Below are 72,089 nucleotides of genomic sequence, written 5' to 3'. Positions count from 1 at the left end.
GTACACTTGAAGACGGATAAATATGAAAACTCCAAATGCGCCTTGCATCATCCTTAAATCAGTGGGGCATCCTTATCAAGATGTTTGGTGAGTTGAAGTCCTACAATTCTCCTGCCACAACACTACCGATGCAGCCCTAACTAAATAACTATTCAGAGGAAAAGGGCCTAACTAAATAACTATTCAGGGGTAAAGGGCCCAAGGCAATGCAGTAAATCACAATTTTACTATCACAGAGACAGCGGTCAAAGAGGCTGACAAAGAATTATTCCCTTTACTGAAGTGTTCAAACACAGGTTCTGCTAATGAATTAACTCTATGTAAATGTCTTCTTTATTAATGGAAGTACAAGTATAAAAGCACTGAACATAAACTACACAGAGACTGTTATGACCTCTCATAGTTTGTTTACTTGTGAAATAAGCAGAACGCAAATATTGATTAGTAACATTTAAAGAAGGACTCTGAAAGTGTCCCTTTGAACTATAACTCCCAGAATGCCCCTGTGTCTAAATAAGGTAGGTAAATGAGAACCATGTGTGCCTACAAACTAAAACCACCTGAGGAAGACAAAATGTTGAAACACGTAGTGGTGTTTGAAGTGCTGCTCTGTAAATAAATGGAATCTGCTAATCTTTACCTTTGGAAGTGCAGCAATTCTTGTTGGCTTATTTTTCGAGGGACCTGGTCTCAACCCTATGCTGTCACTGGCAGTCAGAGAGCGCCGAATGTCAGACCAAGTGTTCTACAATATATATATATATATATATATATATATATATATATATATAGAGAGAGAGAGAGAGAGAGAGAGAGAGAGAGAGACATACACAAACACGTTTATATGAGCAAAGGAAGACATTTTCAAATGCATCTTTCATTGTTTTTGGATTTGGCATACAGAAAAGCATTTTAGCGTTTGGGCAATAATTTTGATTAAAAACTTGATTATAAACTGATCGGTGATATGTAAAGATAATATAGTTTTTTTACAATGTTTTAATAACATTTGACTTGTGCTGAACCAAACAGGGAATGGATATCATGGATATTCTTCTTGAAATTTGTAAACATGGTGGTGATTGGTGGAGAGTGTAAGCACATGATAAATAAAGGGTAGAGGCAATATGGTGCCCAGAAGTTTGAGAAATGCATTCAGTGCCAAAACACATTCCTGTAGTTTGCTCTTGGACTAAACGCTTTATCACTGTATCTGGAGTGCTGTCCTCCTTTATACGGTGTGAGGAGAAAGTGGATAATATAAGTCGCAGTGGTGAAGTAACACAACAGCACCACCAGCGATTTGGTGATTCATTGGTGCTCCACAACATCGCCAAAACGAAGTTCGAAGTTGTAAGTATCTATATATCTATATATATATATTACTTCACAATAATAGTCTCGGAGTGCGGCTGCTACGTCACAGCGGTCCAGGTCGGGCTCTGAGTCGCCCCATATCCTCAAAACAAACACTCTCTGGATTCCAAGCGCACCAGGACGCCTCCATACACTAAATCACTGATTTATTTGACAACTAAACATGACAACTCGTTTCAGCATTACGCCTTGTCCACGGATAGAGTACTATTTCCATTCACCATTTAAATACACTAATGCATTAACATAAAAAGAGGACTGGTTACAAGTCGATCTTTTCAGTGGCAGACATCTTTAACGGTCCATTATATATGACATTGGAGCAATGTGACAATATATGTGGCAACCGTTTCTGTCATAGTTGCTCATGTTACCATGTACACTCTTGTCCAAATTTTATGCCCACAATGAGGATAAAATATCAAATGCATAAAAATAAAAAAGAATGTAAAGTATAGCGTACAATAACTGAATATAATATTGAGTACTGAATTCAGAGAATATTGCCCAAGTGATTTGGGGCCAGATGTAGGAAGCCGTTTGCATGGTGCAAACTGTGAAAATCGCAGTTTGCGCCATGCAAACAGCCTTCTGCGATGCACATTCACAATTTGCGAGTCGGTACCGACTCGCAAATTGTGAATGCGACTCGCAAATAGGAAGGGGTGTTCCCTTCCTATGTGCGACTCGCATCGCAATGCAGAATTGGTTTGTGACCGCGAATGCGGTCGCAAATCAATTCGCAGTTACCACCAGTGTCACACTGGTGGTAACTCGTTCCCTTTGTGAATGTTGGCAAAAAGTTTTTTTCAGAGCAGGCAGTGGTCCAATGGACCACTGCCTACACTGAAAAAACGAAACCAAATGGTTTCATTATTTTTTTTTATTTTGCAACTCGTTTTCCTTTAAGGAAAACGGGCTGCAAAATAAAAATAAAAAAACTGCTTTATTGAAAAGGCAGTCACAGACATGGTGGTCTGCTGACTTCAGCAGGCCACCATCCCTGTGAGTGCAGGGACTCGCTATGGGGTCGCAAAATGCGACCCACCTTATTAATATTAATTAGGTTGGTCTTTGCGACCCCATAGCGAGTCGCAGACGGTGTCTGAGACACCGTTCTGCATCCGAATTTGCGATTCGGAAATTGCGAGTCGCACCAACTCGCAATTTCCGAATCGCAAATTCAGACCTTGCTACATCTGGCCCTTAGTGTACGGAGGTGTCCTGGTGCTCTTGGAATCCAGAGAGTGTTTGTTTTGAGTATATATATATATATATATATATATATTTATATATATATACTCACACCACTCACTGAGCGCCAGTATATCATCTAGAGTTCGTCAGCTCTTCAGCTCAAGGGAGCCTAATCAACCAAAGGAGTACAATATCGACTGCACCAACAATCGTGAAAACTAAAGACTTTTACTGAACTGCTACCACGCTCTGCATTTACCATAATGCATTTGACTGAACTGAGTCCTGGGATGTGAGGCAGTGTGCTTCCTTCCTCCTTTGTTTGACCATGCTCCCTTAAGCTGATGAGCTGGCACACTCTGGTTGATGCAAGTATGGTAAGTGAGTGGTACAGAATGTTTTACTCCCTACTGAAGAAGGAAACATATGTCTAGAGATACACAGCCCGGGCTGCACCAACAATAGTGAAAGTTAAAGACTTGCATTGAAGTAAGTGCTACCATGTACTGTATTTACCAAAATGCATATAAGTCAACTGAGTGCTGGGATGTGAGGTAATGTGCCCCTTTCCTCCTTTGCTCAATATTACATTAGCACTGCTGGTGCACAGATATTGTGCTTTAGACATGAGGTAAAGAGGTGCAAGCCTGCAATCAGTGACTCTTGTCCCAAGGCATCACATTGTATTATTGCAATTCTATGTCATGCATGTGACCAAATCACAACCACAGTTAATATACAATGTCCTTGGTTTCTTTTGATGCAGCTAGGTAATGAAGAATTCATACCATAACCATGTTCATACCAAGAAATATAATCAATTTCTTGTTACTTGTGCCTTCATTGTGTAAGTTTGGGTCGCATCGTCACCTTGCATCATGCCCTACTGAGCAATACTTAGACAATCATTATGCAGAGTTGTCGTTAGTTTGCCATGTTTCCCATTGATGATATTCCAGTAAGTGATCCACCTTAACCCAACCCATTGGTGGTTTCCTATTTACATGCCTGTATGGCATTCGACATATTGAGTTCCTAACTGGATGACCATAAAAATATATCTTAATAGCAGTGACAAGGAGTGCATTAGTGCCTTCATTAAAGGTTCTGAAAGAGATGCATTTCCTGTGTGATACAGAATTACAAATCATTGAAATTAATCAATACACATCATTATTTTAAAATACGGATAATATTTATTATCTTATTTTTAAAGTATAAACATGTAAAAAATTATTCATAATATGTCAGTACATTAATTATGTAAATCATTTTCATTTCTAATGAATAATAATTACAAATATGGGAGATAATATGTTAATTAATTATTTTAATGTATAGTCAGTTGTATGAAACTTTCCATATTTTGAGTTGGGGCAGTGACTCAGAACTTCCTCATAATGTTTAAAACGTCTCCAATGTTTGTGAGGCAGGATTGACAATGGCAGTTCAGAAACCCAAACATATGAACTTTTTCTTGTGGAACTGGAGTTAAAATAGTGAATATAACACCCGACCCTCCCCCTCAAAATATATGTACACCTCTCACAATGGTAGTTGGACTGGAGTTAGAATAGTAAATCTGATGGCTCCTAAATATATGTACTTTCCCCAATATTTGTTGGACTTTAGTTAGAATAGTATATGTGGCTTTTCAATCCCACCCATATATGTACATTCCTTTGTGTTTATGAAATTGGAGTAAGAATACTACAAGACCCTCAACCCCAAATATATGCACTTCCCACAATTTATGTTGGGCTTGAGTAAGATTAGTAAATCCCATTCGCCAGATACATGTACTTTCTCCAGTGTTTGGGGGGTTGGAGTTAGAATACTAAATATGAACTCCCCTACTCCCAATAAATGGACTTTTTCCAATGTTAGTGGAACTGAGTAAAAATAATACATTTTACACCTCCCCCAATATATATATTCCGCAATGTTAGAAAGATTGAAATTAGAAATGTATTTCTGACCCTTTGCCCAAATATATGCATTTTTCCAAATGTTAGTAGGAGCGGTCTTAGAACAGTAAATATGATTCCCCAAGTATATGCACTTTAACAAATGTTAGTAGGACTGGCATAAGAACAGTAAATCTGGCTCCTCCAAAAAAATGCACTTTCCTAAATATAAGTATGGCTGGTGTTAGGATAAACCACCAACATATACACCTTCCCTAATATTTGTGAAATTGAAGTTAGAATTAATAAATATGACCCCCATTAATGTACACTTTTGACTCAATGGTTCTGGGGGTGTAGTTAGAATAGTAAAGTGCCCCCTGGTTTTATTGAAGTTAGTATAGCACCTTAATGCTCTCCCTTTTTAAACTTTTGTGGGTTATAGTATCAACTTTTAACAATTGTATTATGAGAAGTGTATATTTAAAAATATATATATTATATATGTATTTAATTTGTAGTTATGAATACAGTGGAATAAATAAAACAATTGGTATAATGCTAGGAAAGGAATGTAGATATGTAGTTTTTTTTAATATAATTTATTTCTAAAGTAATGGAATTTATGATTTATTTTTTTACACTTGTAGGTTTGTGAATAGCATTGTGAAGTACTTTTTTGCAATACTACTAAACATACTACAAACTTCAGATTGTAAGTAGGCCTTTATTGTATTGAAATCAATATTTAGGTTAAGGCTCCTTTAAAATCAAAATACTATGATCTTGTATTTTGGTGTTCAGTGGTTTGCATTTACTATATTTTCAATCAAAATATTTTTGTTGTCAGTATTTTTGTGCTTATTATTATAAGTTAGTATAGCTCTCACATCATTAGCATCAGATTCTGCGATAACCATAAAACCAACCGAGAAGGGAGGAGCTATTGTCATTTTGAACTCTTCAGACCATAGAAATGAATGCCTACGCCTCTTGAGTGATTCTACTTACTATACAAAAATTCACCAAGATCCTACTGGTAGACTACAGATCCAGATTAGAATGCTCATTGAAGAGGCACAGAGTAATCAATGGATTACACCCAAGGAGGCAGAATTTTTGGATACCCCCAATCCCCGTACCCCTTACTTCTATTGTCTGCCCAAAATCCATAAAGGGAAGATACCTCCTCCAGGGCGTCCCATAGTTTCAGGCTTGGGATCAATCCTGGAACCACTATTGATCTTCTGTGATCACTTTTTACAACCTTTGGTGAGAACATCCACCACTTACCTTCAAGACACTAAAGATGTGCTGAACCTGATCGAAACTATTAATGATTCTGATACCACTCAGGCAATCATCACATTAGATGTAGAGGCTCTGTATACAAACATTCCTCAACAAGCAACTCTGTCAGTTATAGAGACTGCGTTACAAGAATCATCAGGTAATTTGTCTTCTCCTGTGTCCTTCATTTTGCAGTGCGCCAAGTTGGCCTTGACAGAAAACTTTTTCCTTTTTTAGGACCAATTTTACCATCAAATCCAAGGTACATCGATGGGGAGTACGTTCGCTCCCAGTTTAGCGTGTCTCTACATGTATGACTTTGAGAAAAAGTATATTCTGCCCCCCACTAACCCATACACAAGATATATTAAGCTATGGCGGCGCTATATAGACGATATACTAATCGTTTGGCAAGGATCTTTGGTTCAGGCTGGGGAACTCACATCATGGATCAACACTCTTGATCCTTTTCTGAGATTTACAGCCACCATATCTGATCATCAATTACCATTTTTGGATCTAATGATCACTATCAACAATGGCAGATTACAGACTAGTGTGTACCACAAACCTACAGACCGCAACTCTCTTCTACTCTATGAGAGCCACCACCCTAAATCCTTGCGGGACAATCTACCCTTTGGTCAGTTTTTACGTCTGAGACGTAATTGCAGCCTACCCAGTGAATTTGATCAACAAGCGGAATCTCTCTAGCGTAAGCTTTCTGATCGACATTACCCATCGAATATTGTGAATCAGGCACGAAAGAGAGCCAGGAATAACAATAGAGAAGCCCTATTGGACCCTGAAGAGAAAATTCCTCAGTCGAGGCACACTTGTGTTTCCACATACACCCCTTTGTCGAACTCGATTAAAAAGCTATTCAACAAAAGGTGGTCTATATTAACGAGTGGTGGGTATAATCTATCAAAACCTCTCTATGCTTTCAAACGGACTTCAAATATAAAAGATCTTGTGGTCCATACGCGTCCACGTATCCAACGTGATTACACCAATCAGAAGACACTTTGGGGCCTTCCCCCTGTGGTGGGCCACCATCCCTGTGGGAATTGTAATGTATGTTGTCTGACCAGACATCTGACTAAGCTTGATTTTGATTCCATTGGGCCTTGGTATCTCAAAAAACATACTAATTGTAATACCAAGAACTGTATCTACATGATATCGTGCCCTTGTGATCTATGCTACATCGGGATGACGTCTAGATCAGTCAAGACACGTATCAACGAACACAGGAGTAACATCAGATGTAAAAAGATCACTACCAAACTAAGTGCCCACTTTTTAGAGATCAAACACTCCCCCGACGACCTATGGTGGGTTGTTATTGAAGCACCAGCAATCCGCCCGATGATCCGAGGGCACTGTTTAAGATTGAACAAAAATGGGTTTTCAAATTAGGGACTCACTTAAGGGGTCTCAATGATGACATCCCTTGGACCGCCTTATCACCTTGAATTTTAGGTGACCCATTATTCATGTTCTACAGTGAACTTCTCTTTTACTTGATGATATTGCCATTTCTCTTCCCCTTCCAAGTCATGTGACTGAGACCAGCAAGATATTCATCTAACATCACATAGTAGTATCTACACTGTTACTTTGTCTAATCAGGTAACTGTTAGTCTGCCCCGCTAATTATAGCTCTCTGAATAGCACCATCTATAATTTATTTAGTGCCATCCTATATGATGACCTGCCTTACTACGTTGCACGTTTTGTCCTTTATTACTCAACTCCTTTTTGATGTTTTCACTATTGTTCGTTTAGAACGATTTGTTTGATTGGTTTTTTGGTGTGGCAGCCCATTTATCTTGGGCGCCTCCTCATAAGGAGTGTTTTCCAGCCACCCGCTATTTTCGCCAGTTTTTTATTTCCCCCGATAAATTATTTATCCGTTCGTGGTAGATTTCGGTATCCCCCCTATACGGACATTGAATACAGAGTCCGATTAACATTGTAAGGGACTACGATTCAGCTTCCTTCGTAACAGTCCGTCGCCCGTCTCCGATACGGGCGCGGTCCTCGGTTGTCCTTCGTTGATTTTTACGTAGGGACGTACTCGGGTGCAGGCTTTGCCGCCTCCATTTAAAGCCCGGAGAACGCCCGACCCGGTTGTTGTCCGGGTCGCGCATCTTCAAAGATAGGTTCAACAACCTGTACCTGGGACTAATATGTGAGTAACTTACTTGCCATCTCTTCCATGAACAGCATTATTTGACGCGGATTGGTATTTATTATTTAACCGCCATCCACCGTTCTTACTGATTACCCGATGTACTCACCCGGTTGACCTTATGAATTTGCTATTCCGGGGTTTACGAATGAGAGGCTCTGTACTAATTTTGTTCCCTAGACTTATTCTCCAATTGTTTTTCTCCATTATGGGCCATTCAATATCTCTATGAAGATATGCCATTTGGAGGGCAGTATCTAACACTGGGCAGAATAGATCTATTGGCGATATATCTTGAATTTTCGCACTCGATCATTCAATTAATTGGCATTTTGTAGCACATATGCCATTTGGAGGATATTATCCAATATAGTACACAAATAGATCTACCACTTGTAGATCTTTACATTTGTTTTAATTTTTTCAATTGATTAATCAGTCTTATTATTTTTTATTTCACTTCTTGTCCTATAATATAACTGCCTATGTGATTGACCACTTTGACATTACGAGATGTCATTTCCCTTGTTTGGTTCAGCTACCAACTTAACATTTTGCCATTAATCACTTGTAGCGCCCCCATGAGTCTTTGAATTGCACCACCCATTGGAGCCTGATCTCAACTAGGGATCGGTAAGCATATGTTGATGTATGGTGCTACTTGCTTAGTTTTTTATGTAATTCATTCGACATTCCGACATTTGTCCATTGTTCTTTTGTTCCCTAGGTTACCTGTGTCAACCAGTTAACTTTAATTGAAGTTAACGGACATATTTATTTTTATGTATCCTTGTCTGTGATATTCACTTCCACTAATGAACTGTATAGGTCCTGATGAAGCGTCAATGGATCCGGCTGGACCAATAGACGCGAAACATGTCGACCAATGTAATTGAGGTCCTTTTAATTTCAAGGATCCTTGATTAGATCATTCACCCTAGAATGATTTTGAGCATTATACTCATTTTTCTTTCGACTCTTTATTTTTTAATCTTGGTCTTCATCCATGTTATCTTAGTCTGATTAAATGATGGTGGTTTATGGATGAGTAACCAATTTTAACTTATTGTTGCACTCTTTTGGTGGTGACTTTGAGCATCACGTTATTTTGGCTGAGAGCACCCACGCACTGGAGTGCCCACTAGGCATTGCAGTGCCAGCCTAGTGAGGAGCAATTCCCAATGATGATGCTAGCCATCCAATGTGATGCTTGAGGGTTCTAGCTCCTGAGATCACAGGTCTCCTGGCGTGATTGTTTTGTTCGGAAACAGTGTACTCTATTTTTCATTACTACTGTTGGGAGGTTGTACACTGGACCTGAATACTCCTGGTCCCTCTTCTTTTTGTTTGTGCCCTATTATTATAAGTAGTCACAGTTGAAATTTCTACCATAGTTTTTTTGTAATATGTTTGTACGAGATATTCTGATACAATTCATTAAGATACGAGAGAGGGATGCAACAAGTATGAATTAAAGATAGGACTCAGGGATGGATTGTTTGCTGTGGAATAAACACCTATGGGCCCTTTCAAGTGCTCCCAAACCCAGTATGTCGAAGAAAGTGAGAGGTACAATGTGCTTCAGTAGGCTAAGAACACTAACACTGATTGTGCAGGGTTAAATATGAATTAATAGCAGTGGCTACAGGTGTGTGAATGGATGCCTACCATCAAGGGAGTGTCTGATGATGAATAAGGAGATATCATAGAAGTTTTGGATCAGTTCGGTTCACCTGAGGGAGGGTGGCATTGCTTTGGGGATCCAAAATTGTTTGTTGAGGGAAGAAAGATCTTCTTTTGCACTGTACACAAAAAGGCAGGTGAAGAAGAGAGGTGGAGATGGTTCAAAACCAATGGCTTCTTAGGACTGGTAACTGATGTAGGAAATTGATTGGTATATGATCTGTTAGCTACAGAGGGAATATCAAACATACTCCAAACATGGCTCTGTTTGCCATAGGTTTCCAATCCAGGGACTCTCTGGCCCTCACTACAGATCGCTTTTCTTAATTTGACTACACTCATTGTTCCCTACCTCTGTGGAAGATTGGAGACCCTCATGTGCAACCACTAGTGAGAGCAGAAGTTGCCTTGAGTCTCTTGAGTGAAGATAAGGAGAGAAAAAAGAATGCTCCAAATTTGTGTTTTAACAAGGTTGTTCCTTCATGCGTGGCAGCAAAGGGTACGAAACAGACATTCAACACAAGCTTGCCAGAGTTCCCCTCTCTTTATAAGGCACCATTCAGCAGAAGATGAATAAGCTTGAGGTTCAGCAAACCCAGCCCAGTCTAGAATTCTCACAATATAGTGCTGTGAGATCTTGGGCACAGGATAGTGCTACAAGATAGTGTACACTTCACCGTACATGGAATACAATCTATATATATTACATCTATCAAAAATAAAGAGAAACATGATTGATTCATGCTTCTATTTACAAGACAAATTACCTAATACATCACTGCACTAAGGACTGGATTCCCTTCCTCCTGCTGCTCGGACCACAGAGGTGAAACCACTTGTATCCCTGTGGGGCAGTCCCACTACTCTGCACCCTTGACCACTTGAATGGTCCTGCCTCCTAACACCATGCTGCAAAGGTGGTCCAGAGGATGTGAGAGTAGGGCTAGAGTCTTTTGCCCCTCACTGGTTAGCTGGGAGATTATGCATCCAAGCTGGTGTGAATGTCAATTGCAGAACAAGGATTGCTGTATGTACCACAATGCTGTTTTAGGAGTATTTGGTGGTAAAAAGCCCTCTATTCCTGAGAGGAATGTGTGCTGCATGCTGCTAAACTGCTTTAGATTAAAGGATCTTAACTGTGCTACCACACTCCTCCAATGTCTGTGCTACCTCTGATCAGGACATCCATCATGGCATCCAAAAAGGGGGAAGCCAAGTTGCATTCTATCGAATAGACCCCCATGCCAGCACTACATTGCAACCGGATGTGAAAGTGATGCACTAGTTGTGTCCAAATCGTCCTGTCTCATATCCTGTGACCTGCGAGACAAGGAACAGGAAGCCCATCCCAAAGAGCACCATAGCACTCCCCTGCCCTGGGCCAGAGAGTTGACAGAGCGGGAGGAGGGGCACGGCTCCATGGGTGTCCCGCACACTAATGCCGCACATACATCGAAGTATGCTCTGTTTATGTTGCTTGGAGATCTCCGATCTGGACAACACTCCCTCAAACTCAACTGAATCAATGACCAGACACTGCTCCAATTTGCTAGGGATAAAAAGGTCATGTTTATTAACAGCCTAACAAAAGAATGACATTTATAAAGAAACAAGACAATGTAATCAATTTACAGAGATTTATGAGAAATTAACACTTCACACTACAAGGAATCACATAAAAGATGACGATGATTGATGGAGGTTTACATTTACAAGAACCACTGTCATGTCACTTCGCTAAGGACTGTATTCCTTTCTTCCTGCTGCTTGGACAACACAGGTGAATAAGGATTGCTATCCATCGCTGTCCATACTCTAAAAAAAAAGCCCTCTGGGTGACCAGAGCAATGATACCCTTTGCCCTCCCCACCAAAGAACAAGAAGAAGAAGAAAAAAAATGTTTATTGACAAGGTTAATTAACACAATCACAATTCAAGCGTACATCCAATATAAATACTTAACAACTCACTAGATAAATTAAAATCTCTTAAAGACATGATTTGCTTATTTAAAACTAAATCATATCGTAATATTAAAATATATGTCATAAAAACCTGCTCTGCTAATTTCAACCTTGTTCTTACTCGGTTTTCTTACTCCCATATTGCAGATGCATTATTAATAGCTAAAAATACATTTCAGGGAGTATCCTTAAATATTGAACACTAAATCGTACCTATATCCTTTATCATGATATTCAATTATACGTCTTTAAAACCTGCTCCACTAATTGGAGCCTTGTTCTTAATCGGTTTTCTTCCTCCCAAATTGCAGCTGTACTGTTAATTGCTAAAAATTAATTTCCCTAACCCATTCCTATAGCTAATTTATGGCTGCAATTAGCCGTTTAAAACTTTTCTAACACCAATTAATTAACCATGCACTCTTGGCTTACTAGAGTTTATTCCCTAGTTCTTTTTGGGCCTGTACCATAAATTTGGTCCCTAGACAAGAAAATGGAATTGAGAAACCCCTAAGCCAACTAATAATGTCCGGCCTACATGAGCGAATATTTAAGGACCTAAGGGTATTTTTCAAATACAATTTCCTGAGGCCTAGTAAAGCCGGGCACAAACAAAAAATGTGTTCTAATGATTCTAATCTATACACACACAGTCGGCAAAGATGTGTCTGTATTTGCTGTCTCCATGAAGGGACCATGGGCCAGATGTAGCAAACGTTTAGCGAGTCGCAAACGGCAAAATTTGCCGTTTGCGACTCGCTAAACGCGATCCCAATGCAGAAATGCATTTTGCAAGTTGTTACCGACTCGCAAAATGCATTTCAGACTCGCAAATAGGAAGGGGTGTTCCCTTCCTATTTGCGAGTCGCATTTGGATGCAATACCATTTGCGACCGCATATGCGGTCGCAAATGGCATCGCAGTTACCATCCACTTCAAGTGGATGGTAACCCAATCGCAAATTGGAAGGGGTCCCCATGGGACCCCTTCCAGTTTGTGACTGGACCCCAAAATATTTTTTCAGGGCAGGGAGTGGTCCAAGGGACCACTCCCTGCCCTGAAAAAAAACCGAAACTAAAGGTTTCGTTTTTTTTGAAGTGCAGCTCGTTTTCCTGTTAGGAAAACGGGCTACACTTAAAAAAAAAAAAAACTGCTTTATTGAAAAGCAGGTCGCAAACATGGAGGTCTGCTGACGACAGCAGGCCTCCATGTTTGCGAGTGCCTATACTCGCAATGGGGCCGCAATTTGCGACCCACCTCATGAATATTCATGAGGTGGGTCATTGCGACCCCATTGCGAGTCGCAGTCGGTGTCTGAGACACCGTACTGCATAGCAATTTGCGACTTGCAAATTGCGAGTCGCAGGGACTCGCAATTTGCAAGTCGCAAATTGCCGACTTGCTACATCTGGCCCCATGTGTTTCGTTTCCATCAACCCGAATCGAAAAAGCATAAACTGATGTTTCAATGACTGATTGAAGGATGCTGTTAGATATTCCTGAGCCCGTAAAGTTTTATATGATGTTAAAACAGTCTATGCATGCTGTCTTCTTGCCAGTTTATGTTTATCAAGAGTTAAAGACTTCATTTCAGTGACTGTGTTTGCCTTCCGATAGAACTCCCCTTTACACAGGTTCTGCTCCCAAGCATCTCGCAAACCAAGCACATGCAGTTGTTTAGTTGGTGACTGTAGGAGGCTGGCCTGGCTTATAGTGGGTACCTTGTGGTACTTACACCCTGTGCCAGGTCCAGTTATCCCTTACTAGTAGAATAGAGGTGTTTCTAGCAGGTTAGGCTGATAGAAGGTAGCTATGGCAAAGCAGCTTAGGCTGAACTAGGGGACATGCAAAGCTCCTACTATACCACTTATATGATATAGCACAATATCATAAGAAAACACAATACTCAGAGTTACTAAAAATAAAGGTACTTTATTTTAGTGACAATATGCCAAAAGTATCTCAGAGGATACCCTCACTTAGGAGGTAGTTAATATACACGAATTATATGTACACAGACCCAAAACAGGTAAGTAACAGTAAGAAAAGTAGTGCAAACGATGTAGGATCACAATAGGATGCAATAGGTAGACTTAGGCGTAGGGGCAACACAAACCATGTACTCCAAAAGTGGAATGCGAATCACAAATGGATCCCAGGCCTATGGGAGGTTGTAGAGGGTCGCTGGGACTGTAAGAAAACAGTAAGGGTGTCCAAGATACCCCAACTCAAGATCCTGAAAAGTAGGAGTAAAGTTACCCTACTACCCCAGAAAGACACAATAGTCGTGATAGGGGATTCTGCAAGAACCACAAGCACCAGCAAAACACTGAAGACGGATTCCTGGACCTAAGGACCTGTAAAGAAAGGGGACCAAGTCCAAGAGTCACGAAAGTGTCCAGGGGGGGCAGGAGTCCACCAAACCCCAGATGAAGGTGCAAAAGGGCTGCTTTCAGGTGGAAGAAGCCAAAGATTCTGCAACAACAAAAAGGGCTAGGAACTTCTCCTTTGGATGGCAGATGTTCCATGGCGTGGTGGAGGTTGCAGAAGTGTTTCCAGGCAGAAATACCGCAAACAAGCCTTGCTAGATGCAAGAGTCACGGTTAAGGATTTTGAGTGCTGCTGGGGACCAGGAAGGACCAGGATGTCGCCCCTTGGAAAAGGAGACAGAGGGGGCGCTTAGCAACTCAGAGAGCTCCTGTAGAAGCAGGCAGCACCCGCAGAAGTAACAGAACAGGCACTTAAAAGATCTAAGGACAGCAGTCGACTCAGAGTCACAAAGGAGGGTCCCACGATGTCGGAGTCGAACTCAGTGAGTTGGGCAATGCAGGACGGAGTGCTGGGGACCCAGGCTAGGCTGTGTACAAAGGAAGTTCTGGAAAAGTGCACCGAAGCTGGAGCAGCTGCCAATCACGCAGTACACAGGTTTGCTGTCTGGCGTGGGGAGGCAAGGACTTACCTCCACGAACTTTGGACAGAAGGGCCACTGGACTGTGGGAGACACTTGGACCCAGCTCCTGTGTTCCAGGAACCACGCTCGTCAGGATGAGAGGGGACCCAGAGGACCGGTGATGCAGAAGTTTGGTGCCTGCATTGGCAGGGGGAAGATTCCGTCGACCCACAGGAGATTTCTTCTTGGCTTCCAGTGCAGGGTGAAGGCAGACAGCCCTCAGAGCATGCACCACCAGGAAACAGTCAAGAAAGCCTGCAGGATGAGGCGCTACAATGTTGCTGGTAGTCGTCTTGCTACTTTGTTGCGGTTTTGCAGGCGTCCTGGAGCAGTCAGCGGTCGATCCTTGGCAGAAGTCGAAGAGGGAAGTGCAGAGGAACTCTGGTGAGCTCTTGCACTCGTTATCTGAGGAATAGCCCAGAGGAGAGACCCTAAATAGCCAGAAAAGGAGGTTTGGCTACTAAGAAAGGAGGCTTGGCTACTGAAAGAGGTAAGCACCTACCAGGAGGTGTCTCTGACGTCACCTGCTGGCACTGGCCACTCAGAGCAGTCCATTGTGCCCCAACACCTCTGAATCCAAGATGGCAGAGGTCTGGAACACACTGGAGGAACTCTGGGCACCTCCCCTGGGAGGTACTGGTCAGGGGAGTGGTCACTCCCCTTTCCTTTGTCCAGTTTCACGCCAGAGCAGTGCTGGGGTGTCCAAACACTAAGTAACTTGGCACCTAACCTTCACCAAGTGAGGGTTAGACATATCGGTGACTTATATGTTATTTATGTGCAGTGAAAAATGGCTGTGAAATAACGTGGACGTTATTTCACTCAGGCTGCAGTGGCAGGCCTGTGTAAGAATTGTCTGAGCTCCCTATGGGTGGCAAAAGAAATGCTGCAGCCCATAGGGATCTCATGGAACCCCAATACCCTGGGTACCTAGGTACCATTTACAAGGGAATTATATGGGTGTTCCAGTGTGCCAATGAGAATTGGTAAAATTAGTCACTAGCCTGCAGTGACAACTTTAGAAAGCAGAGAGAGCATAAGCACTGAGGTTCTGATTAGCAGAGCCTCAGTGATATAGTTAGGCACCACACAGGGAACACATACAGGGCATACATTATGAGCACTGGGGTCCTGCCTGGCAGGATCCCAGTGACACATGGGCAAAAACAAACATACATACAGTGAAAATGGGGGTAACATACCTGGCAAGATGGTACTTTCCTACAGTGACACCAAGTGCCTTTGTGATTATAACGCTGTTGTTCCTCAATTTCAGTCCAACATAGATTGTTAATGGTATCAGTCTCTGCTGCACGCATGCTCCAGCATAATTTGATGAAGGCACATTTACTCTGATGTTCATAGTTTTTTAAACCCAATTATAAGCGGAACTGGGCTGGAGATGCTGGACGTGGAATCGATTTATAGGCTTTCATCTGGACTCGATTGAAAAATGCTGCCTCCTTCCAGCATAATTTCAGCTCCATAGTTGACGGAAGGCATTATCCGTGTGTATGAGGGGCAGTTCAATTTTTGTTTTAGTACTTTGAAGCCATAAGTCAACGAGTGGGCATTGACCTGAGCGACATCAACCTGTGATTTAAAAGACAAGAGACGATCCATAGTAAATCCCAGGTATTTATATGTGGGGGCGACCCCCATCCGGGTTCCGTTTAAGTACCATGAAACAGATTTAAATTTCTTATCGACCAGGTGGACAACTTTTGTTTCACTCAAATTGAGTTCCAGACCTTGCTTTGTTATATATATGTGAAATGCATCCATACTATGCTGTAGTCCGACTGGTGTTTGACTGAGTAAAACTATGGGCCTGATTACAACTTTGGAGGAGGTGTTAATCCGTCCCAAAAGTGACGGATATACCACCAGCCGTATTACGAGTTCCATAGGATATAATGGACTCGTAATACGGCTGGTGGTATATCCGTCACTTTACCGTCACTTTTGGGACGGATTAACACCTCCTCCAAAGTTGTAATCAGGCCCTATGTTGTTTGCGTATTGTAACCATGCTATTCCTTTCCTGGCCAGTATTGGTGGATGAATATTTACGGGTGCGAGGGCCTTGGCTAGGTGTGCAAGATATAAGTTGAATAGTGTGGGAGCTAGTACACACCCTTGTTTTAATCCTTTTGCTGTTGAAATTCTGTTGGTAAGGTGGCCGCCCTCTCTGATTTTTACTCGCACCCAAGTGCCCGTATACAAATCCATCATTGCATTAAGAAGGCTGCAGGGTAAGCCCCAGCTTTTCACTTTCTCCCATAGATGGATCCTTGGTACACAATAAAAAGCTGCCTTCAAGTCAATAAACATGCAAATAGCCTTTTGTTCTTTAGTCTAGCTTTGTTTCCTAGCAGGGCCAGGGCAGCCAGGTTGGTGATAGCTCCCATGCCTGCTCTAAAGCCTGTCTGGCATTGTGGCATTAGATGTCTGTCGTAAATTCATTCTGCAAGTTGTTGCAGTAGACAGACTGTGCAGAGTTTTGCTTCCACGTCTATCAGGGCTATTAGCCTATAATTTGAGGGAGTTGCCGGTTTTCCTGATTTGTAGATTGGATGGATAATGCTACCTTTCCATGCTGCTGGTAGCCCCATAGTGCCCTGGAGGTCGTTAAAAAGCAGCACCAGATAGTGAGCCCAGTATGAGGGGTCCCCTCTAAAAAGGGCATTTGGAATACCATTTTGGCCAGCTGTCCCTTCCAGTTTTCATTTCTTAATAAGACTAGTCAGCTTTTCAATATCTATATTCATTAGCGCATATTTTAGTTTGTTATCTGATAGAGATAGATCGGTCTGCGTTGTCACTCTGAAGCCAAAATTTGTCTTGCCTAAGTTACCAGCTGCCTTAATGGCCTCCTTCTTCTCGTGGTGCTCTGAAAGTAAGAACATTGTTTGTATGTGGGCTTCCCATGTAGCTGCATCGATGCCTGCGTTCATGTGTTGATTTTTTCCCTGATTTTATCCGTTTATCAGTACCCAGAACTTTTTATTACTTTTCTGTTTGTTAGACATGAGTCGCTTAGTCCATAAGTCCTCATGGTATCTCTGTTTTGCCATCCAGCATTTTTTCTTGTATTTGACTCTTAGTTCAAATAGCCTTATGTTATCAGATTTCCTGCCCCATTTTATGTCGTTTTGGACTTTTTTTTAATTCTCTGGAGACCTGATTTTTCTGATAACGCAGCGTGTTATTATGCCATGGCTTTTCTTTTCCGCCACTCTTAACTTTGTTGTTTGCTTCTATGACTGAAATTGGAAGACGTTTTTTGATGGAAAATGTGGTAATTAGGGAATCGCTCAATTGCTTCCAAGCTGTCACTTGTTCTCCTGGTAAATGATCTTTTTGTTCCCACTTTCTTAATATTTCTTTAAGCTCTTCAAGTGTGCCTGCATCGCGGTGCACTTCTTCCATTACTTTATATCATAAGTCGCTGGAGCAAAAATTGTGATATTTGCTTAGGGGAGCGGATTCCATTCGTTCCTAATCTTAATGAGTTGTGGGAAATGATCACTCTCTGTCCGAGGTTGAATCCTGTATGCTAAGATCAATGACAATGCGCTTTCATTTATTAATGTGAAGTCGATATTAGATTTTTTGGTACCACTTGAGAAGGTTACTTGTGTGGATATCGCATACTCAGAAAGAGGCGCCAGGCAGCAAAACCCAAGTTATCAAACTTTGTGTTCACATATGTTCCGTCAAGGTGTTTTGTGCTTCCCTTTCTTAAGTCTAGGTTGAAATCGCCGGACACAATAAAAATTGCATTCTTATTTTGCCTCTGTAGTGTTTTTATGATGCTGAGCAATCTTTCCATGTTTTCACTGTTTTGTGTTTTATTTGGGTGAATGTATACGTTGATCAGTAGTAAAGTTCTATTGTTACCTGATGAAACCTGATGTTCCAACTTTATTGGTAGCAGACAATCGATTCCCAAGTCAATCTGTTTTATTACCCAGTTGATTTTTGTGGAGCAATATGTTCTGAGGCCCCCCTTAGGGTGTCCATGTTTTTGAGGTTGTTTTGCAGGGACATTCGTCCAAGTAAATCCTGGAATTTGTATCGGCTCCATACACCATGTTTCTTGCAGCATGATGATTTCAAACTGCTGTAGGAAACTTAATGCCGCCTCATCAGGAACCAGATTTTTTAGCCCATGAGTATTTCATGAACATATATGGATGTTTTCTGGATTTTCATCAGAACCAATTACGACTATTATCGTTTGAGTGTTGCCTTCCAACCTGTGTGACTGTTGAGGGCATACCAATAAAAACCTGTTGGTACATTCCTTGATGAAGCAGGCTTTGGTGCTTTACTATTGTTAGATGTTCCCTTCTATTTGGGGAAGTTTCTACTCCCACGGCCCCTTTTAAAATCAAGCTGCTCTTATTTTGTTCCGGTATCAAAGGGTTGGGGTATCGAGGTGGTTCTAATTTTTGAACTAAACGTTTCTCGATATGCTAATATTTGGTCAGTATTAGCGGACGTAGACCAAGATGTCAGCTTTGCCTCCTTGTCTTTATTTCTGGGGTGTGGCGTAACCTCGACGGTCATCAATTCTGTTGTAGAAATATGAGCCAGGGGCTGAATTGCTTTTATTAACTTCAGTATGGTGCCTTTATTTAAAATATCAAATGCCCCCTTCAATTATCCTTGACGGCCGGCTGTTCTTCCATCGTCTGTCTGGATTTTGCCCTGCTTACTGTTTTATTGCTATTATCTGTTCTTCCTGATTGAATTTAGCAAATGATTTCCATATATTACATTGCTTGACACCTTTAGATTTTTCCGTGCTTTCCTTTGGCGTTTCTTTTCCCTTTTCGTAAGGTTTCCTCCACTGTAGAATTATTAGCAGCCAATTCCTTCAATTTACCCATGGTTGGGCTTATTGCTTGTATGCTGAGGCGTGATCTTCCCTCTATATTACTCTGAGTCCTTTCCTGTCCAGGAGGACAGTTTTCCCTGAACTTATCACGTTCGTTTGGGGGATCCTCCATTTTTTGTGTGCTTTCCTTGTTTGTTTGGGTTCCGAGGGCCTTATCACCATTACTGCTAAAATGATGTTGAGTTCTAAGGGTCTGGACTGTTACCTCTTTTAAGATGTCATTTAAAATTTCCAGGGTTCTTTGTGCGTAGTCACCTATAGTGGCCCACTGACATGTCACCTGGTGGGTACATGAATGGGTTTGAGCCCTCTTTATCAGATCATTCAATATTTGAAGCTTTTTATCAATGCTCACAATGTGGACAGCTAGGATATTAAGTAGGTCTACCTGCGTATCTTGTTTGTTGGCTTGAAATCGAATGGCTGCCAACATCGCATCCATTGTTGATAGCAGAGCCTTCCACGAGTCTCCTGATATTAATGGGTCAGTGTTTGATTTGGTTCCCATTTTGTTGTCCCTGGGACATCAGATTCCTGTTGTCGCTCCTTTACCATGACTACTTGAGTTACATGAGTGTCAGGTGGCGTTGGAGTTGTTGCTTTGCAAAGTGAGTAATCTTTCCTTGGTGAGCTTGAGCTGCAGGTTGGACTCAATTTTGCTTTATTATTTGTGATCTGAGTGTCTGGTGGTATATCTGGACAGATATCTGAGAGATCTAGTCGCAGATGTTCCTCTATTATGGTGCAGTGAGTATCATTATCTCCTTGCGAGGATTATTTGGGATATGAGGTACAGCACGAACTGTCCCCCCAATTGTTCCAGTTGCTCAGATTTAAAGTGGAAAAGGTGTCATTTTGGTCGCATCTGTGAATTTCTGCATTGATCGTTAGGTCAGTTTTATTAGGCAGAGTGTTTGGTGTATTTGTTGTTCCCAAATCAGCGCAAGAACTTTCCACGTCTTTCGCTGTCTCCACAACAACTGAGTCTTTTATATCTGTATCATTTAAGGAAACAAAACATTTCTAGGCATTGATGGAACTCGACTCCCTCTTAGTAAGCAAGAAATCTGTGATTTTATATCCTGCCTTTCTGCCCTTGCTTGGGGATTTGTCGAATTAGTCCTTTGCGCCAGGTTAGGAGGTATTTTCCTTTCTATAGATTTGCTTTTTGGCTCATACCGGCCTTCCCCTGGGGAGCCTTGCTTTTGTCTCTTTGCAGCTTTTTTCCTTCCACGTGTTAATGTCATCCTGCTACCGCCCCTGGGTCGGAGTGTTCTAGCCAACTCTTTTCACAGATGAGAGAGGCTTAAATTTGTGCACTGAATCAAAATATTGCTGGCTGCTTCTGCTGAGAGGTCTGCCTACAGCCAAGTGTTTTAAGGAAATGCCACCGGTTTCTACACCGCTTCCTGCTTAATTTCTAAGTCTCTGGGGCTCTATATTGCAGTGCTCTGTGCACTATGTTCTTTATACTTTGTCCTTTTGCCCCAGGGATCTGAGCTGTTCAATCTGGAGGCCCCTGGGAGCCTAGACGTCTTGAAGTGTCTTTCACCTCTGCGTGCCTGTGTGCCTGGGCCTGCGCTTGTTGTTGTAATGTTTGCAACGTCTGGGCCCTCTGGTCTCTCTGGGCCCTCCCTGCCTCTATCACTCCATCCCTCTCCGACTCCTATATGGAGTTTCAACAAAACTGGAGAGGTGGGGGCAGATGGCTTGCTGATGGGGCCGCTGGGGGCCAGGGGCAAAAGGCTGGGGTCAGAGGCACAGCAATCACGACCAGGAGCAGCAATTCCCCTTGCCCCTTCCCTCGGACCATGCAGTGCTTACCGGCACTTCAAACTTCTTTACAGCCAGCCAGCCACCACTGATGCTACTGCCGTTAGTGCCACGGCGTGGTCCGGCTTAGTCTTACTGCTGCAGCCACTTTTCAAAGATTTTGCAGCCCAAAACTCTACTTTGTGTGCCGCTCTCGGGCTCTGGGGCAGCGCCCTTGCCCACGCCCCACTTGTGTCATGTTCAGTCCTGCTGCGAGCCACCCGGCACTAACGCGTGTTGTGTTTGCTAGTGCATCTGCACAGAAGAACATTTGCCCTTGACAGATTTCAGTCCAATTCCATCACCAAAGAACAAGGATTCAGTGAACTCCTGTCAGCCCTCGATGAAAATGTCAGTGACCATACTAGCTGCACCCCATCACAGTATAACATTTGTGCACCTCTGATTAACTTGTGTGGGATAGTTCTTAAGCACCCAGCCCATGGACAGAGGTTTGCCATTTGTGTGTTAAGTTGTTTAACAGAAACTGGAAGAGGCTTTGACTTAATGTCTTTGCCCAACATACGACGTAGTATGAGGTGGGACCATGCAATGAAGGCATTTGGGAATGACCATGCCAGACAAGCAAACTCTCTCCCAGAATAAATTCCCTCACTTCTTTTCACCTTAGCTTCACCAGATTGTTACCACCGAAATGGATGGCAATATAGTCCGTGTAATGGAGTACCTCGTGGCCTTTTGTCTCTTCCACCAATTTCCTTAAATGAAGGATCTTGAGACCTCCCTCTCCGCAACATCTGAAGAAGACGTTCTTCAACTTCGAAGGCTTGGGCTTAAAGAGCTGTTGAAAATTACATTGCCATGGCTGTTTCTAGCTATTTGGCACCAGTCTCAGACTGTGCATGTAGATTCACTGGCACCCATAATTTTTCAATTCCTAAGTGATGTACATTTTTGGTTATCGATTGACACAGACTTGTAAACTTTATTGTTCAGACCACGCATTCTTGTTGGTTGCCAGTAATTTATTATCCCTGTCTGATTGCTGTACGACTGGGCCTCCTTCACATAGTGTTCTAACTTGGGCTCACTAGTATGTATTGTACGTTGGTGTTATACATGGCAGCCTTAGGATGGTCTTCCCCAAACATTTTGCCTACCTCCCCCATTTTTCTGATCTCATTTTTGCAAGTTTTAGGACTCTGTGCACTTTACCACTGCTGACCAGTGCTAATGTGCTTGTGCTCTCTCCCCTAAACATGGTAACATTGGCTCATACCCAATAGGCATATTTAATTTATCTATAAGTCCCTAGTAAAGTGCCCTAGATGTGCCAACGGCCTGTAACAGGAATTGGGTGTTACAGGGCTACAACCACTGATTCCTAAGGATTGAGACTTATTTAAACCTTTAAAAAGTAATATCTTGACTTGTGCACATTGGATCTTGATTGTTTTTATCTTAGTTGCTTCAGATAAAGATTATCTATTTTTCTAAACTGGTGTGGGGTATTTCTGTGGTGTTTTCACTGTGTTACTGTGTGAGCTATTGCACAAATACTTTACACATTGCCGTCTAAGTTAAGCCTGCTTGCTCTGTGCCAAGCTGCCAGAGGGTGGGCATAGGATGTTTTAGGATGTGTTATGTCTTATCCTGACTGGGATTGTGATCCCAGCTTGGACAGGGTGCATACATCTGCCACTAGAGACCCAATTTCTAACAGTTGCCACTTGACTATGTTAGGCTTATCCTTACTCTGATATCTACTCTAGATTATAAAGTGATTGTAATTTTGTTTTTTCAGGTTGCACAGGCAATCTATGTAGGCCATTGATGGTCCCATAAAATGTAGGCATTGTATTACTTTTTGTCAAGTGAGCAATACAATGACACTTACCCTGAGGGTTTTTCTTTTCAGACATACTATCTCCGTTCTATTTTGACACTACCTATCTTTTTCCAGGTTGCTACTTCTGTCCTGAGGAATTCCCTGCCAAATAACTTCTTATGGTTGAAACATGAACTGTAATGTCTTAACCACTATTTCATTGATTATTGGACTTTGAGAAATCCACTTTGTTTTGCCTTGCTTTAGAGGTTTAATTTCCAAATGATTGTGCTGTTGGTTAAGACTATGTTTTTGCACACTGTATATTTTATGCACAGTTTTGACTGACTGCAATCGTCACTTTACTGGTGTGATTTATCTAATCATTAAATTGATGTAATTCCAATATCTTTTGTTGTGATAGCAGGGTCCTTTGAATTGTATATCCCTGCCAACATGTCAATTTCTTCTGAATGATTGCCTCTGGAACATACGTTTTATTTATGACCTTGAAACCCTACTTCCTTTGGTTCACTTTTTTCTTAACTTGACTAGGTCTGACAAGGCAGGACACCGACCCCCTCTGTAGATCCTTTGGGATCTCAGTCATCCTCTCTGCAGCATGTAGGTCAACATTCTGAAATTCCTGTAGCTTAGAATGAGACCAAGCACTGGCTGTGTTATTATGAATCCCCAGGATATGTCTGGCTTTACACAATACATTAAGGTTCAGACACAGAAGGTCAAACTGTCCCAGTTGCTTTAGGACCAGTTGTCTATTAATAGCCTCAACCACTGACATTGTCAGACCAAACGGTGATGCTCCTGTTCTTAAACTCCTCTGACCAAACAGTTACTGCCACAACAATAAGCTATACCTGCAGGATGGCAGTATTTTTTGGTCATGCTCTTCTCATGCCAGGAGGGTGGCCAGTCTCTCCTGCCCCATTTGTAGTTAAGACTTGCTAAAAACCCATACTGCCCACTGAGTCCATGTAAAAACCAGACTCATGATTAGAAATAGATGGAGGTGGCCAGACTAAGGACTGACTGAACTGAGAAAACCGTACCAGATTATTAAGGCTTCACTGACCTTAAGGGACAATCTAGTGAGGTGATACTTCTTCATTAAGCGTGTCTTTGATCTGGCAAAGAAAAAGGGTGAGTCAGAGGAATAATTCTAAGATCAAAGTTCAGCTGGCCCACCAGATCCTACAGTGATGCAGAGTCACTTTCTTCTGTAGCAGTACTATAGTGATTGACTCACTGAATGCTCTCACTTTCCCCTTAAGGTGGCACTTACCAGCCACCAAGTCGATCTCAATGACCAGAAGGGTACTGCAGGTGGATGGGCTGAATGTTTTGTCAGCAGCGAGTGGAACCCCTAGGTCCTGAGTCAGAGAGATTAAAGATTTTAAAGCCCATCTACACTGGGTGTAACCAGGTGGTCCCATGAGGAGGTAGTCATTTAGGTAGTGAATGACATCCGGATACCCTGTTCAACAAACAAACTGAACAATTTGAAATAGGTGCAGATACGAACAGCCCATCAGCATACGCATGTCTTAATAGAACAAAGCCCTTGAACTGGAAGCCCAAAAGTTGGAAATGTTCAGGGTGTACAGGAAGGATGAGGAAAGCGGACTCTATGTGTGTCTTGGCAAGAAGGGCATCAGGTCCTAGCCATCTTAACGTTGTGAGTGCATGGTCAACAGATATGCATTTAATAGAGCATGTCTGGGAATCTATTGCATCAATGACCGCTGCTCCTGCGGGAGAAGAAAGGCTGTGGTTTAGCCTGAACTGGCCAGCCTCATTCTTGAGTATGACACCCAGTGAGGAACATATAAATGCCTTCAGTGGGAGGTCCAGAAATGGACCTGATATTCTACCCAGGGATGCCACTTTTAGACGTTCCTTGGCAATAATGCTAGAGTGCATCTGGACTGAGATCTGGTTCATGGAGTGAAGGATGGGAACAACACCTAGGACTGGGATCCTAAAGCCAAAAATACAAAATCTGCCCCCCCATTTTGTGTGGATATAAATTAAGCCAAGGTAACAGCTTGTCAATCTTCCCGGAGTGGGCAAGGTCCAATTAACTGGAGAAATTAACAAGGTCCTTGTCCTTCTCTTTGGACTTTTTGATACACTTAAACTCTGGGTGTGATGCAAGGCCACACAAGTAGAACATATGTTTGAATTTGCATGTCACTGCAGGATGTGTGCACACTTTCCTTTTGAAGGCCCAACAGAACATCCACAGAGTGTTGCTGACAAAAGGGCTGCTTTCAAGGGGTCCAATTATTAACAGATTCTAGCCACACATTCAAGACATTCTGATACCAGGCAATATAAGGATCCTCAACCTTGGCTCACACGTAATCTCAATCATAATCCCACCACTAAGTTCCCCATAATCGTGATGATCTTTAAGAATTTTATTGGTGTAAAATATCATTCAAGCCACTAACTCTGACTTATGCTCCATCACAGTCATGCATATGTGAAACCCATTTCACATATGCATGATGTTCTCCTTGTCTTTAGGTTTCCTATCCCAAGATGATCCCTTTCCAACTTTTTCATGGCTTCCAGTTCCAGAATCAGCAAGAAAACCTCAACCAAATCACACCTCCAAATCTCTTCTTTCACTGCTGCTGGCACATATGATGCTAGCTTATCTAGCTTTGAAAGGAGTGTTTCCAATACTTCTATCCCTTTTTAAGGAGCCAAGTGTCCTTTCTTTGCAGAGCCCTCACTTATTTGCTGCAGCAGCCACCTTGGACAATTGCTTGTTCTCAGTGGCTATCCTGCCCCTGCTCTCCTTGTATTTATATTGCCCACCCCTTTCTCTTGCTCAGCCACAATAGTGTTCACCTGTTCCTTCAAATGCACGATGGAGGAAAGAACAATACTGGATGGGCCCATAGATATGATCAAGGTATAGATAGTGGAGGGATTGCCCAGGCTTCCTGCTAATTGGGGAAAGAGGCTGGACAATGGATGGCAATACACCTAAATTAGGGTCAGGGGTGCTCATACTGGTTGCTGGGGGTGAAGGGTCCTTCACAGGTGCCGCAGCTCCCTCTTAAACTTGCCCGTTGTCCTCAAGAATTACCTGCTTGGTCATGTCAAGGGTTTTAACCCACTTCTCTGAGGCTAAACTTCAGCCTTATCTGTTGTGGCTTGACAGAAATCCTTTACAGACTGCCAAATCTACCCCAACACTCTGAGGGCTTCATTGGACCCACTGTCATTGCCTATGGGAACCAGTACAGGGGGTAACATAGGCCCAATTGGAACCTGTTGTGTGGGTCAGCTCTAGTCCACCACTGTAACCACCACTGGTGGATGGGACCAACACAAGAAGCAATCTCTAAGTTCTGCACCTCCTGAGGAGCATTAGACCCCCCAGAGGAGACCTGCCCTCGACTAGATCCACCCCCAGCTGCTGTTTCCTAGGCCTTTTTTCACAAGAGGAAACACAGCCCAGGGGGCCACGTTGAACATTCAAGTACATTTCACCACTTGAATGTATGGCTCTGGGTCTGTGTCAGGTGATGACTCGGAGGACCCCCCTTCAAGCCCCAGTTTTGCAAGCACTAGTTTGAGTAAGTGGGTCAGTTTGGGATTCCTACCCTTTCTCTGCCCAATCTGACCATGTGCATAAGACATCCCTGCTAGTGTGATTAATTATACAGTCAGCCAATGAATTATAAAGCAGTAGCGAAGTGGCACCCCTGAAGGTAGACATTTAAAAGCAAGAAGATATGTAAAGCCCCAAGAGAAAACGGCAACAATATATGCTCCCTTGTCCATCTTGTGTGCCCCCCTCATCTATCTTACTTCTGTGCTGATGAACTTTGTTCTTGGCCCAGGCTGCTGTCTCACCTAATGATTGCAGAAAACAAGCATTTGCATTGCAACAGGTATTGCGTTTGTTTTTTTTAAAAATTATTTTGATTTGAAGCAAAGAAAACTAGGTTTACTCTGTTAGATACAACGGAGCTTAGATGCTGCACTTTAATCGATCCAGGCACTTTTCTTGTTGCTAAATATTATACCAATAGACACATTAATGGCGCTTTTACGGCCACTTCGTCATTGAAGAAATACTCCTCCCTACCCTCAGTATCCATTCTCTTGACTCCGCCCTAGATTCACTTCCATTTTCCATCCCATGCCAGATACCCAAGCCCCAAAAACGTTTTCCCATTTTTTGGGGCATCCCCTTCCTTTGTATATAACCTTTTCAGCCCTCTAGCACCTTTCCATGTCAAGCCGCCAACCTGCCAGCCGAGGGAGGTAGGACTTCCCAAGGCTCTCGCTATACCGTATTTGGTTCTCCTGATGCCAGTTGTAACCAAATCCCCTGGTATCTACGGCACATGTCTTCTCCCGAGGTCCCCAACAGGAACCATTTAGGATCCACTGAATCTCCAGTGTGGAGACCCGGGAGATCGCCCGAGCAATGGGGGACCAGTATTTCCGTATCAGGGAGCATCCCCAAAGTGTATGCATGAATGTACCCTATTCATTATAGACTCTTAGACACAATGGACATGTCACCTTTCCAATTTTGTGTAGAAGCATTTGAAAATAGTACTATCTGTACAGAATCTTTAAGAGGACCAGACTAAAGTTGGCCCTAATAGCAATTTCTCTGGTGCCTCCAAGGGCTTCCCCCTCACTAGTCATCCCCCATGGTTCCTAGATCTTCCTCCCATGTCCCTCTCAATTTACTTACCAGATCCGGGGAATTGTTTATTAATTTCCTGTATATGACGGAGATCCCCTGTTTTGGTATTGGTTCAGTGAGGATCCTATCTTCCAAAGGGGAGGTCTCTGGTAGCTGTTCCCCCACCTGGAAATGTCTCCTAAGGCCATGTCCCAACTGCAAGTACAATAGTGTTCAGTGTCGGCAAGATTGTATTCTTCGCTAAGACTCTCAAAGCTTATTACGGCCTGTGCCCTCCATACGTCTCCCAGCTGCTCACTACCTATTAATTCCAAATGTCAAAACCATTGCAATCCCCTCACCTCTGCCAGTAAGTCACTATACCTGAGTAGAGAGCAACCAGTAAGTTTACCTGTCCAACCGAGGTACTTGCTTGCTTCCTTCCAAGCCCTGACTGCCACCGACGTGTGATGTGGTAAGAGTTTTTCTCATCTTGCATCATGCAGTAAAGCCTCAGGACCACACCTACTCATCACATGTCTCTCAAGTCTATAGGCCAGGGCCTGTTGATCTGCGGCTACCCATTTGTTGCTATGAGGAGGTGTGACACCCAGTAGTATTTTTGGAGGTCCAGGATGGCCAGACCCCCATCGTAGAACCCTTCTGCAATTTGGCCAAGGCTATTCTTGGAGCACCCCAAATCCACAGGAGCCTGTGTACCTCTGAGTCTATACTCTTGAAAACATCCTGGGGGATCTTATAAGGAGTGTTCTGCATGACATACAGGAAGCGTGGTAGGCTCATCATTTTATAGAAGGTAGCCTGGAGGGTCAAAGGAAGACTATGCCAGGGAGTAACATCTCATTTAAGTCTCTCCAGCTGAGGAATCAAGTTTCTGTGCAAAACGTCCTGGGGATTCAGATTTACATAGATACCCAGGTAGCGAAAGCCCGTTGTGACTACCGGCGCCTCACAATCCTGGGGGAGGTGAGGGCTTGCTGATGAGAGAGGAAAGGCAACTCACTTTGACCAATTTATGGTATAGCCAGAGTGGGCTCCAAAAACGTTAAGTAGCTGCATGAGCCTACCGACATTAAGGGAAGGCTGTGACACCTAAAGAAGTATGTTGCCAGTGTATAGCGAGATGTGCTCTTCCCACCCCTCAGGAGCTTGGATCCCCTGGACCAAAGGATCCTGACGAATTCATGAAGCCAATGTTTCCAATGCCAGGGCGAAAAGCAATGTGACTGAGGTGCAGATCCGGGGCCGAATCCAAGTCTCTCCAGGGTGGCAAACATGTAGTCCCACTCGAGGGAGTCAAACGCCATTTTGGCATCTAATGCTATCAGGACTGTTTGCTCCATAGTCATGTGGAACACCTCATACAGGTGCCTAAGACTGTACCTCATGCTCGTGTCTGGCATAAAGCCTTACTAGTCCGAGTGCACAAGTGATGCAATAACTCCCCGAAGTATGTTCACCTAAACTTTAGCCAAACACCTTGGCATCCATATTTATTAATGATTAATGATATGGGCCTATGTGAAATGCAGGCTGTCAGAGGCGTACCCTTCTCAAGTATGACAACTATCTTCATGGTCCTCTGATCAGCAGTTAAGTACCCCTTCACACAGGCCTCCTGGAAAATCGTCAGCATTGGTCCGGCAATAATGCTAGTCAACCCATTTTACATCTCAATGAGAAGCCCATTGGGGCCCAGGGCCTTCCCGGATTGTAGGTCTCTCAGGGCACGGGCTACCTCCTCCTCTGTCATGTCTGCCTCAATAGCTTCCTTGTCCTCCCCAGTGAGCACTTGCAGGTAGATATCTCTAAGGAAATCGACACAGTCAAATGGGGACATAGTTGTTGTGGAGGCATAAAAGCCCTCACAGTACTTTGCAAAGGCCTCTGCAGTAGCCTTGCCTGTTGTTTGTGGCATTCCCTCTGCATTATCTATCTGAAGTACCCATAGGTCTCACATTTGTGAGAGTTAGAGGTAATGGTTTTGTAAATCACAATGTCTTTCACCCATGTGTTTTGGTTTTGGGTGCACTGAATGTATGCCAGGTGCCACAACAACCCTACCAGGCTTGTATCTGCAGGAAAGAGGACACAACAAGACCGCCATCATGGGAGTGTTTTTGCCTCATTCCTACAGACTGGCAGTGATACCTTAGAGATGCAACCCTTTCTAGTGTGTATACCTAAAATTTGATAGTACTAAACAAGCCACAAAGAGACACCTTTGTGGCATTTAACCCGGAGAATGTGGGGGTCAAAATAGTTAGGAAACAAGAAAAGGGTGCAGCCATATAGTTTGGTGTGTTAACCTTTTAAATGAAGTATTCCTCTACATTGGCAATACCAGCCTAACTTTTAAAATCATTGATTGTATACAAAGAGAATAACAGAAGAGTTAGCTTAAATGTAAATGAATTATAGTGATTTTGTTAAAAATGGCACCAGCTTTGCAGTGCTATGAAATGGCAGAACCTGTATTACCAAGCGCTGTATAAAAAAAACTAGTTATTCCCAGACTGCCCCAACACACACAAGACAAAGAACCATAGGGGAGAAGATGTGGCTTCAGGGCCAGAGCTGCCAACTTTGGAGCTGGGGAACACCGTATGAGTGTCGGCGCCGGCTCAACATCCTGTGATTCTGGACAAATCACTTTATCTCCCCTTGCTACCAAAAATTAACATGTTCTTGTGTAATGTAACCGGTGCTCATGTAAAGCGCTGTAATACCTTTGTAACAAGATTGTGCTATATAAAACTGCAAAACAATTAAATAAATAAAGCGCTTCAATACCTTTGTGTGGAGTTTGCGCTAGATAAAACTGCAAAAATAAAAATGCATAAAAAAGACCTGCAGACATCACAAAGAAACAGCAAAAAGCCTGAAACTGAAGAAAGAGAAAGAAACAACATACCGCCATGAGCGTGAAAAAGTGCAGCACACTAAGTGTAGGAAAGTACCATCTTGCCTGGCATGTTACCCCCATATTTCACTGTATGGATGTTGTTTTACCCCTTGTGTCACTGGGATCTTGCCAGGCAGGACCCCAGTGCTCATAGTATGTGCCCTGTATGTGTTCCCTGTGTGGTGCCTAACTGTATCACTGGGGCTCTGCTAACCAGAACTTCAGTGTTTATGCTCTCTCTGCTTTCTAAATTTGTCACTGCAGGCTAGTGACTAAATTTACCAATTCTCATTGGCACACTGGTACACCCATATAATTCCCTTGTATATGGTACTTAGGTACCCAGAGTATTGGGGTTCCAGGAGATCCCTATGGGCTGCAGCATTTCTTTTGCCACCCATAGGGAGCTCAGACAATTCTTACACAGGCCTGCTACTGCAGCCTGCGTGAAATAACATCCACGTTATTTCACAGCCATTTTTCACTGCACATAAGTAACTTATAAGTCATCTATATGTCTAACCTTCACCTGGTGATAGCTGAGTGCCAAGTTACTTAGGGCCAGATGTAGCAAAATTCCAAATTGCAAGTTGAAATTTGCGAGTCCTAGCGGCTCGCAAATTGCAACTCGCAATTTGGAATGCAGAAAGGTGTCTCAGACACCTTCTGCGAGTCGCTATGGGGTCGCAAAGACCCACCTCATAAATATTAATGAGGTGGGTCGCAATCGCGGTCGCAAATGAAAATGCATGGCATTGCGAGTCGCAAATAGGAAGGGAACACCCCTTCCTATTTGCGAGTCAGAAATGCATTTTGCGAGTCAGATCCGACTCGCAAAATGCATTTCTACATAGCAATGAGGCTTTAGTGACTCGCAAATGGCGATTTTCGCCGTTTGTGACTCGCTAAACCCTTGCTACATCTGGCCCTTAGTGTGTGGGCGCCCTGGCACTAGCCAAGGTGCCCCCACATTGTTCAGGGCAAATTCCCCGGACTTTGTGATTGCGGGGATACCATTACATGCGTGCACTATACATAGGTCACTACCTATGTATAGCGTCACAATGGTAACTCCGAACATGGCCATGTAACATGTCTAAGATCATGGAATTGTCCCCCCAATACCATTCTGGTATTGGGGGGACAATTCCATGATCCCCCGGGTCTCTAGCACAGAACCCAGGTACTGCCAAACTGCCTTTCCGGGGTTTCCACTGCAGCTGCTGCTGCCAACCCCTCAGACAGGTTTCTTCCTTCCTGGGGTCCAGGCAGCCCTGGCCCAGGAAGGCAGAACAAAGGATTTCCTCTGAGAGAGGGTGTTACACCCTCTCCCTTTGGAAATAGGTGTGAAGGGCTGGGGAGGAGTAGCCTCCCCCAGCCTCTGGAAATGCTTTGATGGGCACAGATGGTGCCCATCTCTGCATAAGCCAGTCTACACCGGTTCAGGGATCCCCCAGCCCTGCTCTGGCGTGCAACTGGACAAAGGAAAGGGGAGTGACCACTCCCCTGACCAGTACCTCCCAGGGGAGGTGCCCAGAGCTCCTCCAGTGTGTCCCAGAGTTCTGCCATCTTGGAAACAGAGGTGTTGGGGCACAATGGACTGCTCTGAGTGGCCAGTGCCAGCAGGTGACGTCAGAGACCCCCTCTGATAGGCTCTTACCTTTCTTGGTAGCCAATCCTCCTTTCTTGGTAGCCAAACCTCCTTATCTGGCTATTTAGGGTCTCTGCTTAGGGGAATTCTTTAGATAACGAATGCAAGAGCTCACCAGAGTTCCTCTGCATCTCCCTCTTTGACTTCTACCAAGGATCGACTGCTGACTGCTCCAGGATGCCTGCAAAACCGCAACAAAGTAGCAAGACGACTACCAGCAACATTGTAGCGCCTCATCCTGCCGGTTTTCTCGACTGTTTCCTGGTGGTGCATGCTCTGGGGGTCACCTGCCTTCACCCTGCACCAGAAGCTCAGAAGAAATCTCCCGTGGGTCGACAGAATCTTCCCTCTGCTAATGCAGGCACCTAAAAACTGCATCACCGGTCCTCTGGGTCCCCTCTCATCCTGACGAGCGTGGTCCCTGGAACACAGGAACTCTACCCAAGTGACTCCCACAGTCCAGTGGGTCTTCAGTCCAAGTTTGGTGGAGGTAAGTCCTTGCCTCTCTACACTAGACTGCAAACCTGTGTACTGCATGATTTGCAGCTGCTCCGGCTTCTGTGCACTCTTCCAGGATTTCCTTCATGCACAACCTTGCCTGGGTCCCCAGCTCTCCGTCCTGCAGTGCTCAACCGCTGAGTTGGCCTCCGATGTCATGGGACCCTCTTTTGTAACTCTGCGTGGACTCCGGTTTACAAATCTTCCAAGTGCCTGTTCAGGTACTTTTGCGGGTGCTGCCTGCTTTTGTGATGGCTCTCTGAGTTGCTGAGCGCCCCATCTGTCTCCTCCTCCAAGGGGCGACATCCTGGTCCTTCCTGGTCCTCAGCAGCACCCAAAAACCTCTACTGCAACCCTTGCAGCTAGCAAGGCTTGTTTGCGGTATTTCTGCGTGGGAACACTTCTGCAACTTTCATTGCAATGTGGGAAATCTTCCTTCCAAAGGAGAAGTTCCTAGTCCTCTTCGTTCTTGCAGAATTCCAAGCTTCTTCCATCTGGAGGCAGCTTCCTTGCACCTTCATCCGGGGTTGGACACTGTCGCAACTATTGGACTTGGTCCCCTTGCTTTGCAGGTCCTCAGGTCCAGGAATCCGTTGTCAGTGCACTGCTGGTGTTTGTTGTTCTTGCAGAATCCCCCTATCACGACTATTGTGCTCTTTTGGGGTAGTAGGTGTACTTTACTCCTACTTTTCGTGGTCTTGGGGTGGGGTATCTTGGACACCCTGACTGTTTTCTTACAGTCCCAGCGACCCTCTACAAACTCCCATAGGTCTGGGGTCCATTCGTGATTCGCATTCCGCTTTTGGAGTATATGGTTTTTGTTGCCCCTAGACCTATGCTTGCCTATTGCAACCTATTGTAAATCTACACTGTTTGCATTACTTTTCTGACTCTTACTTACCTATTTGTGGTTTGTGTACATATAACTTGTGTATATTACTTACCTTCTTAATGAGGGTACTCACTGAGATACTTGTGGCAGATTGTCATAAAAATAAAGTACCTTTATTTTTAGTAACTCTGTGTATTGTGTTTTATTATGATATTGTGCATATTATATAAGTGGTATGGTAGGAGCTTTGAATGTCTCCTAGTTCAGCCTAAGCTGCTTTGCCATAGCTACCTTCTATCAGCCTAAGCTGCTAGAAACACCTCTATTCTACTAATAAGGGATAACTGGACCTGTCACAAGGTGTGCTTTGGTACCCACTACAAGCCAGGCCAGCCTCCTACATTGGTGGTGCAGCGGTGGGATAAGTACTTGTAACTGCTTTACCAATTTGTCATTTTGTACTTGTCATAAGAGAATCATATACCAAACAGTTCAGTGTATGTACACTTAACCCAAAAAGTTTGCTTTTCTATCCTAAAACTTTTTACAAAGTTCTGAAAAGTTTCTTAAAACTTCTAAAAGTTTTGTAAAAGTTAGAAAAAGTTTTTTCTCTGTGCTTTCAAAAGTTCTAAAGGTTTTTCTCTCTTCTCCCTATCACTAAACCTTTTACTATCATGTCTTTTGTAGATTCCACTCTCAAAACTGTCAATGCTACTTATGACATTTTGAACTACAAAAGTTTAAGGAGTCTCTGCCTAGATAGAAGTTTAGTTATAGGAAAGAACCCTACAAAAGAGTTTCTTTTTAACATGCTTGTTGTGGATGACCAGAACCAGTCTGGCCCATCAAATGAGAGGTAAGAAAATGTGGAAGCTTCCCAGTCTGACACAGGAGAGTTCCCTGAGAAGGGTGGGGAGGGTTCTGATCAGGGCCTGCCCCCTAGCAAGTCACCTAGTGATGCTGGTAGTGATAAGGGTTCCCATTTCAGTAGTGCATCCTTTATCCCTAGAGGCCAGGTTACCAGGGTCCAGACAGTTAGGAACAGGCCCCCCTCTGAAGTTTCCAATTTGTCATCTGTGTCAAAGCATTCCCAACCCACCCACCCTGAGGATAACTTGTTAGAAAGGGAACTCAAAAAGTTGAGGGTTGAAGAGACCAGACTGAAGCTTAAACAGCAACAGCTGGCCTTAGATAGGGAATCCCTAGACATAGAGAAGGAAAGACAGAGGTTGGGGTTAGTTCCCCATAGTGGCAGCAGCAGTATTCCTGATAGCAATCCTGTTAGAGAGCAAGGTTCCAGGAATCTGCACAAGATAGTCCCCCCTTACAAGGAGGGGGATGACATCAATAAGTGGTTTGCTGCACTTGAGAGGGCCTGTATGGTACAGTTGGTCCCTCAAAGGCAGTGGGCTGCTATTGTGTGGCTATCTTTCACTGGAAAGGGTAGGAATAGGCTCCTTACTGTTAGAGCGAAGCTAACAACTACACAGTATTGAAAGATGCACTCTTGGATGGATTTGGCTTAACCACTGAACAATACAGGATTAAGTTCAGAGACACCAGAAAAGAGTCTTCTCAAGAATGGACAGATTTTGTGGACTGTTCAGTGAAGGCCTTGGAAGGGTGCTTACATGGCAGTAAGGTATCTGACTATGAAAGCCTGTATAATCTTATTCTGAGAGAGCATATTCTGAACAACTGTGTGTCTGACTTGTTGCACCAATACCTAGTGGACTCGGATCTGACCTCTCTCCAAGAATTGGGAAAGAAGGCAGACAAGTGGGTCAGAACAAGGGTGAACAGAAAAGTTCATACAGGGAGTGACAAGGATTGCAAGAAGAAGGATGGTAAGTCTTCTGACAAGGGTGGGGACAAAAATAAACATTCTGAGTCTTCATCAGGCCCACAAACATCCTCTGGAGGTGGTGGGTCCAAATCCTCTTCCAATAATCAACCTAAAAAGCCTTGGTGTTATTTGTGTAAAGTCAAAGGCCATTGGGCAACTGATTCCAGTTGTCCAAAGAAAAAAACCAAACCTCCAACCACCACAACCTCTGCTGCAAATTCTAGTGCCCCTAGTAATAGCAGTGGTGGTGGGAAATCTACTACTAATAGCCAATTCAAGGGTGTAGCTGGGCTCACTTTTGGCAATGTAGTTGGGGTTGGTCTTGTTAGGGAGACCACAGAGGCTATTTTAGTCTCTGAAGGTGCCATTGATTATGCCACCTTGGTTGCTTGTCCCTTTAATATGGGTACGTACAAGCAACTTCCCCTAATAAATGGTGTTGAGGTTAAGGCCTACAGGGACACAGGAGCCAGTGTAACTATGGTGATAGAAAAACTGGTCCACCCTGAACAACACCTACTTGGTCAGCAGTGCCAAGTGACAGACTCTCATAACAACACTGTTAGCCACCCCATGGCTGTTGTGAATCTCAACTGGGGGGGGGTTAGTGGTCCAAAGAAAGTTGTGGTTGCCTCAGATTTACCTGTAGACTGTCTACTAGGGAATGATTTAGAGACATCAGCTTGGGCAGAAGTTGGGTTAGAGGCTCATGCAGCAATGCTGGCCATTCCTGGGCATATTTTTGCTTTGACCAGGGCTCAGGCCAAAAAACAAAAAGGGCATGGTAACATGGATCCTGGAACAATGGACCAAGTGCTCCCTAAAGCTAGGGGTAGCAAGAGTAAATCCCTACCCACTATCCCTCCCTCTACAGATGATTCCCCTTCTGAGGAAGAGGAATTTCCTCCTTGTGCAGAACCTACACCAGAGGAGCTGGCAGCAGACACTGCTGAGCTTTTGGATGGAGGGGGGCCTGCCAGGGAAGATCTGAGTGTGGCGCAGCAAACCTGTCCCACATTAGAGGGTCTCAGACAGCAATCTGTCAAACAGCAAAATGGGGATGTCAGTGACAGTCATAGAGTATACTGGGAAGATAACCTCTTGTACACAGAGGCAAGGGACCCAAAACCTGGAGCATCCAGGAGATTGGTCATTCCCCTGCAGTACAGAGAGTTTCTTCTCACTCTAGCACATGACATTCCTTTGGCTGGGCATTTGGGCCAGATAAAAACTTGGGAAAGATTTGTCCCCCTGTTTCACTGGCCTCATATGTCAGAGGACACCAAAGATTTTTGCAAGTCGTGTGTGTCCTGCCAAGCCAGTGGCAAGACTGGTGGCACTCCAAAGGCCCCTCTAATTCCACTTCCATTGGTTGGGGTGCCCTTTGAAAGGGTAGGGGTTGACATAGTTGGCCCCTTTGACTCTCCTACTGCTTCAGGCAATAGATTTATCTTGGTGGTTGTGGACCATGCCACAAGATATCCTCAAGCCATACCTTTAAGGACCAGTACAGCTCCTGCAGTGGCAAAGGCCCTCCTGGGAATCTTTTCCAGGGTGGGTTTTCCTAAAGAGGTAGTATCAGACAGAGGTAGCAACTTCATGTCTGCATACTTGAAAGCAATGTGGAAGGAGTATGGTGTTACCTACAAGTTCACCACCCCTTACCATCCACAGACTAATGGACTGGTAGAGAGGTTTAATAAAACTCTCAAAGGCATGATAATGGGACTCCCTGAAAAACTCAGGAGGAGATGGGATGTCCTGTTACTTGCCTCCTTTTCGCTTACAGGGCGGTACCCCAGAAAGGAGTGGGCTTTAGCCCCTTGAACTCCTCTTTGGGCACCCTGTAGGGGGTCCACTCACTCTTGTGAAGGAGGGTTGGGAACAATCTTTAAAAGCTCCTAAACAGGACATAGTGGATTATGTACTGGGCCTAAGATCCAGAATGGCTGAGTACATGAAAAAAGCCAGTAAAAACCTTCGTGCCAGCCAAGAGCTGCAGAAGCAATGGCATGACCAGAAGGCTGTTCTGATCCAGTACCAACCAGGACAGAAGGTGTGGGCATTGGAGCCCGTGGCCCCAAGAGCACTCCAAGACAAATGGAGTGGACCCCATCTAATTGTTGAGAAAAAGGGTGAGGTTACCTATTTGGTAGACCTGGGCACTGCCAGGAGTCCCCTTAGGGAGATTCATGTCAACTGTCTGAAACCCTACTATGACAGGGCTGATCTGACCCTGCTCATGGCAACAGATGATGGACAGGAAGAAGAGAGTGACCCTCTCCCTGATCTCTTCTCCACCACTGAAGCAGATGCCTTAGTGGAGGGAGTAGTTGTAGCAGATTGTCTGACTGCAGAACAGAAAGACAACTGCATCAATCTCCTAAGCCAATTTTCAAACCTCTTTTCAATTGTACCAGGTACAACATCCTGGTGTAAACACACAATTGACACTGGAGACAGCCTGCCTGTCAAAAGTAAAATGTATAGTCAGCCTGACCATGTCAGAGACTGCATTAAACAAGAGGTGCAGAAAATGTTGGACTTGGGGGTGATTGAACCTTCTGAAAGCCCATGGGCTAGCCCAGTGGTGCTTGTGCCAAAACCTCACACCAAAGATGTGAGGGAGGGAGATGAGGTTTTGTGTAGACTACAGAGGTCTCAATCAGGTAACAAAAACGGATGCTCACCCTATACCCAGGGCAGATGAGCTCATTGATGCACTGATACACTGGCTTCTGCCAAGTATCTTATCACTTTTTATTTGACTGCAGGGTATTGGCAGATCAGATTGGCAGAAGATGCTAAACCAATGACTGCATTTTCAACTATATGAGGGCACTACCAATTCACAGTGATGCCCTTTGGTTTGAAAAATGCACCTGCGACTTTTCAGAGGTTGGTGAACACAGTCCTGCAAGGGTTGGAGGCTTTCAGTGCAGCATATCTTGATGATATTGCTGTCTTTAGCTCAAACTGGGATGAGCACCTGGTCCGCCTTTTGAAAGGTTTGGAGGCCCTGCAAAAGGCAGGCCTCACTATTAAGGCCTCAAAGTGCCAGATAGGGCAGGGGAAAGTGGTTTATCTGGGCCACCTGGTAGGTGGAGAACAAATTGCACCACTACAGGGGAAAATCCAGACAATCATGGATTGGGTTCCCCCTACAACTCAGGCCCAGGTGAGAACCTTTTTAGGCCTCACAGGGTATTACAGGAGATTCATAAAGAACTATGGCTCCATAGCAGCCCCTCTTAATGATCTCACAAGCAAGAAAATGCCTAAGAAGGTGTTGTGGACAGCTAGCTGTCAGAAAGCTTTTGAGGAGCTCAAACAGGGCCATGTGCTCTGCACTTGTCCTAAAAAGCCCCTGTTACTCCAATAAATTAATTGTTCAAACTGATGCATCTGAATTAGGGGTAGGGGCAGTCTTATCACAACTGAATTCTGAGGGCCAGGATCAACCAGTTGCTTTTATCAGCAGAAGGTTGACCCCTAGAGAAAAGCGTTGGTTTGCCATAGAGAGGGAGGCCTTTGCTGTGGTCTGGGCATTGAAAAAGTTGAGGTCATACCTGTTTGGCACTTCCTTTATTGTTCAGACAGACCACAAACCTCTACTTTGGCTAAAACAAATGAAAGGTGAAAACCCTAAGTTGTTGAGGTTGTCCATATCTCTACAGGGAATGGACTATACAGTGGAACATAGACCTGAGAGTACCCACTCCAATGCAGATGGACTCTCCAGATATTTCCATCTAGACAATGAAGACTCATCAGGTCATGGCTCGTCTTATTGTCCTTCGTTTGGGGGGGGTTGTGTAGGAAAGTACCATCTTGCCTGGCCCCCCATATTTCACTGTATGTATGTTGCTTTAGCCCTTGTGTCACTGGGATCCTGCCAGGCAGGACCCCAGTGCTCATAATATGTGTTCCCTGTGTGGTGCCTAATTGTATCACTGAGACTCTGCTAACCAGAACCTCAGTATTTATGCTCTCCCTGCTTTCTAAATTTGTCACTGCAGGCTAGTAACTAAATTTACCAATTCTCATTGGCACACTGGTACACCCATATAATTCCCTTGTATATGATACTTAGGTACCCAGGGTATTGGGGTTCCAGGAGATCCCTATGGGCTGCAGCATTTCTTTTGCCACCCATAGGGAGCTCAGACAATTCTTACACAGGCCTGCCACTGCAGCCTGCATGAAATAACGTCCATGTTATTTCACAGCCATTTTTCACTGCATATAAGTAACTTATAAGTCACCTATATCTCTAACCTTCACCTGGTGAAGGTTGGGTGCCAAGTTACTTAGTGTGTGGGCACCCTGGCACTAGCCAAGGTGCCCCCACATCGTTCAGGGCAAATTCCCCGGACTTTGTGAGTGCGGGGACACCATTACACGTGTGCACTATAGATAGGTCACTACCTATGTATAGCGTCACAATGGTAACTCCGAACATGGCCATGTAACATGTCTAAGATCATGGAATTGTCACCCCAATACCATTCTGGGGTACAATTCCATGATCTCCCGGGTCTCTAGCACAGAACCCGGGTACTGCCAAACTGCCTTTCCGGGTTTTCCACTGCAGCTGCTGCTGCTGACAACCCCTCAGACAGGTTTCTGCCCTCCTGGGGTCCAGGCAGCCCTGGCCCAGGAAGGCAGAACAAAGGATTTCCTCTGAGAGAGGGTGTTACACCCTCTCCCTTTGAAAATAGGTGTGAAGGGCTGGGGAGGAGTAGCCTCTTCCAGCCTCTGGAAATGCTTTGATGGGCACAGATGGTGCCTATCTCTGCATAAGCCAGTCTAACTGGTTCAGGGATCCCCCAGCCCTGCTCTGGCACGAAACTGGACAAAGGAAAGGGGAGTGACCACTCCCCTGACCAGTACCTCCCAGGGGAGGTGCCCGGAACTCCTCCAGTGTGTCCCAGACCTCTGCCATCTTGGAAACAGAGGTGTTGGGGGCACACTGGACTGCTCTGAGTGGCCAGTGCCAGCAGGTGACATCAGAGACCCCCTCTGATAGGCTCTTACCTTTCTTGGTAGCCAATCCTCCTTTCTTGGTAGCCAAACCTCCTTTTCTGGCTATTTAGGGTCTCTGCTTTGGGGAATTCTTCAGATAACGAATGCAAGAGCTCACCAGAGTTCCTCTGCATCTCCCTGTTCGACTTCTACCAAGGATCGACCGCTGACAGCTCCAGGACGCCTGCAAAACCGCAACAAAGTAGCAAGACGACTACCAGCAACATTGTAGTGCCTCATCCTGCCGGTTTTCTCGACTGTTTCCTGGTGATGCATGCTCAGGGGGTCGCCTGCCTTCCCCCTGCACCAGAAGCTCAGAAGAAATCTCCCGTGGGTCGACGGAATCTTCCCCCTGCCAACGCAGGCACCAAACTTCTGCATCACCGGTCCTCTGGGTCCCCTCTCATCCTGGCGAGCGTGGTCCCTGGAACACAGGAACTCTACCCAAGTGACTCCCACAGTCCAGTGGCCCTTCAGTCCAAGTTTGGTGGATGTAAGTCCTTGCCTCCCCACGCTAAACTGCAAACCTGTGCACTGCGTGATTTGCAGCTGCTCCGGCTTCTGTGCACTCTTCCAGGATTTCCTTCATGCACAGCCTAGCCTGGGTCCCCAGCACTCCGTCCTGCAGTGCTCAACCCGCTGAGTTGGCCTCCGACGTCGTGGGACCCACTTTTGTAACTCTGCATTGACTCTGGTTCACAAATCTTCCAAGTGCCTTTTCAGGTACTTCTGCAGGTGCTGCCTGCTTCTGTGAGAGCTCTCTAAGTTGCTGAGTGCCTCCTCTGTCTCCTCCTCCAAGGGGCGACATCCTGGTCCATCCTGGTCCTCAGCAGCACCCAAAAACCTATACCGCAACCCTTACAGCTAACAAGGCTTGTTTGTGGTATTTCTGCGTGGGCACACTTTTGCAACCTTTATCGCGACATGGGACATCTTCCTTCAAAAGGAGAAGTTCCTCGTCCTCTTCGTTCTTGCAGAATTCCAAGCTTCTTCTATCCGGAAGCAGCTTCCTTGCACCTTCATCTGGGGTTTCCTGGGCTACTGCCCCCCCTGGACACTGTCGCGACTATTGGACTTGGTCCCCTTGCTTTGCAGGTCCTCAGGTCCAGGAATCCGTTGTCAGTGCACTGCTGGTGTTTGTTGTTCTTGCAGAACCCCCCTATCCCGACTATTGTGCTCTTTTAGGGTAGTAGGTGTACTTTACTTCTACTTTTCAGGGTCTTGGGGTGGGGTATCTTGGACACCCTGACTGTTTTCTTACAGTCCCAGCGACCCTCTACAAGCTCCCATAGGTCTGGGGTCCATTCGTGATTCGCATTCCACTTTTAGAGTATATGGTTTGTGTTGCCCCTAGACCTATGCTTGCCTATTGCAATCTATTGTAATTCTACACTGTTTGCATTACTTTTCTGACTCTTACTTACCTATTTGTGGTTTGTGTACATATAACTTGTGTATATTACTTACCTTCTTACTGAGGGCACTCACTGAGATACTTGTGGCATATTGTCATAAAAATAAAGTACCTTTATTTTGAGTAACTCTGTGTATTGTGTTTTCTTATGACGTTGTGCATATGATATAAGTGGTATAGTAGGAGCTTTGCATATCTGCTAGTTCAGCCTGAGCTGCTTTGCCATAGCTACCTTCTATCAGCCTAAGCTGCTAGAAGCACCTCTATTCAACTAATAAGGGATAACTGGACCTGGCACAAGGTATAAGTACCTTTGGTACCCACTACAAGCCAGGCCAGCCTCCTACACTAAGGTATCCCTCTGATTGTGCAATAATCCATGTAACAGGGTCAGTCTCCAAGGCTGTAACAAAACTGCCTCAAGGCGGGACCAACAAAAGCATTTACAAACAACATCAAAGGATTTTTGAAAGGCAGGCCCAGGAACAAACGAAAGTGATGGGTGTGAGATGTCCATGGCAACCCCCACAGAGTAGATTACAACATGTCGAGAAGAGAAGCGCTTGTGGACTGCTTTGCTTGACCTAAAAAGGAGGTGACCACAGCTTCCTTGCGTTCAGGAAGGAGCGGTCAGCAAAAGGTAGGTAAACCAGGTTGCAGGTCAGCAAATGCTACACTCCACCAAGGGACCACCGACCCTACAGATGATATTTGCTGTTGCGTTTTGTAAATAATGGCAGAACTTTTTTATTGTATAGAATTATCATTGTTACAGCATTGTATATGAAACATTTTTATGCATAAATATAGCTCTACCTTATGTCTTCTTCATACATGCCATTTTCTATGATATTGTGAATTTATGTTTGAAGAACTGCAGTTTTATTAACCTGTTGGGTGCGGGCGTCGGGGTCACGACCAGTGGCCGACACCAGGAAGGGTATTAATAAATTTTTTTTTTTTTTAAACCTTCCCCCGGGAGACACGGAAGCTTCCGTGTCTCCCCCCCACCCCCCACCGGGGGCCAGGAAACACTTTCAGGAAGGCCTCGTAAGAAAGGGGAGACACTCCCCTTTCTTACGAGGCCTTCCTGAAAGTGTTTCCTGCCCCCCGGTCGCAGCTCTGCTGCGATCGGGGGGCCAGGAAACACTTTGAAAAGGCCTCGTAAGAAAGGGGAGACTCTCCCCTTTCTTACGAGGCCTTCTGAAACTGTTTCTGGCCCCCGATCGCAGCTGTGCTGAAGGAAATTTGTGGCTCCTCTCAGATTCCAGAACTTTCTGTCACCGAAATGTGAGGAAAACGTGTTATTTTAGCCACATTTTGAGGTTTGCAAAGGATTCTGGGTAACAGAACCTGGTCCGAGCCCCACAAGTCACCTCATCTTGGATTCCCCTGGGTTTCTAGTTTTCAAAAATGTGCTGGTTTGCTAGGTTTCCCCAGGTGCCGGCTGAGCAAGAGGCCAAAATCCACAGGTAGGCACTGTTTTCTATGAAAAAATTTGATGTGTCCACGTTGTGTTTTGGGGCATTTCCTGTCGCGGGCGCTAGGCCTACCCACACAAGTGAGGTATCATTTTTATCGGGAGACTTGGTGGAACGCTGGGTGGAAGGAAATTTGTGGCTCCTCTCAGATTCCAGAACTTTCTGTCACCGAAATGTGAGGAAAACTTGTTTTTTTAGCCACTTTTTGAGGTTTGCAAAGGATTCTGGGTAACAGAACCTGGTCCGAGCCCCGCAAGTCACCCCTCCTTGGATTCCCCTAGGTCTCTAGTTTTCAGAAATGCACAGGTTTGGTAGGTTTCCCTAGGTGCCAGGTGAGCTAGAGGCCAAAATCTACAGGTAGTTACTTCGCAAAAAACACCTCTGTTTTCTTCCTAAAATTTGTATGTGTCCACGTTGCGCTTTGGGGCGTTTCCTGTCGCGGGCGCTAGGCCTACCCACACAAGTGAGGTATCATTTTTATCGGGAGACTTGGGGGAACGCTGGGTGGAAGGAAATTTGTGGCTCCTCTCAGATTCCAGAACTTTCTGTCACCGAAATGTGAGAAAAACTTGTTTTTGTAGCCACTTTCTGAGGTTTGCAAAGGATTCTGGGTAACAGAACCTGGTCCGAGCCCCGCAAGTCACCCCTCCTTGGATTCCCCTAGGTCTCTAGTTTTCAGAAATGCACAGGTTTGGTAGGTTTCCCTAGGTGCCGGCTGAGCTAGAGGCCAAAATCTACAGGTAGGCACTTCGCAAAAAACACCTCTGTTTTCTTCCAAAAATGTGTATGTGTCCACGTTGCGCTTTGGGGCGTTTCCTGTCGCAGGCGCTAGGCCTACCCACACAAGTGAGGTATCATTTTTATCGGGAGACTTGGAGGAACGCTGAGTGGAAGGAAATTTGTGGCTCCTCTCAGATTCCAGAACTTTCTGCCACAGAAATGTGAGGAACATGTGTTTTTTTAGCCAAATTTTGAGGTTTGCAAAGGATTCTGGGTAACAGAACCTGGTCCGAGCCCCGCAAGTCACCCCTCCTTGGATTCCCCTAGGTCTCTAGTTTTTCAGAAATGCACAGGTTTGGTAGGTTTCCCTAGGTGCCGGCTGAGCTAGAGGCCAAAATCTACAGGTAGGCACTTCGCAAAAAACACCTCTGTTTTCTTCCAAAAATTTGGATGTGTCCACGTTGCGCTTTGGGGCGTTTCCTGTCCCAGGCGCTAGGCCTACCCACACAAGTGAGGTATCATTTTTATCGGGAGACTTGGGGGAACACTGGGTGGAAGGAAATTTGAGGCTCCTCTCAGATTCCAGAACTTTCTGTCACCGAAATGTGAGGAAAACTTGTTTTTTTAGCCACTTTTTGAGGTTTGCAAAGTATTCTGGGTAACATAACCTGGTCAGAGCCCCACGAGTCACCCCATCTTGGATTCCCCTAGGTCTCTAGTTTTCAAAAATGCACAGGTTTGGTAGGTTTCCCTATGTGCCGGCTGAGCTAGAGGCCAAAATCTACAGGTAGGCACTTTGGAAAAAACAGCTGAGTTTTCTATAAAAAAAATAGGATGTGTCCATGTTGTGTTTTGGGGCATTTCCTGTCGCGGGCACTAGGCCTACCCACACAAGTGAGGTATAATTTTTATCGGGAGACGTGGGGGAACATAGAATAGCAAAACAAGTGTTATTGCCCCTTATCTTTCTTTACATTTTTTCCTTCCAAATATAAGAGAGTGTGTAAAAAAGACGTCTATTTGAGAAATGCCCTGCAATTCACATGCTAGTATGGGCACCTCGGAATTCAGCGATGTGCAAATAACCACTGTTCCTCAAAACCTTATCTTGATCACATTTTGGAAATGCAAAGGTTTTCTTGATACCTCTTTTTCACTCTTCATATTTCAGCAAATAAATTGCTGCATACCCAGTAGAGAATGAAAACCAACTGCAGGGTGCAGCTCATTTATTGGCTCTGGGTACCTAGGGTTCTTGATGAACCTACAAGCCCTTTAAATCCCCGCAACCAGAAGAGTCCAGCAGACAAAACGGTATATTGCTTTCAGAAATCTGACATCGCAGGAAAAAGTTACAGAGTAAAACATAAAGAAAAATGGCTGTTGTTTTCAGCTCAATTTCAATATTTTTTTATTTCAGCTGTTATTTTCTGTAAGAAAACCTTGTAGGATCTACACAAATGACCCCTTGCTGAATTCAGAATTTTGTCTAGTTTTCAGAAATGTTTAGCATTCCGGGATCCAGCATTGGTTTCACACCCATTCCTGTCACTAACTGGAAGGAGGCTGAAAGCACCAAATATAGTAAAAATGGGGTATGTCCCAGTAAAATGCCAAATTTGTGTTGAAAAATGTGGTTTTCTGATTCAAGTCTGCCCGTTCCTGAAAGGTGGGAAGATAGTGATTTCAGCACCAGAAACCCTTTGTTGATGGCATTTTCAGGGAAAAAACCACAAGCCTTCTTCGGCAGCCCTTTTTCCCCATTTTTTTGGAAAAAACAAAATTTTCACTGTATTTTGGCTATTTTCTTGGTCTCCTCCAGGGGAAACCACAAACTCTGGGTACCATTAGAATCCCTAGGATGTTGGAAAAAAAGGACGCAAATTTGGCGTGGTTAGCTTATGTGAACAAAAAGTTATGAAGCCCTAAGCGCGAACTACCCCAAATAGCCAAAAAAGGGCTCAGCACTGGGGGGGGAAAGGCCCAGCAGCTAAGGGGTTAAACAATCATTCAAAAACAGATGTAGTTTTAAAGATTTATTTGGAGTTTCTATTCCCAGGGTGCATCTTAGTCAATAATATTAGTGGGATTGAAGACCGAGATTCCCCAAAAAGTGGCAGTGTACCCAACTAAAAAACAGACAAAGGGTGGCCTGGAGCATCGTCAGGACTGCGTTAGGGGAATTAGTTTGGCATTTGGAAAAAAGATGAATATGTTTGGTAGCATTATTACGTACATCGAACCATAAGCTGGTGAAACAACAGTGCATACTAGAACATGCTGTAAAGACCAGTTCAATAAGAAATCAACGTTTGAGAATTGTATAAGCTAAGCACATGACACAGTGCCACTCTAACAAAGTCACCAACCATACACTGATGGCAAAAAAAGCTGGTTTCAGGATGACGTCTGCTGGACGAATACCGATTTCGCACAACGCTTGGACTGCAGTCAAATAACACAGCTTTATAAAGTGCGTACCTAAGACCCTGGTGCACAATAGATGTTTTGGCCCCAAAAAAGATCTCCCACAACAACTGCCCCAAACACCGTAGATCAAAACGCATAGGCATTACCGAAGAGTCACTTGGTGCCACATAACTTCTAAAGGACATTAGTCAGATTGAGAGACTTAAGGAAAGACTATCTGAAGAGAATAGTGCACGGCAACAGTACCCTCAGCTGGGGCTTCTTTATATCAAGCAGTGAAAATAACTTTGCAAATACCCATAAAAAACATAGGACTTCCAAACACGTTCATGTCAGACTGATATGAGGGTCTTTTAATAGGATTTGTATGCAATTGTGGTGATAGGATTCAAGTTGTGTTTACTTTCTGTTTATTTAGTTACCAAATATTGGTTATGTTCCCCCTTCGTTGTTTGCTTTGATTTTGGAAATGCCGATACGTGTAGGTGAATTTTACATGTTTTTTGATGAAAAATGGCTGCACATGTATATAAAGTTGTACGATATTTGTTTAAGAAGTGGGTTAATCTGTATGCTGTCACAGCACTACAATAAAATGTTCATGAACAGCATCATATCAACATGACGAATAAAGTCAGCATATTGATTCAATAGAAAAGAAGTGAATATATGGTGATTGAAGGTATCTTACTTGGTGACTTTTGATTTGGATCCTTACCCTCAATACAGGGAGTGCAGAATTATTAGGCAAGTTGTATTTTTGAGGATTAATTTTATTATTGAACAACAACCATGTTCTCAATGAACCCAAAAAACTCATTAATATCAAAGCTGAATATTTTTGGAAGTAGTTTTTAGTTTGTTTTTAGTTTTAGCTATGTTAGGGGGATATCTGTGTGTGCAGGTGACTATTACTGTGCATAATTATTAGGCAACTTAACAAAAAAAAAATATATACCCATTTCAATTATTTATTATTACCAGTGAAACCAATATAACATCTCAACATTCACAAATATACATTTCTGACATTCAAAAACAAAACAAAAACAAATCAGTGACCAATATAGCCACCTTTCTTTGCAAGGACACTCAAAAGCCTGCCATCCATGGATTCTGTCAGTGTTTTGATCTGTTCACCATCAACATTGCGTGCAGCAGCAACCACAGCCTCCCAGACACTGTTCAGAGAGGTGTACTGTTTTCCCTCCTTGTAAATCTCACATTTGATGATGGACCACAGGTTCTCAATGGGGTTCAGATCAGGTGAACAAGGAGGCCATGTCATTAGATTTCCTTCTTTTATACCCTTTCTTGCCAGCCACGCCGTGGAGTACTTGGACGCGTGTGATGGAGCATTGTCCTGCATGAAAATCATGTTTTTCTTGAAGGATGCAGACTTCTTCCTGTACCACTGCTTGAAGAAGGTGTCTTCCAGGAACTGGCAGTAGGACTGGGAGTTGAGCTTGACTCCATCCTCAACCCGAAAAGGCCCCACAAGCTCATCTTTGATGATACCAGCCCAAACCAGTACTCCACCTCCACCTTGCTGGCATCTGAGTCGGACTGGAGCTCTCTGCCCTTTACCAATCCAGCCACGGGCCCATCCATCTGGCCCATCAAGACTCACTCTCATTTCATCAGTCCATAAAACCTTAGAAAAATCAGTCTTGAGATATTTCTTGGCCCAGTCTTGACGTTTCAGCTTGTGTGTCTTGTTCAGTGGTGGTCGTCTTTCAGCCTTTCTTACCTTGGCCATGTCTCTGAGTATTGCACACCTTGTGCTTTTGGGCACTCCAGTGATGTTGCAGCTCTGAAATATGGCCAAACTGGTGGCAAGTGGCATCGTGGCAGCTGCACGCTTGACTTTTCTCAGTTCATGGGCAGTTATTTTGCGCCTTGGTTTTTCCACACGCTTCTTGCGACCCTGTTGACTATTTTGAATGAAACGCTTGATTGTTCGATGATCACGCTTCAGAAGCTTTGCAATTTTAAGAGTGCTGCATCCCTCTGCAAGATATCTCACTATTTTTGACTTTTCGGAGCCTGTCAAGTCCTTCTTTTGACCCATTTTGCCAAAGGAAAGGAAGTTGCCTAATAATTATGCACACCTGATATAGGGTGTTGATGTCATTAGACCACACCCCTTCTCATTACAGAGATGCACATCACCTAATATGCTTAATTGGTAGTAGGCTTTCGAGCCTATACAGCTTGGAGTAAATCAACATGCATAAAGAGGATGATGTGGTCAAAATACTCATTTGCCTAATAATTCTGCACTCCCTGTATATTCAACAGAATCAACCCGGTGTTCACTGCTTTTACAAAGTGGCACAGTGTATTCCTACACTCGCATTGCCTACTCTAGGGCATTATGCCACTCCAGTACTATATTGCGTGCACTGCTGATTTGATTTTGCATTTGAACTGCAATGTCAGTAGGTCTAGCTTATGAATGCACTGTGAAGCCAGGCCTAAAAGTCCATGTGCGCTGACTGCCCTCCTCCCATCTGTGCTGCTGCCTGAAAGACACAGCATAAATTATCTAGTTATCTAAGACACTTTAATAGCATTGCAATGTCATGTGATAGCCCCTAAAGGTTCAACCTCAGGCAGCTAGATAAATAAACAAAATAATCACAGCTTTGTGAAAGGCAAGCACTTTTTTCTGGACAGATGCAACTTCAAAACATGTAATCCTAGCTCCCAAAATGTAGGTGGAGCTAAATTCCTTCTCTTGGTGATCCTCTCAGAATTGTGTGGCGACAACTACGCTGTCAAGCCAGACCATAAAAATGTCCAAGGTCACAGGTGAGGATAAATCTGCATAGCATTTATGGGAATCAGACTTATGCAAACTTAATTAATGCAGCAAGTACAAACGGAGAGACAGATTTACAAATTTTGCATCATGTTTGCATCACTTTTTTGGCACAACCACGACGCATAATGCTAGTTGAGATTTGCAAAACCACAAAACAGCTGATTTGCATCACCTTGCGTAGCTTTGTAAAAAAAAAGGTAATGCAGCGCCTTGTGCAGCCTTGTGATTCACTGCATTGGGTATGCCTCCTATGCTTCCACCCATTCATTTTGATGCAAACCCAGATTTACTAAAGGCAGTATACGCGGGTGTGCACCAAGATGATGTGCCTACCAGAAAGAGGCACAACAAAGAGAAATATCTGTATTTTTCCTTGTTACTTCCTCTTTCCATTTGTGCAGCATTCAGCAGCACACACACAAAAAGGACCATGTCTCCAAGGTTTGTTTTTAGTGCAGGAAGGTATGCTTCCCTGCACAAAGTCAATCCTGCCTGTACCACAGGAACCCTTGCACCACAGTGCAAGTGTGCCTATGTTGGAGCTAGCCTGCAACAAGTGCACAAGCACTGGAAGAAAGCAGAATGGTGTATATGTTAGCAGTTATGACACAGTTCTGTTATCTCCCTTTCTTGTAATGCAGCACAGCAAGTTCCCTTGCCGCGTTCTGTAGTGGGACAATATGCGTTTTCTGTGATGACCGTACCCTGCCACCACCACCCCTTTACAAAAGCGGGGTATTGAGTTAGGCATTCAGTCCTCCCTGATATTCACTGCAGAAGTATTTGCTGGCTGGACAGTGATCTCCTCTATTGCCTGGACTCTAAGTAAGCCCACCTCCAAGATCCCAATCCAATAGGAAACCATCTAGTTTGCATTAAAATAATGAGAATGGTGGATGATGCTGTCCACTCAACTCCATTTTTTGAAAATCTGAGCATCTTGACTGTCCATTTAGGTATGGGTCAAGATCATCCCAGAGCCCTCAGCCCTATAATCTTGCTGAATATGTACTCATGTTTCTGTCACATTTTGGCAGATTATTTGAGTGTTGCAGGGGCTGACTGGGAACCCAAAGCAGCTCTGGCAATTTTTTTCACACCAGCCCCACTACAGCGCATAAGAGCAAGTGCAGCGAGTGAGACTGACCATTATAAATTGGGACACCATCACTGGATAACATGAGGGAACATCTAACTGCAATATAAATTTGGAAGACGATGTTGCCTTTATATGTCATATTTTTCTGGATTCAAACATATGTGCTTTGAAGAATTCCTAGTATCTTTGGGACAAAATGTGTTGGCTGTGTCAATGTCTGACTTGAAACCTGTCAAGATGAAAAGAAACAGTAAAAGCTTTTAATGAAAAAGAGGAGTTGTCTATCTTTGATGATTAAAAGGATCAATGAGAGTTTACTAATGCCTTCACAGCTGTTTACCAAGTGCTTCTCCCACTCTGTTTTGCTTGCTTATGAATTTGGATGTTTTGTTGGAATGGTTAACCCTGGGAGGTTAGCAGGGTTTTGCAGGAACGACTTTGAGTGCGGTGACTATTTCCACAACTATTCCTATTGTATTAGTTTATTGTCAAAAATCTATCTTTGTAGTAGAAAACAGAGATTGCGTATGAAACCATTTAATTCCATGGCCTTTTGACAACATGTTGTGACATAGGAGAGCATGTCCACAGTACAAAATTGGAAATCTAGCAAGGGATCTTTGGTGGCACACATTTGGTCTGGTCTATCAAACATGGGCTTAAATGCAAGTAAAAGAGCAGGACAATTATCAATCGTAGTATAATTTCCTCTGGCTAATGAAAAAAACTAAGTTAGAGCATTACCACTCAGATTGCTTATGATGTAACCATTCTTAGCCCCAGTATTAAACCGGTGGGGCTTAAAGGTAAACTGATTAGTGTAGGCATTAAGGGATTCCTACACTTTTCTGTGGTTGTTCATCAAATGACTTTTTCTGCAAACCAGCCAGTGGAGGGTACAAAGTTATATATTCAAGAGCCGCAACCAAATATTGCAAGGCTATGTTCTTGGTGGTGGAATTTTGTACCCATGTATTCCGCTCTTGAACTTCAGACAATACATTTTTTATTTTAGCCAGTCTCAAATCATTTTGGTGTTGCAAACTGACAAGAGATGGCCCTAAGTCCTCCCCTACCTTGAAAGATGATAAGGTCCACCTTCTTCAAACAGCACAGTTCCAACCTCCAACAAAAAGCAGGCCTGCAGCATGGAGTATGAAGAAATGCATAGCAATGGGCAATCTCAACTCAAAGCATTGCGGTGCATACTTAAACTATTTACTTACCTTTAAATAGAAATGTCTAGCTTGCTCTGACCCGGAAGGAGCTGGTAGCCATATTAATTTGGGCTGGCCTTCCGTTTCATTTTTGTAAAAAGAGCCATGTCAAGTAATACCTTTGCCTTAGTTGGACTCTTGAGGGTGCTGAGAATCAGAGAGCACCATAACAGTATTCTGCCTCCCTAACTGCCATTCAACTCCTGAAATGCGGCTGTATCATGGAAGGAGAAGAAATGTAGAGAAACAGTATAGTGAAGGGGACCGTGAGATTAGTGAAGATGGTTCACTCTAGGTAAGTATAGGCACAATCCCCAAAACACTCAGAGGCCAAATATGGTATTAATGGGCTAACACCTCTACTCCGTCCCATGCGGCCAAGCCCCCTCCACAGGGCTCCTGAGACTCAGATCACACAGCCCGACACCAGTGGAGCCGGGAGAAACATGCCACTGGGAACAAGCATGTGTCAGGAATCATTGGGAGAGATCCTTGAGAAAAGCAGGATCGAATGACAACTTGATCAGCTGGCGTTCATTAAACAATAAAAGAAAATAGCACAAGAAGAACAGGGAGTGGAGGTTGTTGAAGGAAGGAAAGTGGCGCCTGGGGCATGAAGGCATTCAGCAAACCTTCTGGGTCAGGTTAGCCACAGGTCCAATCAGTGTAAGGCTCAGAAGGAGGGTGGGTGGTTCTTGGGAAACTTAAGAAGCGACAGTGGAGATTTCTATTTGCCTCACAACTGCATAGTTGTATGGTTCCTTGAGCTTTAGTTCACCCATCTTTTCACTATCTCACAGCTTTTTGTGCTTTCCCTTCCTTTCCTGTTTCTTTAATTTCCTGCAGGTACACTGTGTTTGTGCTCACCTAAATTTCCTGAATTGAGTCCTATTCTTTGTATACTCCATGCTGCTAACTCAACTATTACCTACATTACTTACTTGCTGATCTATTGTCCTAGCATCCTCTAACGGCTGATGGCCATATCCTCCAGTCCTTCAGGTTCTTGGAGTTGCAGGGTGGATTCCTGGACTCATTGGGAATTCCTCTTGCAAAAAGTGATAAGGCCTAGATCCGGACTAGTGTATGAATGGTCATAGTTATTTATTCATCCTAATCATTCTAGTCTATTCTTTCAATAGTAATTTTGTGTCACAATTGAAGTGTATGAATCCTGGCCTGACAAGAATTACCCGTTAACCTAGGCCTGTCTCAGATGTCTTGGTCACACTATGGAGATGCTGCTTATTCTCTCTCTCTCTCACACTCTCTCTTTCTTTCTCTCTATCTCTCTCTCTTTCCCTCTCTCAGTGTCATATCCCATTTTTTTCAGAAGAGAGCACTCACTTCCAAGTCAAATTACAACCTTATGCTCACATATCTTTTTTGGTGTGATGCTTGGAGATTAGCATCATGATCTTATACAAAATTGCCTATAAGTAGTCAAAGTTTCCACATGGTGGCAGGTGCCATCAAAAGACAATTGTGTCAACTTGAGAAGTGCCAGCTCTGTACAACCTCCTGAGTTGCATGTAGTTTTTTTTTATATTTTTACCCTTGCTAACAGAGGGTAGCAGAATGTAGCTGTTTGTATGGAGAATTATGTTTTCTTGATTTTTTTTTTCTTGTGAAGTGGGATGATTGGCTGTGGTGCTAACCTGTAGTGGATTCATTTGTGTGTATCTTTTGAGCTTGACATGAATAAAAGTTTACATTTTCTGGTGATGCACATATCAGTAATACAAAGGGACTTAAAAGTTGAGTGTGCTAGTGATTGGTGGCCTGGAACGTGCTTCTAGAGCTGGTCAAATGTGGTCATGTGTTTGAAAGTGAATTACATATCTGCATTGTCATTCTGGATTCTTTCTAGTCACTGCTGTACTGAGAATGAGAACATTGGAACGTTGGCAGCTCCATTGAAAACAATGGAGTGCTCCGGGCTTTTACTGGCCGGTAAAAGCCCGCAGCACCAGCATTCCAATGTTCTCTTTGTTCACAGCAAGAGCTGTGAACAAAGCCTCACGGAGCCCGAGGGGATTTCAATCCCTTCGGGCTTCGTGAGGATTTTTTTTTATTTAATAGAACATTCTGCCCTGAGTGGCAGAATGTTCTAATAGCCTTAGAACCCGCCGTAGCGGGCTCTACCGGCTATTAAAGGCCCTCTCCCTTGTTAAAGACCCTCGCCTTCGGCTTGGGCCTTTAACCCGGGAGCGGGCCTTTAATAGCCGGTAGAGCCCGCTACGGCCCGCTACGGCGGGTTCTAAGGCTATATGAGAACATTGGAAAGTTGGGAGTTCCATTGGAGATGATGGAGTGGTCAGGGCTTTTACTGGCTGGTAAAAGCCCGGAGCGTCAACTTTCCATTGTTCTTTGTACACAGCAACAGCTGTGAACAAAGGCCTCATAGCGTAAAGGTATTTCAATCCCTTTGGCATCCATGAGGACTTTGTTTTATTTATTAGAACATGTTGACCTCTAGTGGCAGAATGTTCTAATAGCCTTAGAGCCCTTAGTAGCTGGGCTATGACAGTAATTAAAGTCCTGTTCCCTTGTTAAAGAACCTCGCCTTCGGCTCAGGATTTTAACGCTGAGCGGGCCTTCAATGGCCGATATAGCACGCTATGGCAGGCTATACGAAATCCCTTGTGGAGCCCAGTTACACCATCAAGACATGACTTAACAAGGACTGTGGTTGCCTGAAGCTTCTGTCAGAATCTTAGATGTGAAAAAATCCATTGTAATGTGCACATTGTGTACAAGACACTTCTTGTGACTAGGTTTACTTGGGGACGCATGAATAGACTTGAGTTTATGATCTACCCAAGATTTGTTAATTTTGTTTATGATGTACTCAGTACTCCAAGTTCCTGGGGCCTGATTGATGAGGAATTGTAGGTCTTCCAACCTCTGCAGGTCAATATCTCTGTTTGTGACAATCTAAGATTGAGGTGGATAGTCAGCAGCTATTGGCCACCAGTTTGGAGCCATTAGTCTAGTCCTGTTCATTTGAGTTTTCTAGTTTTAGGAACATCTGAGTGTCATGTGTATAATTATAGAGGGTTGAAGTAGACATTGAAAAGGAAAGGGGATCCTTGTGGTAAACATGCCTTTATGCTTAAAAGTGAAGACGTTAGAGGTGGGAGTGAGATTATGCCTGGTCTATTGGATAGATTCCGGCACGTTTACTTTTATACCAAGTTCTTGCATTCTCTCTAGAATGGAGTGGTGGTCTACTGTGGTAAAGGTGGTTCATACGTTCAACAGAAGAAGTGCAGCAGTCAGGGGCGTAGTTCCGGTGAGAGGTTTTTGGTGTGTGACACACTCCGAATTATTGCATTCTTGTCTTGGTAATTCGGCACTGCTATCTTTTTGTTATTTTTTCTCTTTGTGAGCCACGAATGAAAGACAAAACAGTTACCGTTCATGTAAATGGGAGAAAGAGAGGAATAGAGAGTGGAGAGAGCTAGAGATACCGATCTGGTGCCTGAATTTCATAATGTAATGTAAAAGGATTTGTGGAGCACTGACTTCTCACTCCTGGGGTCTCTAGGTGTTGAGTAGGTGTGGAAGGTCAGGAGCATCAGTTGAAGAGCCATGCCTTCAGTTTCTTGTGGAATGTTGTGAGCGTGGTGGCTGTTCTGATGTCCTGAGGGAGGGTGTTCCAAGTCTTTGCTGCTAGATATGAGATTGAGCGGCTTCCTGACCTACTTTTGCAAATGTGAGGGATGCGTGCAAGTGATAACAATGTGATTGGAGGTTCCAGGTTGGCTGGTGGAAGTGCAGGTGGCAGTTAGGGTATGCAGGTCCCTTCTGATGCAGAACTTTGAAGATGAGGGTGAGTATCTCGAACTGGCAGAATTTCTGGACAAGGAGCTGGTGGAGTTCCCGGAAGTGAGGTGTGATCTGGGTGCAACGGGGTAGGTTAAGGACCAGTTTTGCTATGGTGTCTTGGGTGTTTTGGAGCTTGTGTGTGAGGTGGGCGGGTAGTACAGTATAGTATAGTATAGTATAGTATTGTATTGGGCGTTGCCATAGTCAAGCCTGCTCATGATAAAAGCCTCGGTGACAGTCTTCCTGGTTCCCAGGGGAGCCAATTGAAAACCTATCTATGCATGCAGAGGATGTTGTAGCAGAAGGATATGACAGATGTGAATGGGAAATCAAATAATCTGAAATCAATACTGACTTCCCTGCTTGCCCATATTGTGTGATCCTAGGCAAATATTTTATTTTAGTGTCTTTATTGTCACATATGATTGCACTTTTAAATACTTGTATTCAGGATGTGAGATGTACAGGCACCTCATGTATTTGATATAGAAGACTGTAATGTTACTCCATCTTTAATAAACATCTAGGTCATGTTTAGGGTTTACCTGACTACTGAATTGCCTCTTAGTTCAATAATGGCATTGTTGTTGAGGTGAGCCATGATTGCTTCTAAAAATGTTTAGTAATTGTCTCTTTATGCAGTGATATAATCTTATGTTGAAGAAATGTTTTTGACTTTGAAGAGATTGCACCATTGTAGGAGGCTGGCCTGGCTTATAGTGGGTACCTTGTGGTACTTACACCTTGTGCCAGGTCCAGTTATCCCTTATTAGTAAAATAGAGGTGTTTCTAGCAGCTTAGGCTGATAGAGGTAGCTATGGCAAAGCAGCTTAGGCTGAACTAGGAGACATGCAAAGCTCCTACTATACCACTTATATCATATAGCACAATATCATAAGAAAACACAATACTCAGAGTTACTAAAAGTAAAAGTACTTTATTTTAGTGACAATATGCCAAAAGTATCTTAGAGGATACCCTCACTTAGGAGGTAAGTAATATACACAAATTATATGTACACAAACCCAAAACAGGTAAGTAACAGTAAGAAAAGTAGTACAAACAATGTAGAATCACAATAGGATGCAATAGGTAGACATAGGTCTGGGGCAACACAAAGCATATACTCCAAAAGTGGAATGCAAATCACGAATGGACCCCAGACCTATGGGAGGTTGTAGAGGGTTGCTGGGACTGTAAGAAAACAGTAAGGGTGTCCAAGATACCTCACCCCAACACCCTGAAAAGTAGGAGTAAAGTTACCCTACTACCTCAGAAAGACAGAATAGTCCTGATAGGGATTCTGCAAGAACCACAAGCACCAGCAAAACACTGAAGATGGATTCCTGGACCTGAGGACCTGTAAAGGAAGGGGACCAAGTCCAAGAGTCACGCAGGTGTCCGGGGGGGCAGGAGCCCATTAAACCCCGGATGAAGATGCAAAAGGGCTGCTTCCTGGTGGAAGAAGCCGAAGATTCTGCAACAACGAAAGGGGCCAGGAACTTTCCCTCTGGATGGAAGATGTCCCACGGCGTGTTGGAGGTTGCAGAAGAGTTTCCAGGCAGAAATACCACAAACAAGCATTGCTAGCTGCAAGAGTCGCAGTTAAGGATTTTGGGTGCTACTGGGGACCAGGAAGGACCAGGTTGTTGCCCCTTGCAGGAGGAGACAGAGGGGGCGCTCAGCAACTCAGAGAGCCCCTACAGGAGCAGGCAGCACCCGCAGAAGTACTGGAACAGGCACTTAGAAGATCTGAGGACAGCAGTCAACTTAGAGTCACAAATGAGGGTCCCACGACGCCAGATTGCAACTCAGCAAGTTGGGCAAAGCAGGTCAGAATGCTGGGGGCCCAGGCTAGGCTGTGCACAAAGGAAGTCCTGGAAAAGTGCACAGAAGCCGGGGCAGCTGCAAATCACGCAGTACACAGGTTTGCTGTCTGGCGTGGGGAGGCAAGGACTTACCTCCACCAAATCTGGACAGAAGGGCCACTGGACTATGGGAGACACTTGGACCCAGCTCCTGTGTTCCAGGGACCACGCTCGTCAGGATGAGAGGGGACCCAGAGGACCGGTGATGCAGAAGTTTGGTGCCTGCGTTGGCAGGGGGAAGATTCCGTCGACCCACAGGAGATTTCTTCTTGTCTTCCAGTGCAGGGTGAAGGCAGACAGCCCTCAGAGCATGCACCACCAGGAAAGAGTCGAGAAAGCCGGCAGGATGAGGCGCTACAATGTTGCTGGTAGTTTTCTTGCTACTTTGTTGCGGTTTTGCAGGCGTCCTGCAGCAGTCAGCGGTCGATCCTTGGCAGAAGTCGAAGAGGGAAGTGCAGAGGAACTCTGGTGAGCTCTTGCATTCGTTATCTGAGGAATAGCCCAGAGGAGAGACCCTAAATAGCCCAAAAAGGAGGTTTGGCTACTGAAAGAGGTAAGCACCTATCAGGAGGGTTCTCTGAAGTCACCTGCTGGCACTGGCCACTCAGAGCAGTCCATTGTGCCCCAGCACCTCTGAATCCAAGATGGGAGAGGTCTGGGACACACTGGAGGAGCTCTGGGCACCTCCCCTGGGAGGTACTGGTCAGGGGAGTGGTCACTCCCCTTTCCTTTGTCCAGTTTCGCACCAGAGCAGGACTGGGGGATCCCTGAACTGGTGCAGACTGGCTTATGCAGAGATGGGCACCATCTGTGCCCATCAAAGCATTTCCAGAGGCTGGGGAAGGCTACTCCTCCCCAGCCCTTCACACCTATTTCCAAAGGGAGAGGGTGTAACACCCTCTCTCAGAGGAAATCCTTTGTTCTGCCGTCCTGGGACTGGGCTGCCCAGACCCCATGGGGGCAGAAACCTGTCTGAGGGGTTGACAGCAGCAGCAGCTGCAGTGGAGACCCCGGAAAGGCAGTTTGGCCGTACCCGGGTTCTGTGCTGGAGACCGGGGGATGCATGGAATTGTCCCCCCAATACCAGCATGGTATTGGGGGGACAATTCCAGGATCCTAGACATGTTACATGGCCATGTTCGGAGTTACCATTGTAACGCTACACATAGGTAGTGACCTATGTATAGTGCACGCGTGTAATGGTGTCCCCGCACTCACAAAGTCTGGGGAATATGCCCTGAACAATGTGGTGGCACCTTGGCTAGTGCCAGGGTGCCCACACACTAAGTAACTTGGCACCTAACCTTCACCAAGTGAGGGCTAGACATATAGGTGACTTATAAGTTACTTATGTGCAGTGAAAAATGGCTGTGAAATAACGTGGACGTTATTTCACTCAGGCTGCAGTGGCAGTCCTGTGTAAGAATTGTCTGAGCTCCCTATGGGTGGCAAAAGAAATGCTGCAGCCCATAGGGATCTCTTGGAACCCCAAAACCCTGGGTACCTAGGTGCCATATTCAAGGGAATTATATGGGTGTTCCAGTGTGCCAATGAGAATTGGTAAAATTGGTCACTAGCCTGCAGTGACAATTTTAGAAAGCAGAGAGAGCATAAACAATGAGGTTCTGGTTAGCAGAGCCTCAGTGATACAGTTAGGCACCACACAGGGAACACATACAGGGCATACATTATGAGCACTAGGGTCCTGCCTGGCAGGATCCAAGTGACACATGGGCAAAAAAAAACATACATACAGAGAAAATGGGGGTAACATACCAGGCAAGGTGGTACTTTCCTACACAACCCCCGCACCCAAACAAAGGACAATAAGGCTAACCTTGCCCAGATGAGTCTTCATTGTCTAAGTGGAAATATCTGGAGAGTCCATCTGCATTGGAGTGGGTACTCCCAGGTCTATGTTCCACGGTATAGTATATTCCCTGTAGGGATATGGACCACCTTAACAATTTAGGGTTTTCACCTTTCATTTGTTTTAGCCAAAGTAGAGGTTTGTGGTCTGTCTGAACAATAAAGAGAGTACCAAACAGGTATGGTCTCAACTTTTTCAGTGCCCAGACCACAGCAAAGGCCTCCCTCTCTATGGCAGACCAATGCTTTTCTCTAGGGGTCAACCTTCTACTGATAAAAGCAACAGGTTGATCCTGGCCCTCAGAATTCTGTTGTGATAGTACTGCCCCAACCCCTAATTCAGATGCATCAGTTTGTACAATGAATTTCTTGGAGTAACAAGGGCTTTTTAAGACAGGTGCAGAGCACATGGCCTGTTTGAGCTCCTCAAAAGCTTTCTGACAGCTGGCTGTCCACAATACCTTCTTAGGCATCTTCTTGCTAGTGAGATCATTAAGATGGGCTGCAATGGAGCCATAATTCTTTATGAATCTCCTATAGTACCCAGTAAGGCCTAAAAAGGCTCTCATCTGGGTTTGAGTTGTAGGGGGAACCCAATCCATGGTAGTTTGGATTTTCCCCTGTAGTGGTGCAATCTGTTCTCCACCAACTAGGTGGCCGAGATAAACCACTTTCCCCTGCCCTATCTGGCACTTTGAGGCCTTGATAGTGAGGCCTTCCTTTTGCAGGGCCTCCAAAACTTTCCATAGGTGGACCAGGTTGAGCTAAAGACAGCTATATCATCTAGATATGCTGCACTCAAAGTTTCTAACCCTTGCAGGACTGTGTTCACCAACCTCTGAAAAGTGGCAGGTGCAATTTTCAAACCAAAGGGCATTACTGTGAATTGGTAGTGCCCTCCAATGGTAGAAAATGCAGTCTTGGGTTTAGCATCTTCTGATAACCTAATCTGCCAATACCCTGCAGTTACATCAAAAGTGCTTAGATACTTGGCAGGAGCCAGTGTATCTATGAGCTCATCTGCCCTGGGTATAGGGTAGGCATCTGTCTTGGTTACTTGATTGAGCCCTCTGTAATCTACACAAAACCTCATCTCCCTCTTTCCATCTTTGGTGTGAGGTTTTGGTACAAGCACCACTGGGCTAGCCCAGGGGCTTTCTGAAGGCTCAATGACCCCTAAGTCTAACATTTTCTGCACCTCTTGTTTAATGCAGTCCCTGACATGGTCAGGCTGCCTATAAATTTTACTTTTGACAGGCAGGCTGTCTCCAGTATCAATTGTATGTTCACACCAGGAAGTTGTGCCTGGTACAAGTGAAAAGAGGTCTGGAAACTGACTTAAGAGATTGATACTGTTGTCTTTCTGTTCTTCAGTAAGACAATCTGCTAAGACTACTCCCTCCACTAAGCCATCAGCTTCATTTGTGGAGAAGAGATCAGGGAGAGGGTCACTCTCTTCTTCCTGTCCTTCATCTGTTGCAATGGGCAGGGTGAGGTCAGCCCTGTCATAGTAGGGTTTTAGGCGGTTGACATGAATCACCCTAAGGGGACTCCTGGCAGTGCCCAGGTCTACCAAATAGGTAACCTCACCCTTCTTTTCAACAATTCGATGGGGTCCACTCCATTTGTCCTGGAGTGCTCTTGGGGCCACAGGCTCCAATACCCACACATTCTGCCGTGGGTGGTACTGAGTCAAGACAGCCTTCTGGTCATGCCATTGCTTTTGCAGCTCCTGGCTGGCCTGAAGGTTTTTACTGGCCTTTTTCATATACTCAGCCATTCTGGATCTTAGGCCAAGTACATAGTCTACTATGTCCTGTTTAGGAGCTTTTAAAGGTTGTTCCCAACCCTTCTTCACAAGAGCAAGTGGACCTCTTACAGGGTGCCCAAAGAGGAGTTCAAAGGGGCTGAAGCCCACTCCTTTTTGGGGTACCTCCCTGTAAGCAAAAAGGAGGCAAGGTAACAGGACATCCCATCTCCTTCTGAGTTTTTCAGGGAGTCCCATTATCATACCTTTGAGAGTTTTATTAAACCTCTCATCCAGACCATTTGTTTGTGGATGATAAGGAGTTGTGAACTTGTAAGTTACACCACACTCCTTCCACATTGCTTTTAGGTATGCAGACCTGAAGTTGCTACCTCTGTCTGACACCACTTCCTTAGGAAACCCCACTCTGGAAAAGATTCCCAGGAGGGCCTTTGCCACTGCAGGAGCTGTAGTGGTCCTTAAGGGGATGGCTTCAGGATACCTAGTGGCATGGTCCACTACCACAAGGATGAATCTATTGCCTGAAGCTGTTGGAGGGTCAAGGGGGCCAACTATGTCAACCCCTACCCTTTCAAAGGGCACCCCAACCACTGGAAGTGGAATTAGAGGGGCCTTTGGAGTGCCACCAGTCTTGCCACTGGCTTGGCAGGTCACACAAGAGCGACAACATTATTTTGTGTCCTCTGACATATGAGGCCAGTGAAACAAGGGGACAAGTCTTTCACAAGTTTTCGTCTGGCCCAAATGCCCAGCCAAAGGCATGTCATGTGCCAGTGTAAGAAGAAACTCTCTGTACTGCAGGGGAATGACCAATCTTCTGGCAGCTCCAGGTTTAGGGTCCCTTGACTCTGTGTACAAGAGGTTATCTTCCCAATACACCCTATGGCTATCACTGACATCCCCATTCTGCTGTTTGACAGCTTGCTGTCTTAAACCCTCTAGTGTGGGACAGGTTTGCTGCGCCACACTCAGCTCTTCCCTGGCAGGCCCCCCTGCACCCCAAAGCTCAGCATGTCTGCTGCCAGCTCCTCTGGTGTAGGTTCTGCACAGGGAGAGGATTCCTCTTCCTCAAAATGGGAATCTTCTGTAGAGGGAGAGATAGTGGGCAGGGATTTACCCTTTCTACCCCTAGCTTTTGGGAGCACTTGGTCTATTGTTCCAGGATTCAAGTTTCCCTGTCCTTTTTGCTTCTTGGCCTGAGCCCTTGTCAAAGCATAAATATGCCCAGGAATGCCCAGCATTGCTGCATGGGCCTTCAACTCCACTTCTGCCCAAGCTGATGTTTCCAAATCATTGCCCAGTAAGCAATCTACAGGTCATTCAGTGGCTACCACAACTTTCTTTGGACCAGTAACACCCCCCTCCCCAGTTGAGATTCACAATAGCCATGGGGTGGCTAAGAGTGTTGTTATGAGCATCAGTCACTTGGTACTGCTGACCAAGCAGGTGTTGATCAGGGTGGACCAGTTTTTCTATCACCATAGTTGCACTGGCTCCTGTGTCCCTGTGGGCCTCAACCTCAACACCGTTGATTAGGGGTAGTTGCTTGTACTTACCCATATTAGGGGGACAAGCAACCAAGGTAGCAAAGTCAAAGCCACCATCAGAGACTAAAGCAGCCTCTGTGGTCTCCCTAACAACACCAACCCCAACTACATTGCCAATAGTGAGCTCAGCTACACCCTTGGATTGGCTATTAGTACTAGACGTCCCACCACCACTGCTATTACTAGGGGCACTAGAGGTTGCAGTTGGGGTTGTGGTGGTGGGAGGTTTGGTGTTTTTCTTTGGACAAGTGGAATCACTTGCCCAATGGCCTTTTACTTTACATAAATAACACCAAGGTTTCTTCTGATTGTTTGAAGAGGATTTGGACCCACCACCCACAGAGGATTTTTGTGGGCCTGATGAAGACTCAGAATGTTTACTTTTGTCCCCACCCTTGTCAGAAGACTTACCATCCTTCTTCTTGCCATCCTTGTCAAACCCTGTATGAACTTTTCTGTTCTCTCTTGTTCTGACCCACTTGTCTGCCTTCTTTCCCAATTCTTGGGGAGAGGTCAGATCTGAGTCTACCAAGTACTGGTGCAACAAATCAGACACAGAATTGTTAAGAATATGCTCTCTCAGGATCAGATTGTACAGGCTTTCATAGTCAGATACTTTACTGCCATGCAACCAACCCTCCAAGGCCTTCACTGAACAGTCAACAAAATCTGTCCAGTCTTGAGAGGACTCTTTTCTGGTGTCTCTGAACTTAATCCTGTATTGTTCAGTGGTTCAGCCAAATCCATCCAAGAGTGCATCCTTCAAAACTTTGTAGTTATTGCCATCACTTTGTCTGACAGTAAGGAGCCTATCCCTACCCTTTCCAGTGAAAGATAGCCACAAGATAGCAGCCCACTGCCTTTGAGGGACCAACTGTACCATACAGGCCCTCTCAAGTGCAGCAAACCACTTATTAATGTCATCACCCTCCTTGTAAGGGGTGACTATCTTATGCAGGTTTCTGCTACCTTGCTCTCTAACAAGATTACTATCTGAAACACTGCTGCTGCCAACATGGCGAACTAACCCCAATCTCTGTCTTTCCCTCTCTATGTCTAGGGATTCCCTGTCTAAGGCCAGCTGCTGCTCTTTAAGCTTCAGTCTGGTCTCTTCCAACCTCAGCTTTCTGAGTTCCCTTTCCATTAAGTTATCCTCAGGGTGGGAGGCTTGGGAATGTTTCGACACAGAGGATATTTGGGAATTGGCAGAGAGAGACCTGTCCCTAACTGGCTTGACCCTAGTAACCTGGCCTCTAGGAGTGAAAGATGCCCTACTTATGTGTGACCCGCTAACACTACCAGTGTCACTAGGTGGCCTGCTAGGAGGCAGGACCTTGTAAGAACCCTCCCCAGCATCTTCAGGGAACTCCTCTGAGTCTGACTGGGAAGCTTCCCCTTTTTCTACCCTCTCCTGAGATGGGCCAGACTGGTTCTGGTCATCCTGTAAGAGCAGGTTAAAGAAAAACTCCTTTGTTGGATTCTTACCTATGCTTAAACCTCTATCCAGGCAGAGACCCCTCAAACTTTTGTAGTTTAAACTCTCATAAGTTGCATGAACAACGTTGGAAGTAGCCTCTACTGAAGACATGATAGAAAAAGGTTTAAGACAGAGAGAGAAAAAGTTTTAGAACTTTTGAAAGTACAGAGAAAAAAACTTTTTCAAACTTTTTGAAAACTTTAAAAAGTTTTCAGAACTTTTCAGAAACTTAGTAAAAAGTTTTAGAGCAGAAAAGTAAACTGTTTTGGTTAAATGCACATATACTGAACTATTTGGTATAAGATTTTCTTATGAAAAGCACCAAATGACAAAGTGTTATAGCAGTTAAAAGTACCTATCCCACCGCTGCACCACCAATGTAGGAGGCTGGCGTGGCTTATAGTGGGTACCTTGTGGTACTTACACCTCGTGCCGGGTCCAGTTGTCCCTTATTAGTAGAATAGAGGTGTTTCTAGCAGCCTAGGCTGATAGAGGTAGCTACGGCAAAGCAGCTTAGGCTGAACTAGGAGACATGCAAAGCCCCTACTATACCACTTATATCATATAACACAATATCATAAGAAAACACAATACTCAGAGTTACTAAAAATAAAGGTACTTTAGTGACAATATGCCAAAAGTATCTCAGAGGATACCCTCACTTAGGAGGTAAGTAATATACACAAATTATACATACACAAACCCAAAACAGGTAAGTAACAGTAAGAAAAGTATTGCAAACAATGTAGAATCACAATAGGATGCAATAGGTAGACATAGGTCTAGGGGCAACACAAACCATATACTCCAAAAGTGGAATGCGAATCACGAATGGACCCCAGACCTCTGGGAGGTTGTAAAGGGTCGCTAGGACTGTATGAAAACAGTAAGGGTGTCCAAGATACCCCACCCCAAGACCCTGAAAAGTAGGAGTAAGGTTACCCTACTACCCCAGAAAGACAGAATAGTCGTGATAGGGGATTCTGCAAGAACCACAAGCACCAGCAAAACACTGAAGACAGATTCCTGGACCTGAGGACCTGTAAAGGAAGGGGACTAAGTCCAAGAGTCACGCAAGTGTCCAGGGGGGGAAGGAGCCCACTAAACCCCGGATGAAGATGCAAAAGGGCTGCGTCTGGGTGGAAGAAGCCAAAGATTCTGCAACAACGAAAAGGGCCAGGAACTCCTCCTTTGGATGAAAGATGCCCCACGTGCGCTTGAGGTTGCAAAAGTATTTCCAGGCAGAAATACCACAAACAAGCCTTGCTAACTGCAAGAGTTGAGTTTAAAGATTTTGGGTGCTACTGGGAACCAGGAAGGACCAGGATGTCGCCCCTTGGAGGAGGAGACAGAGGGGGCGCTTAGCAACTCAGAAGAGCCCCAACAGAAGCAGGCAGCACCCGCAGAAGTACCAGAACAGGCACTTAGAAGATCTGAGGACAGCGGTCAACTCAGAGTCACAAAGGAGGAACCCACGACATTGGATTTCACCTCAGCGAGTTGGGCAATGCAGGACGGAGTGCTAGGGACCCAGGCTAGCCTGTGCACAAAGGAAGTCCTGGAAAAGTGCACAGAAGCCAGAGCAGCTGCAAATCACACAGTACACAGGTTTGCTGTCTGGCGTGGGGAGGCAAGGACTTACCTCGACCAAATTTGGACAGAAGGGCCACTGGACTGTGGGAGACACTTGGACCCAGCTTCTGTGTTCCAGGGACCACGCTCGTCAGGATAAGAGGGGACCCAGAGGACTGGTGATGCAGAAGTTTGGTGCCTGCGTTGGCAGGGGGAAGATTCTGTCGACCCACAGGAGATTTCTTCTTGGCTTCCAGTGCAGGGTGAAGACAGACAGACCTCAGAGCATGCACCACCAGGAAACAGTTGAGAAAGCCGGCAGGATGAGGCGCTACAATGTTGCTGGTAGTCTTCTTGCTACTTTGTTGCAGTTTTGCAGGCGTCCTGGAGCAGTCAGCGGTTGATCCTTGGCAGAAGTCAAAGAGGGAAGTGCAGAGGAACTCTGGTGAGCTCTTGCATTCGTTATCTGAGGAATAGCCCAGAGGAGAGACCCTAAATAGCCAAAAAGGAGGTTTGGCTACTAAGAAAGGAGGCTTGGCTACTGAAGGGGGTAAGCACCTATCAGGAGGGGTCTCTGACGTCACCTGCTGGCACTGGCCACTCAGAGCAGTCCATTGTGCCCTAACACCTCTGAATCCAAGATGGCAGAGGTCTGGGACACACTGGTGGAGCTCTGGGCACCTCCTCTGGGAGGTACTGGTCAGGGGAGTGGTCACTCCCCTTTTCTTTGTCCAGTTTCACGCCAGAGCAGGGCTGGGGGATCCCTGAACCGGTGTAGACTGGTTTATGCAGAGATGGGCACCATCTGTGCCCATCAAAGCATTTCCAGAGGCTGGGGGAGGCCACTCCTTCCCAGCCCTTCACACCTATTTCCAAAGGGAGAGGGTGTTACACCCTCTCTCAGAGGAAATCCTTTGTTCTGCCTTCCGGGGACTGGGCTGCCCAGACCCCAGGGGGGCAGAAACCTGTCTGAGGGGTTGGCAGCAGCAGCTGCAGTGGAGATCCCGGAAAGGCAGTTTGGCAGTACCCGGGTTCTGTGCTAGAGACCCGGGATGCATGGAATTGTCCCCCCAATACCAAAGTGGTATTGGGGGGACAATTCCATGATCCTAGACATGTAACATGGCCATGTTCGGAGTTACCATTGTGACGCTACACATAGGTAGTGACGTATGTGTAGTGCACACGTGTGATGGTGTCCCCGCACTCACAAAGTCCGGGGAACTTGCCCTGAACGAGGTGGGGGCACCTTGGCTAGTGCCAGGGTGCCCACACACTAAGCAACCAGGCCCCTAACCTTCACCAAGTGAGGGCTAGACATATAGGTGACATAAGTTACTTATGTGCAGTGAAAAATGGCTGTGAAATAACGTGGACGTTATTTCACTCAGGCTGCAGTGGCAGTCCTGTGTAAGAATTGTCTGAGCTCTCTATGGGTGGCAAAAGAAATGCTGCAGCCCATAGGGATATCTTGGAACCCAATACTCTGGGTACCTAGCTACCATATACAAGGGAATTATATGGGTGTTCCAGTGTGCCATTGAGAATTGGTAAAATTGGCCACTAGCCTGCAGTGACAATTTTAGAAACCAGAGAGAGCATAAACACTGAGGTTCTGGCTAGCAGAGCCTCAGTGATAAAGTTGGGCTCCACACAGGGAACACATACAGGGCATACATTATGAGCACTGGGGTCCTGTCTGGCAGGATCCCAGTGACACATGGGCAAAGACGAACATACATACAGTGAAAATGGGGGTAACATGCCAGGCAAGATGGTACTTTCCCACAACCATATTTTACACTGTCTTTTGCATGAGCTACATGGCAGAGTTTTCATAGCTGGACGAGTACGGACTCTTGGAGCCGAGCCAGACCTATAGCTTAGCTCTGGCTAAGCTTGGCCTATTAATTTGAGTGTGCCCCATTATTTGCGACTCAGGATTAGTACATGGGGTCCTCATTGAACATGTACCAATTTGACAACTTAACCATCTAGGCTTTATGTAGCAGATGTGCAAAAGAGTGCATGCTGGGAAAATGCATTTAAAATGAGTGATGCCAAGGCAGGGGTTCCAGGCCATTGTGTTGTACGTGACTGTAGTCATGAGTTCCCGGGGAGTATTACCAGGCCTGGCAGATTCATAGCTTCAGCAAGGACTTTTGTGGTGGGACACCCCTCATATGCATTCTTGGTTTGGTAGTTGTGTCTGGGGATCCTGAGTCTTATCCGCTGTGGCTGTGGCTGTTTTTCTCCTTGTTTTCGTTTCACTATTGGTGTTAACTTTTACATTTTTGGACTGGGTCTTAAATATATATAGGGGGTCATTCTGACCTCGGCGGTAAAAGCCGCTTACCGCCGGTCAGAAGGCCGCCACAATACCGCCGCGGCCACGGTCAGCCGCCACGGACATTCTGACCCACAACTGCAAAACCTCCGAAAATCCGCCCTCCACTGCAGTCCGCCACATCAGCGGCCAGCGGTAAACTGGAGAAGACCAAACCTCCACCGCCACGCCAACAGAAATACGCCCATCCCATTATGACCCGCAAATCGACGCGGCGGTCTTTCAACCGCGGTATTCAATTGGCGGTACACACCGCCGCGGTCAAAATACACACACCTTTACAAACCCCTACCACATTGGACAATTTGAAAGGCACACACCTGAAACACATACACACACCACTCCCACACATCCAATACCATATAAAACACACACCCACATCACCCACAAACCCCTACCAACAAAAACCAGAGACGAAGGAGAGAGAGAGACACATCAGAGAATAGAGAGCCAGACACACAGAGGCACACCGCAACATCACACACACCACATAGAAGCACAAAGCACCACACACCAACACACACATCATCACATACGCCACCCCACACCTCATACACACCACCCCATGGCACCACAAAGGCACCCACGCTTTTCGGACCAAGAACTCCGGGTCATGGTGGAGGAGATCATAAGAGTGGAACCCCAGCTCTTCGGCTCACAGGTCCAGCACACCACCATAGCAAGGAAGGCGGAGCTCTGGCAGCGGATCGTGGACAGGGTCAACGCGGTGGGACAGCATTCCAGAAATCGAGAGGACATCCGCAAACGATGGAACGACCTACGGGGGAAGGTGCGCTCGATGGTCTCGCGACACAACATCGCAGTGCAGAAGACTGGCGGGGGATCCCCACCCACTCCACCCGAATTCACAACATGGGAGCAAGAGGTACTCAACATCCTGCATCCTGATGGCCTCGCTGGAGTACACGGAGGAATGGACTCTGGTAAGTACAAGGCCAACCACTTCACCCCCACCCCCCAGCATGCTAACCCCCACCCCCAACCCCCCAGCACACATCCTCCCTGAGAATGTCTCCCCAGCACAACCCACCCAACACCAACCCCTGCATGCCACCCCCAAACTATGGACACCCATCACCTAAGCATGACCACTGCACATACCCATCACCCCCCCCACAAAACACCCTCACAACACCTCCCCCAAGGGAATGCCAGCACTGGGGGACAAGGGCACCCATAAAACGCAAGCTAATGCACACACAGAAACAATAACCATACCCTCTTACCCCATGCAGGACCCGAACGACAACACACCGCTCAGGAGGGACCAGAAATGTCCATCCCACCCCCGGAACAGGCCCCTAGTGATGACAGCAGCTCTGTCGACCTGGAACCTGACGACCAGCCCGGACCATCGGGGACTTATGGGCAGTCGGTTCCCCTCACCCAGACACAGGCCACTGCAGACCCAACCCCCTCTGGGAACAACAGCACAGCTCCCACCCAGCGGGCCCATGCCTCTGTCTCTAGGACAGGTCAAGCAGCGGTGTGTCTACCACTACAGGGCCCCCAGGGTAACCCACCAACCCAACAACAACAGGGACCTGGGGGCAGTGGGAGTGGGCACACCGTCCAGGGGACAGAGGCCCAGGGAAACAGGGCAACTCGGAGGGCTGCTGTGCGACAGGGGGGGAGGAGAGGCCCAGGGAACCCACTCTCCAAGAGGCCCTCACCACCATCATGGCTGCCTACCACCACTCACAAGAGACGATGGCGACGGTACTGGCCAGGTTCCAGGAGATCCAGGCACAGCAGGAGCAACGCTACATGGGGTTCAGCGACCAACTCAGCAACATCTCAACCGCTATGGGGAGCATAGTCCAGGCCCTGAACCGCATAGAGGACACGTTTCGGGACCATGTGGCATCACACAGGGCCCCTGTCACTAGCCAGGAACAGGAACAGCCTACCACCTCCGCCGGCGCTAGTGGACAGGAGGCCCTACCACAATGACAGCCCACCAGAACCCCACCTCCTGCTGAACAACAACCGCCCCGCAAAAGGAGCCTGAGATCAAAAAAACCGACAGAGTAGGATGTCAAGTCCCCCGCCAGCATCACATACCCCCTGAAGTCCTCCCACTGTCCCACATTGCCACCCTGTCAAACCTTGAACTGCCCCTGCTCCATCCTGCCACAGGCATATGGACAATGCACCTGTGAGACTGAGAACTGGACTCCGCCATGGACATTACTCCACCCCCACCCATCACTGTTTCACTATCATGTACCAATATCTATGCACTAATAATAAATCACACATTGCACTGAAATCAATCAGGACTCAGCCTGTCTTATTTACAAATGTATGACACATTACATATCAATTACGTATTGTTAACATTGTGAATTACACATACCGAGGTAACTTAGCATTAGTCCATGGGCCAACCAAGCCGAGGTCACGCAGTGGCTCATACAGCACAGAAAAGGGAAGGGAAAATCAAACATCATGTTCATAGGTCTGGGGGGAAACCGACAAAGTTGAGATGCAGGAGGCTTTCAGGAAATGTAAAATGGCATGGGTGACTATTACCTGTGTGCTACTGGAAATACTGTTCTATTACTCTGTCCCTGTTGTCTGTGTCGTCCTCTGAGCCTTCCTCCTTTTCACTCTCCGCAGGCTCCACAGCTGCTTCAACACCACCATCTGCACCATCCTCCTGCAGGAAAGGAACCTGACGTCGCAATGCCAGATTGTAAAGCATACAGCAGGCCACGATGATGTGGCACACCTTCTTTGGTGAGTACATCAGGGATACCCCAGTCATATGCAGGCACCTAAACCTGGCCTTCAGGAGGACAAAGGTCCTTTCGATGATCCTCCTAGTTCGCCCATGGGCCTCATTGTACCGTTCCTCTGCCCTGGTCCGGGGATTCCTTACTGGGGTCAGTAGCCAAGGCAGGTTGGGGTAACCAGAGTCACCTATTAGCCACACACGTTGTCTCTGTAGCTGCTCCATCACATAGGGGATGCTGCTATTTCGCATCACATACGCGTCATGCACTGACCCTGGGAACTTGGCATTTACATGGGAGATGTACTGGTCAGCCAAACAGACCACCTGGACATTCATCGAATGATAACTTTTTCTGTTTCGGTACACCTGCTCATCGTCTTTTGGGGGTACCAAAGCCACATGGGTCCCATCAATGGCACCAATGATGTTGGGGATATGTCCAAGGGCATAGAAATCACCCTTCACTGTAGGCAAGTCACCCTCCTCTGGGAAAATGATGTAGCTCCGCATGAGTTTCATCAGGGCAGACAACACTCTGCTCAAAATCTTTGAAAACATAGGCTGAGACATTCCAGATGACATGGCCACTGTGGTCTGGAATGACCCACTTGCCAAAAAATGGAGGACTGACAAAACCTGCACCAGAGGGGGAATCCCTGTGGGTTGGCGGATGGGGGACATCAGGGCTGGCTCCAGCTGGGCACACAGTTCATGGATAGTGGCACGGTCAAGTCTGTATCGAAGTATTATATGGCGTTCTTCCATTGTCGACAGGTCCACCAGCGGTCGGTACACGCGAGGATTCCTCCTTCTCATCGCAAGTCCCAGCGGACGGTGCCTAGGAAGGACAACATGGAGCACAGAGTCAGCCAAACCACAGGTACGTACAGACAGCTTGCACAGTTAAAGAATGGCAATGGGTTGAAAGGCGTGTATGTGTGGCAATGCAAGGCCTAGGCCTGTGTGTCGCAGTCAAAATTAAGCCATGTAGGCCCTTGAAATGGCGGCTGCCTGACCTGTGAAGTGGGACAATGGGATGTGAGGTCAATGTGCTGGCGGGGCACACCGTGGCGGTAGGCGGTCGAAGACCGCGGCGCAAAGCCGCATTGGTTAACATTGAAGCCTATGGGTTTCAGGAGCCAATGACGATGTGCGCCGGCGGTCGCGGTACGCACCGCCGCGGTACGCACCGCCGCGGGCGTGACTGCCATTTTCTATCTGCTTAATCACTCGAGACCTGATCATCCACAGGAGAGGACCTATACTGCAAGTGCTGCTGTGACCTCGGTCTGGAAGATACAATGGCTGCTGCGACTGGGGAAAGGGCCCC

The sequence above is a fragment of the Pleurodeles waltl genome, chromosome 1_1 (assembly GCF_031143425.1).
Source record: "Pleurodeles waltl isolate 20211129_DDA chromosome 1_1, aPleWal1.hap1.20221129, whole genome shotgun sequence".
Lineage (NCBI taxonomy): Eukaryota > Metazoa > Chordata > Amphibia > Caudata > Salamandridae > Pleurodeles > Pleurodeles waltl.
This window is presented reverse-complemented; position numbering follows the sequence as displayed.